This window comes from Chrysemys picta, chromosome 3 (assembly GCF_011386835.1).
Source record: "Chrysemys picta bellii isolate R12L10 chromosome 3, ASM1138683v2, whole genome shotgun sequence".
In the NCBI taxonomy this organism is placed as follows: Eukaryota; Metazoa; Chordata; order Testudines; family Emydidae; genus Chrysemys; species Chrysemys picta.
In genome coordinates, this window is record NC_088793.1 from 13,861,177 (window position 1) to 13,932,788 (window position 71,612).

At 49.4% G+C, this 71,612-nt stretch overlaps 4 long non-coding RNA genes across 4 annotated transcripts in view; 3 read left to right on the forward strand and 1 right to left on the reverse strand.

Annotated features, from left to right (window-relative positions):
* The first annotated feature begins 12,865 nt into the window (after positions 1-12,865).
* LOC135982013 (uncharacterized) lies at positions 12,866-13,617 on the forward strand. The gene is made up of 3 exons (XR_010599212.1): positions 12,866-12,896; positions 12,994-13,051; positions 13,512-13,617. It is a non-coding gene; the product is annotated as an uncharacterized LOC135982013 (long non-coding RNA).
* Positions 13,618-17,788: 4,171 nt separating this feature from the next.
* LOC135982157 (uncharacterized) lies at positions 17,789-26,207 on the reverse strand. Its single transcript, XR_010599347.1, has 2 exons — positions 24,122-26,207; positions 17,789-19,260 (listed from the first exon to the last, which is right to left on the reverse strand). It is a non-coding gene; the product is annotated as an uncharacterized LOC135982157 (long non-coding RNA).
* A 13,588-nt stretch (positions 26,208-39,795) lies between these two features.
* On the forward strand, positions 39,796-40,887 carry LOC135982014 (uncharacterized). Its single transcript, XR_010599213.1, has 4 exons — positions 39,796-39,923; positions 40,021-40,078; positions 40,538-40,642; positions 40,761-40,887. It is a non-coding gene; the product is annotated as an uncharacterized LOC135982014 (long non-coding RNA).
* A 30,200-nt stretch (positions 40,888-71,087) lies between these two features.
* Positions 71,088-71,612, forward strand: part of LOC135982015 (uncharacterized) — an 833-nt gene continuing 308 nt past the window's right edge. Inside the window, exons 1-2 of the long non-coding RNA XR_010599214.1 lie at positions 71,088-71,199; positions 71,297-71,354. This is a non-coding gene — a long non-coding RNA (uncharacterized LOC135982015). The remainder of the gene's footprint in view (positions 71,200-71,296; positions 71,355-71,612) is intronic.

The following is a 71,612-nucleotide window of genomic DNA, read 5'->3' on the forward strand; positions in this document are numbered from 1 at the left end:
AAATTTGGAAATAATAAATCCATCTGGCCAGCAAACAAGCTACGAGAAGACTCAGATTATGGCCCTCCAGAAGAGGGAGGTGAAAAAACAAGTCAAGCCTGAAAATAAAGGGGACAGGTTAACCCTAATGGGTGTGGGTGGGGGGGAGGTGTACAAAGCCAAAATCTAAAGCTGTCTCTCAGCTATCACCTGAAAATAAACATAAAGCTTGGTACAGCAAAAAAACTATTGCAAACCTGGTCTGTTGTACAAGAGGGGAAACTGAGGCACGCCACCTCATAAATTTCATAAATGACCAGTGAGTGGGGTAATTCACTAGCCTGACTATAAAACAAAATAAGAACAGCCAAAAGGTAATTCTTCTGTTTTTCCTGCAATTAGCAAGGAAATTTGTAAAAGAAATTGGTATTATTATTAAGCAATAATCTGTCCCCACCAAAGGGGGTAAACATGGTTTCTTTTGTTTTTCAGACACTCTACAAGCATGCTGGCGCCAGCGAAAGAATAACCCAGAATACTATGAATCTATGTTTTGCGTTGTTTGTCTGTGGTGTGTGTCTTGTTGCTAGCATGACGTGGGTGGGGGATGGCTTCAAAAGGCTGACACGGGTGGAAAATGTGTACGAAAATGCAAAATGCTCAACGGGGAGGCCAGCACCTGTGTAACAGCTACCATGGTACCTGAAAATAGAACGGCAACTAAAATGATGCTCGCTAAAAGTTTACCCCAATAAACATCAAATTGTTTGCGCCTTTGAACTTCGGGTATTGTTGCTCTGTTCATGCGAGAAGAACCAGGAAAGTAAAAGGGTAAAAACATAAGCCCCCTAACACTGGGGAGGGGCTGTAGGGAGCTGAGGATCTTGCTCACCTCTGATGCCTGCAGTCCCTTTGTGATGTCAGGACCCGCCTGGTCCTGGCCCTTTATGATGCGTCACTGGAACAAACAGCCTCTCGAGAGAGATCCAGTGGCAGCACCAGCAGGGAGCCCAGTGTCCAGACCGTCCTCCCCAGCACGAGGATGGGGATCACGCAGAGCTGGTTCCGTGCCTGCTGGGACAGCCCCTGGGTGCTGTACACCTGCGTCCTTCTGGTCCTGGTCATCTGGATGGCCATGGCGACCCAGCACAGTTTCTCCAGGAGAAGCAGGATGGTAGGAGGACACCCCCCCAACCCCCCTGCAGCCATCCTACACTCTCAGCAGAGCTTGCCTGGACACAGCCCCATGGAAGGAAGGGAGGGAGGGTGGCCAGAGGCCCCCTGTTCTGACCAGGCCCCATTGGGCTGGCAGGACACATCCACAGAGAGAGACAGGGCCACAGACCGAGCTCGTGGCTCCATTCATTGCTTGTTCCTTACTGCCCCGACCACCCCAGCTAGTGATGATAGAACATTTGCTGCTACCTAATATAAGAAATACCTGTGGCATTTTGTCCCTGCTGGGATCACTCCATATACGGTGATCCAGTAAGAAGAGGCTCTGTTCTTGAATCCTCCAGTTTTCATGAACACTTTAAATTCAGCAAAATCACAAAGAACAAAATGTCTGAAAAGAGCATGCAAATACAGACTTGTTTTGCTCAGATTAAAATGCAGAGCAGCCTCTAATTGGCATTTACAGGTATATTACAAGTTAAAATATTTATTATAAGATCAAATGAATAATTCATTACCTCCAAGCAACAAGTAGGATAGAAAAACCAGGAGTACTTGTGGCACCTTAGAGACTAACAAATTTATTTGAGCATAAGCTTTCGTGGGCTACAGCCCACTTCTTCGGATGCATAGAATGGAACATAATATTGAGGAGATATATATACACATACAGAGACAGGTGGGAGTTGTCTTACCAACTCTGAGAGGCCAATTAAGTAAGAGAAAAAACTGGGCTATCTTGATTATCACTTCAAAAGTCCCAGTACAGACCACTGGGGGACACCACTATTTACCTCTCTCCATTCTGAGAAATGGATTATTTATTCCTACCCTTTTAACCAGTTACTGATCCATGAGAGGACCCTCCCTCTTATCCCAGGACAGCTTACTTTGCTTAAGAGCCTTTGGGGAGGGACCTTATCAAAGGCTTTCTGAAAATCCCAGTATGTCAGTGCACTGCAAGGCCTTCAGTGGCTTTTAAACTTTCCCAATGGGACATCGGAGACATGGTCCAGTTAACTTGTGTTCAGGCCTAACAAGAACCTGCTGTGAGAAACTCGTTTTAACAATGATGCCCCTGGGCCAGCACAGGTCACAGGTCAAAATGTGTCACTTCAACAACTATGGCATTGGGAGAGCCAAAATAACCACCACACACCACAGGAATGTACTGACTCTGACCCCTTACTTCAAATGCACTGTGACCTAGTGGATAGAGCACTAGCCGGAACTCAGGAGACTTAAGTGCTAGTCCTGTCTCTGCTACTGTCTTGCTGGCTGACCTTGGGTAAGTCACTGTTCTTCTCTGTGCCTCAGTTTCCCATCTCTAAAAGGGGGCTAATGCTACAGACCTCCTTTGTAAAGTGCTTTGAGATCCACTGACTGAAAGTGTTAGATAAGAGGTAGGACTTTTTATTATCTCATGATATAGGGTGGTTTTCTTAAAGCTCCCACTGCTGGAGTCAAGTGATTTATCTGAGAATCTCGGCTTTTTATTTGATTTGATTTCATTTCATTTTATTTGTTAGCACATTTTAAGCCCTCATGGTTGCAAAGAGAAGCTGGAAAATGTAAATTGAGTGCACCCTAGCGGCTCAGACACCAGAAGGCAAATGAAGAGTTCCCCAGATGAATTTTTTAAAAGATATCGTTATTTTGAAGTCAATCTCATGATTTTGGTGGGGCCCAGCTCATGGTTTTGGAATGCTTGGGCAGGCGATACCATGAAAGTTTTTCTGCACTTGTAACGCTAGATTATCACTTCAGGCTGGGAGATTTTGCTTCACCAGTAGGGGAAAAATGTCCCTTGCTTAGGGGCTTGAGAGTCATAAAGCTTTGAAAAGACCCAGGGTTTTCCTGGGAAATCTGATGCCCTCTCTCCTGCCTAGTTCTGAGCTCAGCAGCTCAGCCCCCTTGGGCTGTTGCCACATCCTATCTCCTGATGTAAGCACAGCATTGACAGCTCACAGGCTAGCGGGAGATTGCAGGAGGGTAGCCCCATTCTGACCTAGAGACGACATCAGCGCCTGCCAGATGCCAGAGCAGCAACCTGCCGTCAGGTGTAGCCTGGACGTAAATATGAAATTGCTGCTGATAAAAATGTGCTGATGACACAAAGTTTGGCAGAATGGGAAATAACGATGAGGACAGGGCAGTCATACAGAGAGTTCTGGAGAGTTTGTTCGGCAAATGGGGCCCATTCAAACAAAATGTGATTTCATACAGCCCAACACAGAGTTCTACATCTAGGAACAAGGAGGGCATATTCAGCTTTGGACTAAATGATCTTTAGTTTTGTATCATCTGCAAATCTGGCCACTTCACTGTTTCCCACCTTTTCTAGATCATTTATGAATATGTTGAACAACTCTGGTCCCAGTACAGATCCTTGGGGGATGTTGCTATTTATCTCTCTTCCAAAAACTCACCATTTATTCCTACCTTTTGTTTCCCATCTTTAAAACCAGTTACTGGTCCATGAGAAGACCTTCCCTCTTATCCCCTGGCAACTTACTTTGCTTAAGAACTTTTGTGGAGGGATCTTCTTAAAGGCTTTCTGAAAGTTCAGGTACACGATATCCACTGGATCGCCCTTGTCCACATGCTTCTTCACCGCTGTGACATTACTCCCTATATTCTTCATAGAAATATTGTTCTATGAATATGGCATAACTAAGGTATGTTTTATGCAAGATGGGTCATGTGAGATATCATTGGAAAGGTTCTGATTTACTGAATGTGATTATCCTATTTGTATGGATGTATCATTTCTGTATCTGAAGTTAGGAATACGGGCTCTGTATCAATTACAAAAGTGCTTGCACCAGGGGAATGCCCACCAAACAGTAGGCAATCAGCCTGGATGGGCCATTAGGACTTTGAAGATACTAAACTTCCTCCTTCCTGAGAAGTTTCCTGGGATGCTGCTTTGACACTGCAGGGTCATGTGATCATGTCACCTGGTACTGGACATCATTTTGGATTGGTGGTATTTTTCTACTAGGAGGGAGTTGGGGGTGGGGGTCAAACTGGGAGACAAAGGATTCCTGTCATATCCAAATCCTATTGAAGGCTTGGAAGTGAGTTAATCTAGGTTCTTCTCCACCACCTCCCTGCCCAAAAAGGAAGACTGCTGAAAACACCGGGAGAAACAAAGGAGCTAAACTAAGGGGGAGGAGGGCGGGGGCTGAGCCCCGGGGGGAAAGATCTAGCCTGTGAAAGGAATATCTGGATATTTAAGCTGCAATCAGTGCAGTTTACCTTCAAGAAACTTTGCAACCTGCACAAAACAACATTTAGGGTGAGAATGTGCTACTATTAACCAAGTATCAGAAGAAGTGAGGTTCTTACCCACGAAAGCTTATGCTCCCAATACTTCTGTTAGTCTTAAAGGTGCCACAGGACCCTCTGTTGCTTTCTACTATTAACCAGTTAATTTAGCGTATTAAGCTTAGGTTGCGTGTTTTGTTTGATTTGCTCAGTAATCTGCTTTGATCTGTTTGCTATCCCTTATAATCTCTTGACATTTACCTTTTGTAGTTAATAAACTTGATTTTGGTTTATTCTAAAAACCAGTTTGTGCAATTCATAACTGGCGGGGGAGAGCTATGCATATCTTCCTCCACATTGAGGGAGGTAGAGAATGTCATGAGCTTACGTTGTATAGGGGTATTGGGGCTGACAGGTGTGGTGGCAGAGTGGGATCTACAAGGCACCATATCCCTATGACTGCTGCTGGGCTGGGCAGAGAACCAGACCCAGCAACAGCACTTCTATTCCTTTGTCAAATGGCATCTCGGCAGCCTCAGGGGGGGCTGCATCAATGTTCACATTGGACTCACTGACCCCATCAGTACCCAGGCTGGGCTGGGGAAGCTAATGATCCAACCAACAGACCAAATTCATTGATGAATCCTGGTCATGTGCCACTTGGGGCACGTTGTGCAGACGCTAAGAAGCAGCAGCAGCAGCCTCAAATGTTAGATAGCGGCTTTCTCCAGCCTCCGGGTCAGATGCCACCCCTACCTGCAGGACTAGCCTAGTGCTGGCCACCAGAACCAGCACCACTCACCCAAATGGGCCTGAGGATGATCCTAAGGTCGCCATCAAGAGCCCATCAGTGCTCAGCAGCTCCCAGGCCAGTGGGCTGAACTCATGCCAAACTGGGGTTTTTTGGGGTATAAAACAGCTGCCGTTTAAGGATGATATAGGGGTTCTATCCGCACTTCTTTGGGAGGATTTGAATAACGCATTCATGGCTTCACCCTCAGGAGTAGCATGGCCATCCCAAATGCATGCAGATAAAACCCCTCTCTCATGCATTCCCTAAATATGTATATATAGGAAATACTGCTGTCCAGATGTCGGATTTCTCCCCCAAGCTCTGAATTCGGTGCATGGTATATGTGGTTAGTTGCATACCCTGCAGTCCTTAAACCTGCAGAGTTTTAGAAGCTCTCTCCTGCAATGCTTCTAAACTCTGCAGGCTCCTGGTACCAGAAATCCCTGTTTCTCCAACCCCTGGATTATCCCAGTGACCCCTGTTATGGGTTGTGCTGTGTGTCCTATATTGGCTGCATCATAGGAAAGCACAATGCCTATCCATGATGCCTCCTAGTGCAATACTCTCCCACAAGGAAAAACTGCCCCCTGGCCCCACATGGCAATCACCTCTGCCTCATTGTTATCCCCGTTTTATTGGAGTTCTCTAACCCTGCTGCTTTCTCTGTGTGTGGCAGGCTTCTCCGAGGAAGACGAGGCACAGGGATGAAAGGAAGAAACCGAAAGGTAAGCAGTCCCTGACCCCACAGCTGCGGTGGCAGACTCGGGCCCCACGCAAAGCAGAGAAATAGGGTCTATTCCCCCTCCTGCCTCCCCTCTTCCTGTGAAGGCACAGTCATGCCCACAGTCGTGCAGAGGCACTGGCTGGGGCTCCGTTCACAGGCTGCCCCTGAAATCTGGGGCTCTGGGGCGCTAGGAAGCAGAGGGTGCCCAAGCAGCTCAATGTGTCCTTTATGTCTCACTTCTGGCAGGTTTTGGACGCTGTGAGGATGAGTTGGAGGAGGCTTGTGCATCCCTAGAGGCATGGTAAGCAATGCCCCCCTCCATAAATCTGAAGTGGGTCAGTCCCCTCCTCTCGTGTCATGCAGCTCAGCCCCCCCCCCCCGCCCCCCAGGGGCAGAAGCCCTAGTAATCCCTCCCCTGCCCCGACCTATAGACCAGGCAAGCAACTATTCTCCTTAGAATCATGCAATTCATTCCCACCCAGCAGAAGTTGCCATCTCTAATCCACCCCCATGCATCATACAATGGGTCATTCCCTCCTTGAGCATCATGCGGCTCATTTAACCTGGGAGGGGGGTGGTAGATTGTGTCGACTGGACTGGACCATCCTCCCCTCCCAAGAGGGCGAGAAAATGTTTGAGGGGAGCAGCCCCGTACACACCAGGGAGGTGAGGTGGAGCGTTCAGGAGGAAGGCTGGCTTTTCTGGTACAGTGAGTAGGATCCGGCAGCACCTGTGTAATGGTCCCACCCCCACCTCCAGTCCCCCAGCATGGGTTCCCAGCGGGATTTGAACCCTGGACCTTCAGCTCTGCAGCATAAAGCACCCCTTAGAGCCTGCACTCAGCTACCTGCTCTCGCTGTTCCACAGCCTCGGCAAGCTCCTGGAGCAGCTCCCCTTGGCTCCCACCCTCAGGATCGCTGAGAGGAGGCTAGAGTACGTGGCCAGACACCTGGATGAAGTTCTGATACCGTAAGGCAACTGCACGGGGGGCACCAGACTGGGGGCTGGGTGGGAGGGGATAGTGCATGGAGAGAGGAGGGAGCAGGGAAAACCAGACATTCCAGGATCCTAAAATAACAGGGGAAAAGTCACTTAGGCTACGTCTACACTACGGGGCGGGGATCGATTTCAGATACGCAAATTCAGCTACGGGACTAGCGTAGCTGAATTCGACGTATCTGATCCGACTTACCCCGTTGTGATGACAGCGGCAAATCGACCGCCGCAGCTCCCCCATTGACAGCGCTTACTCCTACCTGGGCTGGTGGAGTACGTGCGTCGATTCGGGGATCGATGATCGCGTCTCATCGATCCCCGAGAGATCGATTTCTACCCGCCGATCCGGGCGGGTAGTGAAGACAAGCCTAAAAGGCTTTAGCTTCCAAGGTGAGATACCAGTGACAGTGAGGTGAGGGATTATCAGAAATTAAATGCAGAGACCACAAGCTGGGTTGTGAGTAGGATCAAATCCTTCTGTCCGGCAATATCTCCCAGCAGGCGACTGTCTAGAACCTGCCCCTGCTCCCTGCTGTGTTTGAAAGAAACAGCAATCAGATGACCCCCTGGGACGGGGTGTCCACCCCACACAGGACTGGAAGGGGCTAAGGTGGCCAGGCAGACCCATTAACTCCACAGGGTGCCCCTGGAGGAAGAGCCAGGGAGCAGGGAATTGATGGCAAGCAGGCTCAGCTGGGCAGGAATCGGCGGGGCCCCTAAAGCCAGGAAGCTGGCAACAGACAGGGGCTGCTGCTGGGAAAGGGCAGCCCCTCCCTGGGCAGAGGGGGACGTGTTTGGAGCTGGTGCACCCAGAGTAAGGAGGGGAACCAGGAGTGGCAGGAAGCAGTCCAGGAAAGTAGCAGGGAAGGCTGGGAGAGGAAAGCCCAGAACTGCTGGTTGAGGGTCCCTAGCCTGGAATCTGCTGTAAAGTTCTTTTTTGACCCCTGTTTATGGTCTTGGCCTTTACAACATGCTCTGGCAAGGGTTACACACACATGCTAACATCTTCCTCACCCAAACCAATTTTTGTTAGCTAATCTTTCTATTAAAATAGCACTAGGACCCCAATCATGCTCAAGGCCCCATTGTGCTAGGTGCTGCACATGTGCGTGTGACGAAGGGGTTATCGTTATAGATCAAATGAGTGCCAGCTCCCCCTCTCAGTCCTTCGTTAGCCAGTTGACTTCCTTGTGTCAGAGTGTGGTGTGCCATGCATGCCTAGGCACTGCCCCATTGCAGTACAGTTGGAAGGCTGTGTCCAAGCCCCGCCTTTGCTCAGCAGGGCCATGTCCCATCTGTCCCTGTCTGCTCTCTCCCACAGGCCAAGTGTGATGACATCTGCGGCCAGCCAGTTCTCCTCTATGGAATCCATCCCCTCTTCCTCTATGGAATCCATCCCCTCTTCCCTCTGGAGTCACAGCTCCTTTTCCCTGGGAGAAGCCTCCGTGACTCGGTCAGAGCCCCTCTGCCGCACAAGGGAGATCGTGCCTGTCGCGGGCTGGGAAGGATCCACTCATCCCATCCAAGCCCAGCCTCTCCCCAGGCCTCCTGCCCACAGCAGACAAGACCGGCGAGAGCAGATCACCCCTCAGAAATCCCACATGGGTCTTCTGCCTCCAGCTCCACAAACAAAACCTCTGAGATCCGACACCAGCCCTCAGCGTGCCCAGGAGATCCAGGAATCATGTGGTTCCTGCCCCTTGGGATCCCTGCCTCAAAAGGCCCAGAGGATCATGGCAACCCCTGATGCCATCCTGGCCAGGCTTGTGCCCACGGCAGTGGTCAAGCTGCAGGATCACTTGGCTCAGAAATGCTCGGAGATCCAAATGAAGGCGTTTCCTAAGATGGTGAGAGAGTCTCACAGAAATGCTCCCCTCGTGAGAGAGACTGCCCTGCCTGGGCCACTCTGCCCCCCCAGGAAGCCAGGCAAGCCCAGGACAGCGGCATTCCCAACGATGGGACAACAGCCTGCCCACCCCATCCAACACCACATAAGGCGTGAGCATCTCATCATGCAGCGGGGGCTGCTCACCCTGGACCCAGAGCCCCCGGCAAAGGTGCCTCACGCCGTCCCAGCCAGGGGAGCTGGGGTGGAGTTCAGTGAGATGGAGACTGATTTCCTGCTCGATGAGGTCAGGGAGAACTTGGAATGGCACACGCAGCGGAAGAAGCTGCAGCAGGAGTGGGGTTTGCCGGATGCCCTGTGGAAATCCCGGCGGGCTTTCCTACCCCCGGTTCCCAAGCTGTCTTCCCTGAAGGCAAAGCCCGAGGTTGAGGTGGTTCCCATCCTTGGTGAGCCGCTCTTCCTTGGGAGGGACGTTAAAAAGCAGCTGGAGTTCCACATTACAAAGATGCAAGTGCAGCAAAGATGGGAACTGCCCATGAGGATCCAGGATTCCCTGAGGAGGTTCATGTCTCCTTCCCCAGCGAGGAGAGGCCAGCTCTCTCACCCTACGTGCGGGGGCCTCGTGACTCCGTACCGGTCACCGTTTCAGCTGCATTCCAAGAAGGCTCGGTCTATTCAGTTGCCTCTAAGGGCCCCCAGTCAGAGGTGGCTGGAGGATGTACATGCCCTACCCACCGACAGAAGGCAGCAAATGGCCAGGTCTTACTCCTGGAACCATCCTGGGGCAGCAGCATCGAAAGGGCAAGAAACCCCAGACCAACTATCTGCTGAGCTGCATGGTCTTCGAGACATCACGGCTCCACACGGGTTCGATGGAACTGTGAATTCAAAGCTCTCCAGGGACCAGCCACCAATCAGAGTTTGCAAGAAGTGCGATAAGGTTCGACGGAAGAGACCAGCTGGCTCTGCAGGTGCTAACTTGCCCAGAATTCCACAGCAATGGACTCCAAGAGACTCCTCAGCATCATCCAACCTCAACAAGATGCCAGTGGCGTGGCTCCTTCCAGCAGACGGGAGCAAGACGCAGGATGGAATGGGGAAAATGGCTCCCACCAAGCAACCAAAGATGGTGTCCATTGCTACGAGTACAACAGGGCTTTCGCAAGCTGGGGAGAAAGCTACTGGGAGTCCTGACAGTTCTCCTCCAAAGCCAGCAAAGGCCTCCAGAGCTAGGACACCATCCCCTTCAAGGAGCAAAGATCCAGTTCTCAAACGGATCTTAATGTGTCTCAAGAAAACCTTCTCCAAGCTAAAAAACAAAGTGAAGTCCCAAATGTCAAAGGACTCTCGTTCAAGAAGACCTGATAGTAAATTCACAAAGCCACCCTTTTGGAAGGCAAGGGCCTCCAAGGGTGTCTTGTAGTCATATAAAGCCCTACCGTCAACCCTGCCCCTTGACCCCTTAAGTCCCACCCATGGGGGTATTACTTCCGGGGTCAAGGCGGACACATGACCGGAAGCAAAGTGTGTCATGTGACCCCCTATAAAAACTCCTCCCACTTCCCTCTACCAATCAGGATGGGTTTTGCCCGCATAGGCCTGACCCGAGAGGAGATTTGACCAATATGGGGGAGTTCAAGGGTGGGGTGACCCATCCGGAAAGGGTTCATGTGACCCCTCTAAGAAATCCTCCCACCGCCTTCTACCAATCACGATGGGTTTCGGTTGCATAGGACCACCGCAAGAGCAGATTTGACCAATCGGGGATGTTCCAGGATGGGGTGACCCGTCCGGAAGTGGATAATGTGACCTCTCTAAGAACTCCTCCCACCGCCCTCTACCAATCGTGATGGGTTTCGGTCATATAGGACTGCCCTGAGAGCAGATTTGACCAATCGGGGGAGTTCTAGGGTGGGGGGAACCATCCGGAAAGAGTTCATGTGACCCCTGTAAGAACTCCTCCCACCGCCTTCTACCAATCACGATGGGTTTCGGTCGCATAGGACCGCCCCGAGAGCAGATTTGACCAATTGGGGATGTTCCAGGGCGGAGTGACCCGTCCGGAAGTGGATAATGTGACCTCTCTAAGAACTCCTCCCACCGCCCTCTACCAATCGTGATGGGTTTTGGTCATATAGGACTGCCCTGAGAGCAGATTTGACCAATTGGGGGTGTTCTAGGGCGGGGTGACCTATCCGGAAAGGGTTCATGTGACCCCTCTAAGAACACCTCCCACCGCCTTCTACCAATCACGATGGGTTTCGGTTACATAGGACCACCCCTAGAGCAGATTTGACCAATCGGGGATGTTCCAGGATGGGGTGACCCGTCCGGAAGTGGATAATGTGACCTCTCTAAGAACTCCTCCCACCACCCTCTACCAATCGTGATGGGTTTCTGTCATATAGGACTGCCCCGAGAGCAGATTTGACCAATCGGGGGTGTTCTAGGGCGGGATGACCCATCCGGAAAGGGTTCATGTGACCCCTCTAAGAACTCCTCCTACCGCCTTCTACCAATCACGATGGGTTTCAGTCGCATAGGACCGCCCCGAGAGCAGATTTGACCAATCGGGGATGTTCCAGGGCAGGGTGACCCGTTCGGAAGTGGATAATGTGACCTCTCTAAGAACTCCTCACACCGCCCTCTACCAATCGTGATGGGTTTCGGTCATATAGGACTGCCCCGAAAGCAGATTTGACCAATCGGGGGTGTTCTAGGGCGGGGTGACCCGCCCAGAAGAGGGTCATGTGACCCCTCTAAAAACTCCTCCCAGCACCCTCTGCCAATCAGAGTGCAGCACCATCACCCCATAAGTCCCAGTGCCGGGGCAGAAGAGGCCATCTTTTACCAGGAACGCGTGCTTTAGAAATCGTGGAAACATGGACTCCTTCACCACTCCCGTGAGAACTTCGGACTTTGTTTTAGCCCCGAGGGCCTTTGACCATCGCGGAGAAAGCGCTACATCAGCTACAGTTGCGAGGAGGAGGAGGAGGGAGCGACCGAGGGGAGCCCTTTGGCCCAGCCATTGATGGATACACCAGAACCCGAAACCCAATTGCTTGTGAGACACCCCGATGAGCGTGGTGGCCTCTTGTCGTCCACCCCCATTGAGGAGGAAGGCGAACACAGCTCAGGGGAGTCACCAGAGGACAAGGTGAATGGAAAAGACGTCGCTCAGGTAAATGAATTATTAAGAAGTGATGGTTGATGATGGGGTATAATGGGGTTAGGAACTGGGGAGTGGGGGGTTTGTGTAAATTTAAAAACAAGTAGTGGGAATTTACACTGTTTCTTTTCTGAAAATCTCTCGACAGCTCGACGATGGCTTTCTAGAGGAGCAGGAGGCCCTGGACAGCGTTGCATGAAGCAGCGAAGATGAACTGGGCCCACCTTGGTTTTGCTCAACGCCGATACAAATTGTTGAAGAGGACTCCGAGGATGATGGCTATGAGGAGTTTAGGAGGAGGCTTGGCATGGAACTAACTGAGCCAGTGCCACGCTGTGAACGTAAAAAAAGTCCTGCGGACTATTGTACGCGTTGCTGTTTATGCTGTCCTTAATCACTGCCTTAGGGAAAAGCTTTTTGAAGATTGTGACGACTGTGTCATAGATGCGCCAGCCCAACGGCACCATGACTGTGTGACTTGGACTTCAGTGGATATAAACTGCAAGCTCTGGGGCCTGTGTGCTGAGCTGTGTTTGGAAATCCTATTAAACACTGTAATTGCCATAGGTTATGCTATGCAATGTCTGTGCCTAACCCAAGAACATTTAGCGCCAGGGGGGACCTTGATAAAAAACAAGCCCCCAAGACATTCATTGAGATCTGCAAAGGGCCCCCACTTGGAATGGGCACTGTAAGAGGCCCTACAGAAAAATATATTTGAAGTGAAAGGAAAAAAAGAAAAGAAAAGAAAAGCAGCCCAGTTGTGCAGACAACTTATTCCCCCAGCCCAGACCACAAAAGGGAATGCTAGGGAGGGGTGAGCCCATCAACCTGCTGACTATTTTGAAACAAAGAGTTAGGATGGTACAAAAACCTCAGGGAGCTTGGAGCCTGTCTCTTCCAACAGAAACACTCTTGAATTGCTGCTGGACTGCAAGAGGAGGTATGCGCCCTGTTTTGAACTCTGAAAATAGATATTCTATAATGCCATTCTTTGGCCATGCTGTCTTAGTAAATAATGGTGCCTGGCTTTATTGCAGTGTGATCTGTTTAGCATGGAACCAGGAACTTTAAGCTGCATTTCACCACCAGGCCAAGGTAAAAACCATTTTAACTATAGATGTGCTTAATACTCTTAAATTAAAAAAAAAAAAAACCTTCAGGTATTACACTGGTTGTATAGGGATTTGGGGGTAATCCTAACTTAACATGTTTGCTTGTTCTTTAACCTGAAGGCCCAAACACACATGGCAGGGGTGGGGGCGAGGTGGTGGTGGACAGAACAACCATGTTTATTGAAAAGTATTTTCAATGGATTTTAAAAGCAGTTTGGTTTTTATTTTGCAAAATGAGATGTCTTTTAAAAAATGTTTGTGGGTTTGTTTTTTAAAGCGGTAGAAATAAACTCAAAACCTGTGTTTGTTGTGCAGCATGAAATGGATGATTTTGTTTTAAAGCTGTGACTTTTCAAATAGAAAAACACCCTAACGAATATTTTATTTTTTTAAATTTACAAGACAGTTTCATGTGTTTTATTATAATGTTGTTTGCTTCACAGTACGGTCAAAACATGAGAGGGTAAACAAGCTCAAAAGAAAAAGGAAAGAGACAGCTGAAAAGGAAAATTCACCAGCATCAATGACTGATGGATGGATGAAGCCCAGTAAATATATTTTGCTTATTTGTTTCATGAGGTTTTGTATTTTAAATAAATCCATAGGTGTGGGTGAGAAAGATGGTAAAGTTCAGTTTCGTAAAATGTCTTTTCTCCCCCCTCATAGGCACGGGCAGCTTTCCTGACAATGCTGTAGTCGAAGCTCCACCAGAACAGCCAAAGAACCAGGAATCTGCTTTCAGACCTTTAACAACGCTAACACAAAACAACACAAGCAGGAGCGCCGCCAGTTTTTCTGCCGCCCTAGGGGGCGGAAGGTCCCGCCCCGAAATGCCGCCCCTCCACAGAGGCGGCGGAAGGTCCTGCCGCTGAAATACCGCCGCAGTCGCCGCCCCCTAAATTGGAGCGCCCTAGGCGACCACCTAGGTCGCCTAATGGGTTGCGCTGGCCCTGAGCACGAGAGTGCAGATGAAGCATCAGGGCAGCCCAAACCTCATATACGTCAAACCCAAGGACAAAACAAAAGATTCCGGTAAAGACCAACCACACAAACACAAAGGCCTCTAGAAAGACATTGTCGAGCTGTTGAGAGATTTTCAGAAAAGAAAGTAAGCACCCCACTGCTTGTTTTTAGATTTACACAACCCACTGGTTCCTAACCCCATTACACCCCATCATCAACTGTCACTTCTTAATCATTCATTTACCTGAGCGATGTCTTTTCCATTCACCTTGTCCTCCGGTGACTCCCCCGAGCTGTGTTCGCCTTCCTCCTCCATGGGGGTGGACGACAAGAGGCCACCACGCTCATCGGGGTGTCTCACAAGCAGTTGGGTTTCGGGTTCCGGCGTATCCATCAACGGCTGGGCCAAAGGGCTCCCCTCGGTCGCTCCCTCCTCCTCCTCAGAACTGTCACTGATGTAGCGCTTTCTCCACGGATGGTCAAAGGCCATCAGGGCTAAAACAAAGTCCGAAGTTCTCACGGGGGTGGTGAAGGACTCCATGTTTCCACGATTTCTAAAGCACGCGTTCCTGGGAAAAGATGGCCTCTTCTGCCCCGGCGCTGGGACTTATGGGGTGATGGTGCTGCACTCTGATTGGCAGAGGGCACTGGGAGGACTTTTTAAAGGGGTCACACGACCCTCTTCTGGGCTGGTCACCCCGCCCTGGAACACCCCCGATTGGTGAAATCTGCTCTCGGGGCGGTCCTATGCGACCGAAACCCATCACGATTGGTAGAGGGCGGTGGGAAGAGTGCTTAGAGAGGTCACATTATCCACTTCCGGGTTGGTCACCCCGCCCCGGGACACCCCCGATTGGTCAAATCTGCTCTCGGGGCAGTCTTGTGTGGCTGACAGCCCTCCTGATTGGTATAGGGAAGTGGGAGGAGTTCTTAGAGGGGTCAAATGACACACTTTGCTTCCGATCATGTGTCCGCCTTGAACCCAGAAGTAATACTACTTCCGTTTTCCATACTATCGAATCCCACCCTGCCAGCATGCCCACTAACAGAAGGAGCCCACCATCTCCCTAGCATCCAGCGGGCACCATCAACACAGCTCTGTGTCAAGGCATCAGCCATCCTCCGTGGCCTGCCACACCCCTGCTAGTCCAGTCCAAACAATGCACCTGGAGGGTGATGGGCTTGAACACACAACTCTCAGTCCTGACGTGCAACTGCCCTCTGCTCTGCCCCTCTCCGCTGAGCTCTGCTGCTGCATCCCGCTCTGCTCGGCTCTGCAGCACCCTTGGCGACTCTAGACCTGCGCAGGGGACAGATCATCTTGCCGAACTGCCTGGTATTTTTTATGATGAGAACGAACCTCAGGACTGTTGCCTTCAAACCCAAGTCACACATACGCCTGATCAGGCTATAATCAATCCAGTCTCAGTTCCACCCGCGTCATTCGCCTTTCTCTCTTGAGTGGAAGAGTTTCTTCCAGTAATTGAAGATTTGTGGTCCATGGATTAACTATGGAGTTAAATTAACTGCAGATAATTTAAATCACCCACTTACATTTTCTGGTCCTCTGAATATCCCAACAGAAACCCGGAGCCGATAGGAATGGCTTTTGCTACATTTCATCCCAGGGTTTATCAGTTTTATTGGTTTTAGACTCTTTGGCATTTTCCTGCCATTAATCAAGTTCCTCTCAAACCCACTGCTCTGCAGATCCATTCATAATGCTCCATGGATGGATACACAGGCGGCATCACACTCGTTAGCCATCCACTTACCTGTGGCAGTTGGAAATGGGGCCCATGACCCTGAGCTCCAGATATGCAGCCCTTGAGGAGGGAAAGGAGCAGCTCCTCTGCTATTCAGAGGAAAACAATAGAATCTAATAGATACTTAATCTGGTCTGATGTGCTTTGTTCAACAGAGGACAGCAGTGCATGTCCATACACAGTCCCCTGGAGATGTAGGGCTGGGGATCATTGCTTGACATGGCTGACTATGAATGGATTGCAATTAGGACTGGGTGGATTATGGTCTTGTTACCAGATGTGCCCATTACTTTGGGGTATGCTCATTTATTCGGGTTACTCTTCTGGGGAAGGGGATTCTGTAATTCTATTAGTGTACTGTTTGTGTCATTTGTGTTTTTATATGAAGCTCTACTTCTCCCTTCTGCAAGTCCCCTCCCAATGGAGCTATCCTGCAGGACCTAGGTTCCCCAGGGCTGGGTTTCTCCAGCCTCAGAACCAGATGAACACACCCACACCCCACATACATTAACAAAGCAAGTCTGAGCGGACCGGGTCAATCAGCACTGTCAAGCTGACCCCTTATATGTCTCTGGGTTGGATGAAGCAGCACTTTCAAGCTGTCCCCCCTTATATTCCCCTGGGCTCCATGGACTGGGTCAAGCAGCACTTTCGAGCTGTTACCCTTATGTGTCCCAGATTCAGCACGTCCCTATCCCCAATCTCACAACACAATTGCACTGGCAGTAACCTACTTGATGAGCAATCCGCACAGTATTTTGGGCGTTGCAGGGTGTGACGGGTTGGATCGCAGAAACCCCCTTGGGAGCTGCCACCTAATATACCAAGACTACCCCTGCTCCTGTTTTCCCTGCTAGCTCAGGACTCCAGCACCCTGAGCCAGGGTGAGCTGAGCCGGACACTCCCGTCTGCTCCAACACAGACCCAGGGTCTGAATCACTTGTCCCAGAGCTGCAAGTTTACCCGAAAACAGCTCACAGAAGTGTGCTTGTCTTTAGCACTCAGATGCCCAACTCCCAATGGGGTCTAAACCCAGATAAATCCGTTTTACCCTGCATAAGGCTTATGCAGGGCAAACTCATAAATTGTTCCCCCTCTATAACAGTGATAGAGAGATATGCACAGTTGTTTGCTCCCCCAGGTATTAATACATACTCTGAGTAAATTACTAAATAAAAAGTGATTTTATTAAATACAGAAAATAGGATTTAAGTGGTTCCAAGTAGTAACAGACAGAACAAAGTAAGTCACCAAGCAAAATAAAATAAAATGTGCAAATCAATGTCTAATCAAACTGAAGACAGATAATCTCACCCTCAGAGATGCTTCAGTAAGCTTTTTCTCAGACTGGACTTCTTCCAGGCCTGGGCAGAATTCTTTCTCTTGGTACAGCTCTTGTTGCAGCTCAGGTGATAGCTAGGGGATTCTTCATGATGGCTCCTCTCCCCTCTGTTCTCTTCCACCCCTTTATAAATCTTTTGCATAAGGCGGGAACCCTTTGTCCCTCTGGGTTTCCAGCCCCGCTCACTGGAAAAGCATCAGGTTAAAGATGGATTCCAGTTCAGGTGACATGATCACATGTCACTGCAAGACTTCATTGCCCACTTGCCAGCACACACATATACAGGAAGACTAACAGGTAAACACAGCCATCTGCAGACAATGGTCCTTGTTAATGGGAGTCGTCAAGATTCCAAACCATCATTAATGGCCCACACTTTACATAATTACAATAGGCCCTCAGAGTTATGTTTTATATTTCTAGTTTTAGATACAAGAGCGGTACATTTCTACAAATAGGATGATCACACTATTCACTTATTATCATGTTTTTATAAAACCATATAGACTGCACAACGTCACACAGGGATCTTTAGCTTAGGTAAAAGAAGCATTGCTGTAGAGTGAATGGGGGAAGCTAAAAACACAAAAGAGTAAAGTTCAGCAAGAGAGAGGGAAGCAACTGTCAACGTTAGACTCAGGACTCATAGTTTGTCAGACCACTCTGTTTTATTAGCACAGCGCTCTGCTAATACATTCAGATAATGTGAGCCTCCATGCAAGATTCAAACAGTCTTATTTATACAGATAAAAGGGTGCAAACTAAACAAAGGGACAGAGAGAGCAAAATTGTAAAATATGCATGGAGCACAATCTGCATAACCTGCTTCCTTGTTAACTCTTATCGATCTAAGACTAATGCTTCACCAATTGCCCTTAAGTGGCAAGTTAAGCAGTTAATGTCTGCTTTCCTGCCCCCCTGGCTTGCAGCATTTCTCATTTCTACTTAAAGGTACATACAGCATTCTTTAATTCATTCTATTTCTTTAATATAATTCATTTCACTTCAGAATGCTCCAGAATCATTCGGCAGTATCCCACAATGCCTGTTCTAGACACTCTGGTCATCAGTTCAAACTCTACTGCCCTGGCCTCAGATAACCAACCATGTGACTGACCCTTTACATTCCCCGGGAATTTTAAAAATCCCCTTCCTGTTTGCTCAGCCCGGCGTGGCGTGGAGTGCTATCAGCGAATCTTTCCAGGTGACCAGGCCTCCACGCACCAAGCGAGCCCCAGCATGGAGCAATGGCGAGTTGCTGGACCTCATCAGTGTTTGGGGGGGAGGAAGCTGTCCAGTCCCAGCTGCGCTCCAGCCGTAGGAATTACGATACCTTCGGGAAGGTATCAACGGCCATGATGGAAAGGGACCATGACCGGGACGCCCTGCAGTGCAGGATTAAAGTGAAGGAGCTGCGGAGTGCCTACCGCAAAGCCCGCGACGCAAACGGCCGCTCGGGTCCTCCCCCCGCGACCTGCCGATTCTACAAAGAGCTGGATGCGACACTTGGGGTTAACCCCACCTCCACTCTGAGCACCACCATGGACACTTCAGAGCCGGTGTGGGGGGGGGGGAGGAAGAGGAGGAGGAAGAGGAAAACGGGAGTGATGGTGGTGGGCCGGATGGAGACACCCCGGAATCTCTGGAGCCATGCAGCCAGGAGCTCTTCTCGAGCCAGGAGGAAGGTAGCCAGTCGCAGCAGCCGGTACTTGGTGGAGGACAAACAGAAGAGCAGGTTCCCGGTAAGCGTTTTTTTTTTTCCGGGAAGGAATTTTTTCGGTGCGGGCTCTTTGGGAGAGGAGGGTTAGGCATGCATGCCTAGATGCGGAATAGTGCATTGATGTGGTTTATCACATCACGGTAATCAGCCTCGGTAATCTCCTCGAATGTCTCATCCAGAACGTGTGCAATGCGCTTGCGCAGGTTTATCGGGAGAGCCACCGTGTTCCTTGTCCCAGCCAGGATAACGTGTCCACGCCACTGTGCTGCGAGGGGCGGGGGAACCATTGCTGCACACAGGCAAGCTGCATATGGGCCAGGGCGGAAGCCACATTGCAGTAGAAGACCCTCCCTTGCTTCCCAGGTCACCCTCAGCAGCGAGATATCGTCCAGGACGAACTCCTGTGGAAAATGTTGGGACAGTGTTCAGTGTAGGTGTCCCCTGAACCTGTTGGCTCTCCCCAAGGCACAGAAACCCAGAGGACAGAGGACAGAATTTGGTAGGGCCTTGCACATGGCAGACCAGCATTGCGCTCTATGTTCCAGAGGAGGTCTCACCACTGCTCACCACCAAGGGCTGTGAGAGCCGTGAATGTCACACCAACCGTGGGCCCCACTCGCTGTGTTCTGTTACCTGTGGGGATCTTTAATGCCATGCTGAGGAACTCCTGCCAGGCACACAGCATTTGGGCCCACCCGTGCAGAGATCACAGAGCGCGGCGTTTCCAGCCAACGGTGGGAATGTCCGGAGTGCCGGGCTCTGACTCCCTCTTACGGCCGATGGAACCAGAGCAGGGAAGTCAGTTCCCTGCACTGCTCTGGATGCCATCAACTACAACAGGATGGGGCAGAAGGGCCAGATCCTGGGGCTTTGGGCTAAAGCTGCCCTAAGGACGGATCAGTCCCTGAACACGCGTGTCTGCAGCTGCTGTACAGACAACACAGCGGCTCCTACAGCCAGTGCAGTGAGCGTGGACAAGGCATCCCTCTACCACAGCTTCCCCTGGCTACCTAGCTCCATTGGGGGGCTTTTGGCAACAGGGACAGATTAGATCAGCTCCTCTGTCGAGTGCTGGGATCCAGCCCAATGAAGAGTGGCCCCAGGACCGGGCAGGTACGAGGACGGCTTAACGCCACCTTTGCCCACACGCTCCTCCATGTGACAAGCGCTCGTCCCTGCGGCCAAGGACCTGCCTCAAAGGAGCTGCAACTCGGGTGCTGACTGACAGTCAGATCTGCGATCATGTTTTAAAGCGACGGACAGGAGATACGGAGGAGCATTCCTCAGAGAACGTGGAGCAGGGGAAGAAACTCTGCATTTTCACACTCCTGGGTCACAGCATATCTGGCGCGTGGCAGCAGGAGAGCAAATCACCGCCCTGTTTCATTAAGGTTTTATCACGAGGCACAACCATTAGGTAGGCATGGCTAGGAGCTGCTCCGTCCCACGCGGCTCAAGGAGAGCACAGACACCAAACCCACTTGAAGGACCATTGCTCCTTCTCAACCCAAGTCCCGGCCTAGCACTCAATGATGATGACTCTGGCCATCGTGTAAAGGAGGTTGGGGGGGGGGGTCCTTATACACGCCCACTCTGCACACCCACGTGAAGCTCAGAGACTCTCTAGTGCCTTAAACGACAGCCTAGGCCAACTCACTCAGAGAGGGCGAACGGCCCAGTATACGTCGACAGGTAATTAGACACAGTAGCGATGCTTCCGCTAGGGATCTGCGATGGGGTCAGAGCCCGGGGAATAAAGAGCTAGACGGGAGAGGGAAGACGGAATGTACTGCTGCATCCCACAGGTGAGTCTGCCCTTAAGTTACACAATAACCAATACATGTCCAGAAAGCTACCGGGATCCACCCGCGGGAGCAAAGAAGCTGGAACTAGGACAAGGGTTTTCCGGTGGAGACAGAGGGGTGTGAACTGCTGGGGCAGTAAATGCGTACGACTGAGCGATTTTTCTCCTGGGCCTAAAAAGCATTATCCTACATTGCACCAAAGTGCCACAGAAGCCCTTACGAACAGAATGGAACACCTGCTTCAGATCTCAGATCCCTCCTCGGAATTCCCAAATCCCCCATAGCATGGGTGCTGCTCCAATGGTAGTACACAGTCCAACCACAAGACTCTGAGTTTAGCCCATTACAATGCATTTAACTTGAATATTTCACATACACTGAGGGGCAGGAGTTCCCCTTGTACGGCATGTCAGGGATCCTCGGGGAAACCTGCAGTGTGCTACGCCTGCTTTGGCTGCTGGACTAAAAACAGCAAAAACCCAAGAGATTAATGGAGCTACCACCCCTCCATTCAACCCCACCTCCACATACCGCCTCCACTCACCAAGAGACTCCATTCATCTGCTGCTATCACCCCTCCAATCAGCCCCACCTCCACATACCGCCTCCACTCACCAAGAGACTCCATTCATCTGCTGCTACCACCCCTCCAATCAGCCCCACCTCCACATACCGCCTCCACTCACCAAGAGACTCCATTCATCTGCTGCTATCACCCCTCCAATCAGCCCCACCTCCACATACCGCCTCCACTCACCAAGAGACTCCATACATCTGCTGCTACCACCCCTCCAATCAGCCCCACCTCCACATACCGCCTCCACTCACCAAGAGACTCCATTCATCTGCTGCTACCACCCCTCCATTCAACCCTACCTCCACATACCGCCTCCACTCACCAAGAGACTCCATTCATCTGCTGCTATCACACCTCCATTCAACCCCACCTCCACATACCGCCTCCACTCACCAAGAGACTCCATTCATCTGCTGCTATCACCCCTCCAATCAGCCCCACCTCCACATACCGCCTCCACTCACCAAGAGACTCCATTCATCTGCTGCTACCACCCCTCCATTCAACCCCACCTCCATATACCGCCTCGTTCTCCCATTCACCACTCCATAACTTGTACCTGTAACAGCCTTCCCACTGGGAGCATCAAAAGCATCAGCATCTGCTCCTGGCTGGCTCCTTTGGGTTGCAAAGCAGCCGTCTAGCAGAGAAGAATGTAAAGGATCCTAGAGTTAAACAATCAGCCAATTACCTCCAACTGATGGATCCTGTCTAGGGCCCGTGAGTAGGTCACAGCCAGGCAAATCCAGATTGCTGTTGATGTCCAATGCAAACGGCAGTACCGGGATTGCAGCCCTAGCAAAGGATTCTTGGTAGGGATATGGGTGGGGTTGGGCTTTGGTTTTCCTACTTTAATTATTCTGATTCCTTTGATTGCTCCTAGAGAGGCCCCTAGAAGAGACCAGCCTCAGTCACACACACATTGGGGAGCTCAGCACAGCTCAGCGCTTTTAACTCGCAATCGCTGTGCAAGTCCCCACGCGAGCTACCATGGGATCCTACTGATTAACAAACCGGAAGAGTGTAATGAGACCACAAAGTACAGCTGGGAGCCTGCTAACAGGCTTTGTCATTTCCCTGTTTTTTCACCTGTAGTAATGACACACAGTAGCTCTGGGAAACCCTCATGCTTCAGGGCATAAGCCACCCTCTCACTCATGTCAGGAAGAAACTTTCCCCACGGACAGGGTATCCCACACAGTCACTTAATGAGACAGTTCCTACTCTAAAAGCTTACCATCTAAATAGACAAGATAGACAAATGCTAAGAGGAGAACACGGAGGCACAAAGGCACGGCAGCATTGCTCACACGCTTGCTTTGTCCAACCCTGCCTGTGGTCAACTGATTGTTCCTTCCTAAATGGAGTACTTTGCATTTGTCCTTATTGAATTTCGTCCCATTTACTTCAGACCATTTCTCCAGTTTGTCCAGATCATTTTGAATTTTAATCCTGTCCTCCAAAACACTTGCAACCCCTCCCAGTTGGTCTCTTCTGGCCTTGGAATCTATGTCTCTGTGACTCTATTCCAGGATAACTCAGACAAGCCAAAGAGAAATTAAGCCTCCCCCATGTCATGTACACTAGACAATCTGCAACTGAAGGCTGAATCATTCAGCCTGTCAATGGGATACCGGCTGCCCTGGCGTGGCTCCTTTTCAGGACTCGTCCTCCGCTGAGAAACCAGGCGTCAGAAAGAGTGCAGGCCATCAGGGCAACCCACCGGGGAAAGAGACAATCCAGGGGGAGCGAGGGAAGGGGCAGACACTAGTCAGATGGAAACAATACTGAACTGTGGGGGAAGGAGGCGAGGGTGCAAGACTGGCTTACGCTCTGAGGGAACTGAAACAACTTGGGAGAAGAATAGCAACAAAGGCCTTGATTCTGATCTCCTGACGTCAGCATAAGAGAGGAATAACGCCGCTGGAGTCACTGCAGCTGTATTGGTGGAAGTTCAGAGGCAGGCCACGACTGAGCCTGGCCCTTGCTTTTGACCCCTGTGGGGTCACGTCTTTTATCGTAGAATCATAGCAACATAGGGTTGGAAGGGACCTGAGAAGTCATCAAGTCCAGCCCCCTGCGTTGTGGCAGGGCCAGGTAACCCTAGACCAGCCCTGACAGGTGTTTGTCCAGCTGTTCTGAAAAACCTCCAATGACGAGGATGCCACAACCTTTCGTGGAAGCCAGTTCCAGAGCTTCACTCCCCTTGGAGTTAGAACACTTTCCCGAATATCTAACCTACATCTCCTTTGCCACAGGTTAAGCCCATGACTTCTTGTCCTACCGCCAATGGACATGGAGAACAATTGATCGCTCTCTTCTTTATAGCAGCCAGTCACGTATTTGAAGGCTGTTATCCATTCCCCCCACCCCCCCAGTCGTCTTTTCTTAGAAATAAACATGTCCCTTTTTTTAACCTTTCCTCATAGGTCAGGTTTTCAAAAGCTTTGATCAGTTTTTGTTGCTCTCCTCTGGACTCTCTCCAAATTGTCCACATCCAGGAGCAGCGCCAGGGTTTTTGGCGCTCTAGGCGGGGGTCCTTCCACGCTCCCGGTCGTCGTCGGCAATTCTGCGGCGGGGGGGTCCTTCCGCACTCCCGGTCTTCAGGGCACTTCGGCGGCGGGTCCCGGAGCGAGTGAAGGACCCGCTGCAGAATTGCCGCCGAAGACCCGGAGCGCGGAAGGACCCCCCCACCGACGAATTGCCACCGAGGGCAGCAAAATGCCGCCCCCCCCCAAATCCTGGTGCCCTAGGCGACCGCCTAAGTTGCCTAAATGGAAGCGCCGGCCCTGTCCACATCTTTCATAATGTGTGGCACCTGGAACTGGACACAGTACTTCAGATGAGGCCCACCAGTGCCGAGTAGAACAGGACAATTACCTCACATATGACACTCTTGAGACACTTCCCTGATGCTGGAATATTTGCAGGTCTCCCAAGGCCAAATGCCCCTCGTGTAGTGACATCTTGGAGCGTGTGGTGTCTTTGGTATTAATAGGAGCTCCGTAATCCCTGATGTTAGCTCAGTTTGCAAAATGCAACAGAAACCTGCACAGAAGAGCAAACAGCAGCATTGCAAAGCTCAGCTGTGTATCACGGGAGCTTGTTTCTGCTCTCACACACACAATATCAATCAGGAATTACTCCGTGGAGTTCTACGGAGTACGCTGGGTCAGCACGACGCTCTAAGCATCCAGCTAAGAAGGGGAGGAAAGTCATATATGATAATGTTCATATGCATCATAGACGCATCTCTCCTAGGCAGGTATCACAGAATGTGGCTCAGATGGAAAAGATCATCCAAATCAGACACTCACTGTAGCTCTAGGGCCTGCTTAATCCTTTTGGGCTCATCCTCTAGGATGCTGGCGGCAGGAGACTGGTTCGCAGTGCGTGACAGCGTTACAGATGCATGGCTCCCCTCCCGAAGCAGACAATTAGCCTGACAATGCTGCACACTACACAGGCTACACCTCCCACGAGAAGGCTGTAGCGCCCCAGGAACACACCACAGGAAATGAGCCATGAAATGTGATGTTCAAGTTATTGTTTTAACCTAGAAAAAATCTTGAGTCAGGTCCCCCAGAAATCGAGAGATTGGTTCCAAAACCATGATTAAAATAATAATAATAATAATAATAATAATAATAATACATTTTGGTTCTGTTTATTCACCTTCTGGGTTTTCAGGCTTTAGGATGCACTTGGGTCACATTTTTTATTTTCTGAACAACCATGAATGCCAGAAACTTACTTCTTGTTGTCATGGAAGCGGAGAGCCTCATCTAATCACGTGCCTCCAGCAGTTGAGGCTTTGCATCAAATGTAGCGACTCTCCTGATAAAATGCAGGCTTGAGTAATGCTGTGTGAATGTGTACAGTCAATGGAGGTATCCTTAGTCATACTGAGCAGAGAATTGCTTCATCAGATTTTCTTCTGAACATTCTCCTCTCCTTGTCTCTGAATGGAACAGTGCCAGGGTGGAAGATGGTGACCATTATGGGTCAGACCAAAGGTCCATCTAGCCCAGTATCATGTCTTCTGATAGTGGCCAGTGGATGTTGACAGACAGACACCCGGTCTGGGGACCCATCCCATCTAGAGCCTCACAGCACCTGCCTGATTCACTGTGGTGTTACTCCAATTTCATGCCATTCTCCAAGGGGTTATGCTGGTGAACGCCATTCCAGAAGGATGTCAAGTATCAGGGGGTAGCCGTGTTAGTCTGTATCTACAAAAACAACAAGGAGTCTGGTGGCACCTTAAAGACTAACAGATTTATTTGGGCATAAGCTTTTGTGGGTAAAAACCTCATTTCTTCAGATGCATAGAGTGAAAGTTACAGATGCAGGCATTATATGCTGACACATGGAGAGCAGGGAGTTACTTCGCAAGTGGAGAACCAGTGTTGACAGGTCCAATTCAATCAGGTGGATGTAGTCCACTCCCAATAATAGATGAGGAGGTGTCAATTCCAGGAGAGAACCTGTAAACCACATCCCAACTGTTCCAACCCGGGGAGTCTACTCTTGGTTCAGCGCTAACTATATCCTTTTCTTCTTTTCCTTCTCCTTTCTCTCAGTTTACTTAATTTGCTGCTGGTAGCCTGTACTTTAAACTGACCTGACAAGCTTCATTGGTTTCTTTTCACCTCTTCCCCCTCCTCTCCCCCGGCCTGTCCACACTTTTGTTTTTCTGAAGTTTTAGTGGAGGGGACTTTGGATACTCATGTGAAATGTTTTTGGTGGTTTGTTTTGTTTGGGACAAAGTACGACGGAGGTCTGCTGTAGTCCACTGGAATTTTTGGAGGAACAGATCCATGGGCAACCATGGAGACAAATGTTTTACTGCCCTTTGAACAGTCTCAGGGTAAAGACAGCACAGGTTAAGGCGGCTGTGTGGCAATAATTGTACTTGGTGGCTGAGTTGTTAAAAACAAAGTGCACTACCTTAAAAAACTAAATGTAGGAGTAAGTGATTTAAAAAAGTAAGTACAAAGTTACAAATACCTTTTGCACAAATTAATAATACAGGGTTTGGAGGAAAGTAAACATTTGGGAATTGTGAAAATGGTACAGGTAACAGTTGTGGTGTTACAAGAAGCAAGTTTTTGGTTTAATAATAAAACCCAGTTCTATAAATGTAACTGTATGTGCAACTCTGCAATCACATTGGATGGAAGCTTGGTAATTCAATTATACCGGGGGTCAGGAAGAGTGGCTACTACCACCATGATGCTTCTGTCCCCAGAAGCCATTACAGCTATTCTGAGAAAAAATGGGCCCTTTTCCCACAAAAATGGTCTACAGGGGACTGCTGCAGGCAGCAGGCGGAGAAATAATCTAATCAAATTATTTAACTATTGGGTAATGTGATCAAAATCACTAAAGGAATGACAGGGGTTTCTATTGGAACTTAACTTGACTGCCCCTGGCTGTCTCTGGTTGTACAAGATGGGAGTGTAATCGGGGTACAGTTGTGTAAAAAAAAAAAAAAAGTAATCACAGTGCAAAAAATGTTAGGCAAAAATAGTTTTGTGCATGCATAGGAAAAGGAAAAGGGGAGCAATGATGGGAACACTGAGCCTTGGGGGGGCTCTGGGGGATTGGACTGTCGCTTTGGTGGGGGTGCATGAAAACTCTGTGGGCACGGGAAGGCAGTTACACCTTGTGTAAAATTAATATGGCTAATATAATGTTATGGAAATTAAACTATTTCCCAGGATATGTGCAGTGTATATTAAAAAAGGGGTAAAAGAAATGCAAACAAAACATGGTACTTAATTAAAATCCTATTAGGGCTCCAAAAGAAGCCACAATAAATTGTGCTTTCTTTTTCAAATCTCTGTGTGTTTTAAAGCAGGAGATGAAAGTGAAAAGTAATGAGAACTCTGGTGGAAGTGAAATGTGTCCCTTTTAAGACAGTCTCTGAGCTGCTGATCGCTTTGGATCCAGAGGCAAGCCAAGAAAGCCTCTGTGTAAATGCAAATTACCTAACTGATGGGGGAAGAAGACAACTACCCATAAGTAGCAGCACAAAAAAATTGGAAATAATAAATCCATCTGGCCAGCAAACAAGCTACTAGAAGACTCAGATTATGGCCCTCCAGAAGAGGGAGGTGAAAAAACAAGTCAAGCCTGAAAATAAGGGGGATAGGTTAACCCTAATGGGTGTGGGTGGGGGGGAGGTGTACAAAGCCAAAATCTAAAGCTGTCTCTCAGCTATCACCTGAAAATAAACATAAAGCTTGGTACAGCAAAAAAACTATTGCAAACCTGGTCTGTTGTACAAGAGGGGAAACTGAGGCACGCCACCTCATAAATTTCATAAATGACCAGTGAATGGGGTAATTCACTAGCCTGACTATAAAACAAAATAAGAACAGCCTAAAGGTAATTCTTCTGTTTTTCCTGCAATTAGCAAGGACATTTGTAAAAGAAATTGGTATTATTATTAAGCAATAATCTGTCCCCACCAAAGGGGGTAAAAATGGTTTCTTTTGTTTTTCAGACACTCTACAAGCATGCTGGGCGCCAGCGAAAGAATAACCCAGAATACTATGAATCTATGTTTTGCGTTGTTTGTCTGTGGTGTGTGTCTTGTTGCTAGCATGACGTGGGTGGGGGATGGCTTCAAAAGGCTGACAGGGGTGGAAAATGTGTACGAAAACGCAAAATGCTCAACGAGGAGGCCAGCACCTGTGTAACAGCTACCATGGTACCTGAAAATAGAACGGCAACTAAAATGATGCTTGCTAAAAGTTTACCCCAATAAACATCAAATTGTTTGCGCCTTTGAACTTCGGGTATTGTTGCTCTGTTCATGCGAGAAGAACCAGGAAAGTAAAAGGGTAAAAACATAAGCCCCCTAACACTGGGGAGGGGCTGTAGGGAGCTGAGGATCTTGCTCACATCTGATGCGTGCAGTCCCTTTGTGATGTCAGGACCCGCCTGGTCCTGGCCCTTTATGATGCGTCACTGGAACAAACAGCCTCTCGAGAGAGATCCAGTGGCAGCACCAGCAGGGAGCCCAGTGTCCAGACCGTCCTCCCCAGCACGAGGATGGGAATCACGCAGAGCTGGTTCCGTGCCTGCTGGGACAGCCCCTGGGTGTTGTACACCTGCGTCCTTCTGGTCCTGGTCATCTGGATGGCCATGGCGACCCAGCACAGTTTCTCCAGGAGAAGCAGGATGGTAGGAGGACACCCCCCCCACCCCGAAACCCTCTGCAGCCATCCTACACTCTCAGCAGAGCTTGCCTGGACACAGCCCCATGGAAGGAAGGGAGGGAGGGTGGCCAGAGGCCCCCTGTTCTGACCAGGCCCCATTGGGCTGGCAGGACACATCCACAGAGAGAGACAGGGCCACAGACCGAGCTCGTGGCTCCATCCATTGGTTGTTCCTTACTGTCCCGACCACCCCAGCTAGTGATGATAGAACATTTGATGCTACCTAATATAAGACACACCTGTGGCATTTTGTCCCTGCTGGGATCACTCCATATACGGTGATCCAGTAAGAAGAGGCTCTGTTCTTGAATCCTCCAATTTTCATGGACACTTTAAATTCAGCAAAATCACAAAGAACAAAATGTCTGAAAAGAGCATGCAAATACAGACTTGTTTTGCTCCGATTAAAATGCAGAGCAGCCTCTAATTGGCATTTACAGGTATATTACAAGTTAAAATATTTATTATAAATTCAAATGAATAATTCATTACCTCCAAGCAACAAGTAGGATAGAAAAACCAGGAATACTTGTGGCACCTTAGAGACTAACAAATTTATTTGAGCATAAGCTTTCGTGGGCTACAGCCCACTTCTTCGGATGCATAGAATGGAACATAATATTGAGGAGATATATATACACATACAGAGACAGGTGGGAGTTGTCTTACCAACTCTGAGAGACCAATTAAGTAAGAGAAAAATCTGGGCTATCTTGATTATCACTTCAAAAGTCCCAGTACAGACCACTGGGGGAAACCACTATTTACCTCTCTCCATTCTGAGAAACGGATTATTTATTCCTACCCTTTTAACCAGTTACTGATCCATGAGAGGACCCTCCCTCTTATCCCATGACAGCTTACTTTGCTTAAGAGCCTTTGGGGAGGGACCTTGTCAAAGGCTTTCTGAAAATCCCAGTATGTCAGTGCACTGCAAGGCCTTCAGTGGCTTTTAAACTTTCCCAATGGGACATCGGAGACATGGTCCAGTTAACTTGTGTTCAGGGCTAACAAGAACCTGCTGTGAGAAACTCGTTTTAACAATGATGCCCCTGTGCCAGCACAGGTCACAGGTCAAAATGTGTCACTTCAACAACTATGGCATTGGGAGAGCCAAAATAACCACCACACACCACAGGAATGTACTGACTATGACCCTTTACTTCAAATGCACTATGGCCTAGTGGATAGAGCACTAGCCGGAACTCAGGAGACTTAAGTGCTAGTCCTGTCTCTGCTACTGTCTTGCTGGGTGACCTTGGGTAAGTCACTGTTCTTCTCTGTGCCTCAGTTTCCCATCTCTAAAAGGGGGCTAATGCTACAGACCTCCTTTGTAAAGTACTTTGAGATTCACTGACTGAAAGCGTTAGATAAGAGGTAAGGCTTTTTATTATCTTATGATATAGGGTGGTTTTCTTAAAGCTCCCACTGCTGGAGTCAAGTGATTTATCTGAGAATCTCGGCTTTTGATTTGATTTGATTTCATTTCATTTTATTTGTTAGCACATTTTAAGCCCTCATGGTTGCAAAGAGAAGCTGGAAAATGTAAATTGAGTGCACCCTAGCGGCTCAGACACCAGAAGGCAAATGAAGAGTTCCCCAGATGAATTTTTTTTAAGATGTCGTTATTTTGAAGTCAATCTCATGATTTTGGTGGGGCCAAGCTCATGCTTTTGGAATGCTCAGGCAGGCGATACCATGAAAGTTTTTCTGCACTTGTAACACTAGATTATCACTTCAGGCTGGGAGATTCTGCTTCACAAGTAGGGAAAAAACATCTCTTGCTTAGGGGCTTGAGAGTCATAAAGCTTTGAAAAGACCCAGGGTTTTCCTGGGAAATCTGATGCCCTCTCTCCTGCCTAGTTCTGAGCTCAGCAGCTCAGCCCCCTGTTGCCACATCCTATCTCCTGATGTAAGCACAGCATTGACAGCTCACAGGCTAGCGGGAGATTGCAGGAGGGCAGCCCCATTCTGACCTAGAGACGACATCAGTGCTTGCCAGATGCCAGACCAGTAACCTGCCCTCAGGTGAAGCCTGGACGTAAATATAAAATTGCTGCTGATAAAAATGTGCTGATGACACAAAGATTGGCAGAATGGGAAAGAACGATGAGGACAGGGCAGTCATACAGAGAGTTCTGGAGAGTTTGTTTGGCAAATGGGGCCCATTCAAACAAAATGTGATTTCATACAGCCCAACACAGAGTTCTACATCTAGGAACAAGGAGGGCATATTCAGCTTTGGACTGAATGATCTTTAGTTTTGTATCATCTGCAAATCTGGCCACTTCACTGTTTCCCCCCCTTTCCTAGATCATTTATGAATATGTTGAACAACTCTGGTCCCAGTACAGATCCTTGGGGGATGTTGCTATTTATCTCTCTTCCAAAAACTCACCATTTATTCCTACCTTTTGTTTCCCATCTTTAAAACCAGTTACTGGTCCATGAGAAGACCTTCCCTCTTATCCCCTGACAACTTACTTTGCTTAAGAACTTTTGTGGAGGGATCTTCTTAAAGGCTTTCTGAAAGTTCAGGTACACGATATCCACTGGATCGCCCTTGTCCACATGCTTCTTCACCGCTGTGACATTACGCCCTATATTCTTCATAGAAATATTGTTCTATGAATATGGCATAACTAAGGTATGTTTTATGCAAGATGGGTCATGTGAGATATCATTGGAAAGGTTCTGATTTACTGAATGTGATTATCCTATTTGTATGGATGTATCATTTCTGTATCTGAAGTTAGGAATACGGGCTCTGTATCAATTACAAAAGTGCTTGCACCAGGGGAATGCCCACCAAACAGTAGGCAATTAGCCTGGATGGGCCACTGGGACGTTGAAGATACTAAACTTCCTCCTTCCTGAGAAGTTTCCTGGGATGCTGCTTTGACACTGCAGGGTCATGTGATCATGTCACCTGGTACTGGACATCATTTTGGACTGGTGGTATTTTTCCACTAGAAGGGAGTTGGGGGTGGGGGTCAAACTGGGAGACAAAGGATTCCTGTCATATCCAAATCCTATTGAAGGCTTGGAAGTGAGTTAATCTAGGTTCTTCTCCACCACCTCACTGCCCAAAAAGGAAGACTGCTGAAAACACCGGGAGAAACAAAGGAACTAAACTGAGGGGGAGGAGGGCGGGGGCTGAGCCCAGGGGGGAAAGATCTAGCCTGTGAAAGGAATACCTGGATATTTAAGCTGCAATCAGTGCAGTTTACCTTCAAGAAACTTTGCAACCTGCACAAAACAACATTTAGGGTGACAATGTGCTACTATTAACCAAGTATCAGAAGAAGTGAGGTTCTTACCCACGAAAGCTTATGCTCCCAATACTTCTGTTAGTCTTAAAGGTGCCACAGGACCCTCTGTTGCTTTCTACTATTAACCAGTTAATTTAGCGTATTAAGCTTAGGTTGCGTGTTTTGTTTGATTTGCTCAGTAATCTGCTTTGATCTGTTTGCTATCCCTTATAATCTCTTGACATTTACCTTTTGTAGTTAATAAACTTGATTTTGGTTTATTCTAAAAACCAGTTTGTGCAATTCATAACTGGCGGGGGGGAGCTATGCATATCTTCTTCCACATTGAGGGAGGGAGAGAATGTCATGAGCTTACGTTGTATAGGGGTATTGGGGCTGGCAGGTGTGGTGGCAGAGTGGGATCTACAAGGCACCATATCCCTATGACTGCTGCTGGGCTGGGCAGAGAACCAGACCCAGCAACAGCACTTCTATTCCTTTGTCAAATGGCATCTCGGCAGCCTCGGGGGGGGCTGCATCAATGTTCACAATGGACTCCCTGACCCCATCAGTACCCAGGCTGGGCTGGGGAAGCTAATGATCCAACCAACAGACCAAATTCATTGATGAATCCTGGTCATTTGCCACTTGGGGCACGTTGTGCAGACGCTAAGAAGCAGCAGGAGCAGCCTCAAATGTTAGATAGCGGCTTTCTCCAGCCTCCGGGTCAGATGCCACCCCTACCTGCAGGACTAGCCTAGTGCTGGCCACCAGAACCAGCACCACTCACCCAAATGGGCCTGAGGATGATCCTAAGGTCGCCATCAAGAGCCCATCAGTGCTCAGCAGCTCCCAGGCCAGTAGGCTGAACTCATGCCAAACTGGGTTTTTTTGGGGTATAAAACAGCTGCCGTTTAAGGATGATATAGGGGTTCTATCCGCACTTCTTTGGGAGGATTTGCATAATGCATTCATGGCTTCACCACTCAGGAGTGGCATGGCCATCCCAAATGCATGCAGATAAAACCCCTCTCTCATGCATTCCCTAAATATGTATATATAGGAAACACTGCTATCCAGATGTCGGATTTCTCCCCCAAGCTCTGAATTCGGTGCATGGTATATGTGGTTAGTTGCATACCCTGCAGTCCTTAAACCTGCAGAGTTTTAGAAGCTCTCTCCTGCAATGCTTCTAAACTCTGCAGGCTCCTGGTACCAGAAATCCCTGTTCCTCCAACCCCTGAATTATCCCAGTGACCCCTGTTATGGGTTGTGCTGTGTGTCCTATATTGGCTGCATCATAGGAAAGCACAATGCCTATCCATGATGCCTCCTAGTGCAATACTCTCCCACAAGGAAAAACTGCCCCCTGGCCCCACATGGCAATCACCTCTGCCTCATTGTTATCCCCGTTTTATTGGAGTTCTCTAACCCTGCTGCTTTCTCTGTGTGTGGCAGGCTTCTCCGAGGAAGACGAGGCACAGGGATGAAAGGAAGAAACCGAAAGGTAAGCAGTCCCTGACCCCACAGCTGCAGTGGCAGACTCGGGCCCCACGCAAAGCAGAGAAATAGGGTCTATTCCCCCTCCTGCCTCCCCTCTTCCTGTGAAGGCACAGTCATGCCCACAGTCGTGCAGAGGCACTGGCTGGGGCTCCGTTCACAGGCTGCCCCTGAAATCTGGGGCTCTGGGGCGCTAGGAAGCAGAGGGTGCCCAAGCAGCTCAACGTCTCCTTTATGTCTCACTTCTGGCAGGTTTTGGACGCTGTGAGGACGAGTCGGAGGAGGCTTGTGCATCCCTAGAGGCATGGTAAGCAATGCCCCCCTCCATAAAACTGCAGTGGGTCAGTCCCCTCCTCTCGTGTCATGCAGCTCAACCCCCGCGGCCCCCAGGGGCAGTAGCCCTAGTAATCCCTCCCCTGCCCCGACCTATAGACCAGACAAGCAACTATTCTCCTTAGAATCATGCAATTCATTCCCACCCAGCAGAAGTTGCCATCTCTAATCCACCCCCATGCATCATACAATGGGTCATTCCCTCCTTTAGCATCATGCGGCTCATTTAGCCTGGGAGTGGGGCGGTAGATTGTGTCGACTGGACTGGACCATCCTCCCCTCCCAAGAGTGCGAGAAAATGTTTGATGGGAGCAGCCCCGTGCACATCAGGGATGTGAGGTGGAGAGTTCAGGAGGAAGGCTGGCTTTTCTGGTACAGTGAGTAGGATCCGGCAGCACCTGTGTAATGGTCCCACCCCCACCTCTAGTCCCCCAGCATGGGTTCCCAGCGGGATTTGAACCCTGGACCTTCAGCTCTGCAGCATAAAGCACCCCTTAGAGCCTGCACTCAGCTACCTGCTCTCGCTGTTCCACAGCCTCGACAAGCTCCTGGAGCAGCTCCCCTTGGCTCCCACCCTCAGGATCGCTGAGAGGAGGCTAGAGTACGTGGCCAGACACCTGGATGAAGTTCTGATACCGTAAGGCAACTACACGGGGGGCACCAGACTGGGGGCTGGGTGGGAGGGGATAGTGCATGGAGAGAGGAGGGAGCAGGGAAAACCAGACACTCCAGGATCCTAAAATAACAGGGGAAAAGTCACTTAGGCTACGTCTACACTACGGGGCGGGGATCGATTTCAGATACGCAAATTAAGCTACGGGACTAGCATAGCTGAATTCGACGTATCTGATCCGACTTACCCCGTTGTGATGACAGCGGCAAATCGACCGCCGCAGCTCCCCCGTTGACAGCGCTTACTCCTACCTGGGCTGGTGGAGAACGTGCGTCGATTCGGGGATCGATTATCGCGTCCCGACGAGACGCGATAAATCGATCCCCGAGAGATCGATTTCTACCCGCCGATCCGGGCGGGTAGTGAAGACAAGCCTAAAAGGCTTTAGCTTCCAAGGTGAGATACCAGTGACAGTGAGGTGAGGGATTATCAGAAATTAAATGCAGAGACCACAAGCTGGGTTGTGAGTAGGATCAAATCCTTCTGTCCGGCAATATCTCCCAGCAGGCGACTGTCTAGAACCTGCCCCTGTTCCCTGCTGTGTTTGAAAGAAACAGCAATCAGATGACACCCTGGGATGGGGTGTCCACCCCACACAGGACTGGAAGGGGCTAAGGTGGCCAGGCAGACCCATTAACTCCACAGGGTGCCCCTGGAGGAAGAGCCAGGGAACAGGGAATTGATGGCAAGCAGGCTCAGCTGGGCAGGAATAGGCGGGGCCCCTAAAGCCAGGAAGCTGGCAACAGACAGGGGCTGCTGCTGGGAAAGGGCAGCCCCTCCCTGGGCAGAGGGGGACGTGTTTGGAGCTGGTGCACCCAGAGTAAGGAGGGGAACCAGGAGTGGCAGGAAGCAGTCCAGGAAAGTAGCAGGGAAGGATGGGAGAGGAAAGGCCAGAACTGCTGCGTTGAGGGTCCCTAGCCTGGAATCTGCTGTAAAGTTATTTTTTGACCCCTGTTTATGGTCTTGGCCTTCACAACATGCTCTGGCAAGGGTTATACACACATGCTCACATCTTCCTCACCCAAACCAATTTTTGTTAGCTAATCTTTCTATTAAAATAGCACTAGGACCCCAATCATGCTCAAGGCCCCATTGTGCTAGGTGCTGCAGATGTGCGTGTGACGAAGGGATTATCGTTATAGATCAAATGAGTGCCAGCTCCCCCTCTCAGTCCTTCGTCAGCCAGTTGATTTCCTTGTGTCAGAGTGTGGTGTGCCATGCATGCCTAGGCACTGCCCCATTGCAGTACAGTTGGAAGGCTGTGCCCAAGCCCCGCCTTTGCTCAGCAGGGCAATGTCCCATCTGTCCCTGTCTGCTCTCTCCCACAGGCCAAGTGTGATGACATCTGCGGCCAGCCAGTTCTCCTCTATGGAATCCATCCCCTCTTCCTCTATGGAATCCATCCCCTCTTCCCTCTGGAGTCACAGCTCCTTTTCCCTGGGAGAAGCCTCCGTGACTCGGTCAGAGCCCCTCTGCCGCACAAGGGAGATCGTGCCTGTCGCGGACTGGGAAGGATCCACTCATCCCATCCAAGCCCAGCCTCTCCCCAGGCCTCCTGCCCACAGCAGACAAGACCGGCGAGAGCAGATCACCCCCCAGAAATCCCACATGGGTCTTCTGCCTCCAGCTCCACAAACAAAACCTCTGAGATCCGACACCAGCCCTCAGCGTGCCCAGGAGATCCAGGAACCATGTGGTTCCTGCCCCTTGGGATCCCTGCCTCAAAAGGCCCAGAGGATCATGGCAACCCCTGATGCCATCCTGGCCAGGCTTGTGCCCACGGCAGTGGTCAAGCTGCAGGATCACTTGGCTCAGAAATGCTCGGAGATCCAAATGAAGGCGTTTCCTAAGATGGTGAGAGAGTCTCACAGAAATGCTCCCCTCGTGAGAGAGACTGCCCTGCCTGGGCCACTCTGCCCCCCGAGGGAGCCAGGCAAGCCCAGGACAGCGGCATTCCCAACGATGGGACAACAGCCTGCCCACCCCATCCAACACCACATAAGGCGTGAGCATCTCATCATGCAGCGGGGGCTGCTCACCCTGGACCCAGAGCCCCCGGCAAAGGTGCCTCACGCCATCCCAGCCAGGGGAGCTGGGGTGGAGTTCAGTGAGATGGAGACCGATTTCCTGCTCGATGAGGTCAGGGAGAACTTGGAATGGCACACGCAGCGGAAGAAGCTGCAGCAGGAGTGGGGTTTGCCGGATGCCCTGTGGAAATCCCGGCGGGCTTTCCTACCCCCGGTTCCCAAGCTGTCTTCCCTGAAGGCAAAGCCCGAGGTTGAGGTGGTTCCCATCCTTGGGGAGCCACTCTTCCTTGGGAGGGACATTAAAAAGCAGCTGGAGTTCCACATTAGAAAGATGCAAGTGCAGCAAAGATCGGAACTGCCCATGAGGATCCAGGATTCCCTGAGGAGGTTCATGTCTCCTTCCCCAGAGGAGAGAGGCCAGCTCTCTCACCCTACGTGCGGGGGCCTCGTGACTCCGTACCGGTCACCGTTTCAGCTGCATTCCAAGAAGGCTCGGTCTATTCAGTTGCCTCTAAGGGCCCCCAGTCAGAGGTGGCTGGAGGATGTACATGCCCTACCCACCGACAGAAGGCAGCAAATGGCCAGGTCTTACTCCTGGAACCATCCTGGGGCAGCAGTATCGAAAGGGCAAGAAACCCCAGACCAACTATCTGCTGAGCTGCATGGTCTTCGAGACATCACGGCTCCACACGGGTTCGATGGAACTGTGAATTCAAAGCTCTCCAGGGACCAGCCACCAATCAGAGTTTGCAAGAAGTGCGATAAGGTTCGACGGAAGAGACCAGCTGGCTCTGCAGGTGCTAACTTGCCCAGAATTCCACAGCAATGGACTCCAAGAGACTCCTCAGCATCATCCAACCTCAACAAGATGCCAGTGGCGTGGCTCCTTCCAGCAGACGGGAGCAAGACGCAGGATGGAATGGGGAAAATGGCTCCCATCAAGCAACCAAAGATGGTGTCCATTGCTACGAGTACAACAGGGCTTTCGCAAGCTGGGGAGAAAGCAACTGGGAGTCCTGACAGTTCTCCTCCAAAGCCAGCAAAGGCCTCCAGAGCTAGGACACCATCCCCTTCAAGGAGCAAAGATCCAGTTCTCAAACGGATCTTAATGTGTCTCAAGAAAACCTTCTCCAAGCTAAAAAACAAAGCGAAGTCCCAAATGTCCAAGGACTCTCGTTCAAGAAGACCTGATACTAAATTTACAAAGCCACCCTTTTGGAAGGCAAGGGCCTCCAAGGGTGTCTTGTAGTCATATAAAGCCCTACCGTCAACCCTGTCCCTTGACCCCTTAAGACCCAGCCATGGGGGTATTACTTCCGGGGTCAAGGCGGACACATGACCGGAAGCAAAGTGTGTCATGTGACCCCCTATAAAAACTCCTCCCACTTCCCTCTACCAATCAGGATGGGTTTTGCCCGCATAGGCCTGACCCGAGAGAAGATTTGACCAATATGGGGGAGTTCAAGGGTGGGGTGACCCATCCGGAAAGGGTTCATGTGACCCCTCTAAGAACTCCTCCCACCGCCTTCTACCAATCACGGTGGGTTTCGGTCGCATAGGACCGCCCCGAGAGCAGATTTGACCAATTGGGGATGATCCAGGGCAGGGTGACCCGTTCGGAAGTGGATAATGTGACCTCTCTAAGAACTCCTCCGACCGCCCTCTACCAATCGTGATGGGTTTTGGTCATATAGGACTGCCCTGAGAGCAGATGTGACCAATCGGGGGTGTTCTAGGGCGGGGTGACCCACCCGGAAAGGGTTCATGTGACACCTCTAAGAACACCTCCCACCGCCTTCTACCAATCAACATGGGTTTCGGTTGCATAGGACCACCCCAAGAGCAGATTTGACCAATCGGGGATGTTCCAGGATGGGGTGACCCGTCCGGAAGTGGATAATGTGACCTCTCTAAGAACTCCTCCCACCGCCCTCTACCAATCGTGATGGGTTTTGGTCATATAGGACTGCCCCAAGAGCAGATTTGACCAATCGGGGGTGTTCTAGGGCGGGATGACCCATCCGGAAAGGGTTCATGTGACCCCTCTAAGAACTCCTCCTACCGCCTTCTACCAATCACGATGGGTTTCAGTCGCATAGGACCGCCCCGAGAGCAGATTTGACCAATCGGGGATGTTCCAGGGCAGGGTGACCCGTTCGGAAGTGGATAATGTGACCTCTCTAAGAACTCCTCCCACCGCCCTCTACCAATCGTGATGGGTTTCGGTCATATAGGACTGCCCCGAAAGCAGATTTGACCAATCGGGGCTGTTCTAGGGCGGGGTGACCCGCCCAGAAGAGGGTCATGTGACCCCTCTAAAAACTCCTCCCAGCACCCTCTGCCAATCAGAGTGCAGCACCATCACCCCATAAGTCCCAGTGCCGGGGCAGAAGAGGCCATCTTTTCCCAGGAACGCGTGCTTTAGAAATCGTGGAAACATGGACTCCTTCACCACCCCCGTGAGAACTTCGGACTTTGTTTTAGCCCCGAGGGCCTTTGACCATCCGCGGAGAAAGCGCTACATCAGCGACAGTTGCGAGGAGGAGGAGGAGGGAGCGACCGAGGGGAGCCCTTTGGCCCAGCCATTGATGGATACACCAGAACCCGAAACCCAATTGCTTGTGAGACACCCCGATGAGCGTGGTGGCCTCTTGTCGTCCACCCCCATTGAGGAGGATGGCGAACACAGCTCAGGGGAGTCACCGGAGGACAAGGTGAATGGAAAAGACGTCGCTCAGGTAAATGAATTATTAAGAAGTGACGCTTGATGATGTGGTGTAATGGGGTTAGGAACTGGGGAGTGGGGGGTTTGTGTAAATTTAAAAACAAGTAGTGGGAATTTACACTGTTTCTTTTCTGAAAATCTCTCGACAGCTCGACGATGGCTTTCTAGAGGAGCAGGAGGCCCTGGACAGCGTTGCATCAAGCAGCGAAGATGAACTGGGCCCACCTTGGTTTTGCTCAACGCCGATACAAATTGTTGAAGAGGACTCCGAGGATGACGGCTATGAGGAGTTTAGGAGGCGGCTTGGCATGGAACTAACTGAGCCAGTGCCACGCTGTGAACGTAAAAAAAGTCCTGCGGACTATTGTACGCGTTGCTGTTTATGCTGTCCTTAATCACTGCCTTAGGGAAAAGCTTTTTGAAGATTGTGACGACTGTGTCATAGATGCGCCAGCCCAACGGCACCATGACTGTGTGACTTGGACTTCAGTGGATATAAACTGCAAGCTCTGGGGCCTGTGTGCTGAGCTGTGTTTGGAAATCCTATTAAACACTGTAATTGCCATAGGTTTTGCTATGCAATGTCTGTGCCTAACCCAAGAACATTTAGCGCCAGGGGGGACCTTGATAAAAAACAAGCCCCAAGACATTCATTGAGATCTGCAAAGGGCCCCCACTTGGAATGGGCACTGTAAGAGGCCCTACAGAAAAATATATTTGAAGTGAAAGGAAAAAAAAAAAAAGAAAAGAAAAGCAGCCCAGTTGTGCAGACAACTTATTCCCCCAGCCCAGACCACAAAAGGGAATGCTAGGGAGGGGTCAGCCCATCAACCTGCTGACTATTTTGAAACAAAGAGTTAGGATGGTACAAAAACCTCAGGGAGCTTGGAGCCTGTCTCTTCCAACAGAAACGCTCTTGAATTGCTGCTGGACTGCAAGAGGAGGTATGCGCCCTGTTTTGAACTCTGAAAATAGATATTCTATAATGCCATTCTTTGGCCATGCTGTCTTAGTAAATAATGGTGCCTGGCTTTATTGCAGTGTGATCTGTTTAGCATGGAACCAGGAACTTTAAGCTGCATTTCACCACCAGGCCAAGGTAAAAACCATTTTAACTATAGATGTGCTTAATACTCTTAAATTAAAAAAAAAAAAACCTTCAGGTATTACACTGGTTGTATAGGGATTTGGGGGTAATCCTAACTTAACATGTTTGCTTGTTCTTTAACCTGAAGGCCCAAACACACATGGCAGGGGTGGGGGCGAGGTGGTGGTGGACAGAACAACCATGTTTATTGAAAAGTATTTTCAATGGATTTTAAAAGCAGTTTGGTTTTTATTTTGCAAAATGAGATGTCTTTTTAAAAATGTTTGTGGGCTTGTTTTTTAAAGCGGTAGAAATAAACTCAAAACCTGTGTTTGTTGTGCAGCCTGAAATGGATTATTTTGTTTTAAAGCTGTGACTTTTCAAATAGAAAAACACCCTAACAAATATTTTATTTTTTTAAGTTTACAAGACAGTTTCATGTGTTTTATTATAATGTTGTTTGCTTCACAGTACGGTCAAAACATGAGAGGGTAAACAAGCTCAAAAGAAAAAGGAAAGAGACAGCTGAAAAGGAAAATTCACCAGCATCAATGACTGATGGATGGATGAAGCCCAGTAAATATATTTTGCTTATTTGTTTCATGAGGTTTTGTATTTTAAATAATTCCATAGGTGTGGGTGAGAAAGATGGTAAAGTTCAGTTTCGTAAAATGTCTTTTCTCCCCCCTCATAGGCACGGGCAGCTTTCCTGACAATGCTGTAGTCGAAGCTACAGGGACACCTCCACCAGAACCGCCAAAGAACCAGGAATCTGCTTTGAGACCTTTAACAACGCTAACACAAAACAACACAAGCAGGAGTGCCGCCAGTTTTTCTGCCACCCTAGGGGGCGGAAGGTCCCGCCCCGAAATGCCGCCCCTCCACAGAGGCGGCGGAAGGTCCCGCTGCTGAAATACCGCCGCAGTCACCGCCCCCTAAATTGTAGCGCCCTAGGCAACCTAGGTCGCCTAATGGGTTGCGCTGGCCCTGAGCACGAGAGTGCAGATGAAGCATCAGGGCAGCCCAAACCTTATATACGTCAAACCCAAAGACAAAACAAAAGATTCTGGTAAAAACCAACCACGCAAACACAACGCCAGTTCCTCAGCGGCCACTACCACACCAAGCCCTGAGAAAACTGAGCAAAAACGCTCACATTCACAAACCCAGAGCACGCGCTCTAGGGGTTGTGAACGTGAGCAAAAATACACACATTCACAAACCTAGAGCACGCGCTCTAGGGGTTGTGAATAAAAAAACAAGGACTGACAGACCATTCTCCCAACACCATAAGCTCATCACAGCTCCCCCATATTCTAGTATTTGGGAAAAGTATGATGCTTCATTCAGAAAACTGATGAAGATTTGGGGGAAATATGATGCTTTTTTCATAATACTGGTGGCTGCTATATCCTCAGGGGTCTAAAAGAAAGGAGAGCTGGAAACCACGTCAAAAATGCAAAAGCTCTGGCAGGTGACTTTTTGAAAAATACTTCCATTTTTCCAAAAGGTGGCTCTGAGCAGGCGTGACTAGCCGTGGAAAGGGGCCTGGGTAAAAAGGGCACCCTCAAGGGTACACATCAGCTACGGTGTAAACAAAAGGGGGGACAGCTCTTGGTGGACAAAGAAATGGCGGCCAAAAAGTTCTAGGCCAGGGTCTCAGTAAAATTTTTTAAAAAGGCTAAAGAGGTAATGAGGAAAAAAGCAAAAAGAGATGCCCCCTACTGGAGGCTCTCAAACTGGCTTGTCTGAAAATGGGGAGGTGGAACCCGACTCACGCAGAGTCTGGTTTAGAAAATTCCCCAGAGGGCTCTCTAGAAGGTCCCCGTCTCCTCCTGATGACCCTCACGGAGGCCCCTCGGAGTCTGACTCTCAAATAGCATCTGATGTAGAAGATGCCGCTGACGGTCCCGTAGAGGAACCCCCAAGTAACCCTGAAAATGCAGAGGTGTATATGGAGAGAGTGAGACGTTGGCAACGTGAATTACCTAGATTTGGGGGGTCGGTGTATTGTGAGGAATTTCGTTTTGTCAATCCTGAGGGAATAAATTCAGCTCAGCAGGTTGTTGAAGCTATACACAGGGGAATACAGTTAGTTCTGGATGACGTTAATGGTGATTATGATGATTATGTTCAGTTATGTTTAGAGAGCCGAAATTTAACTAACCGTTTGTTTTCAGTCAGAAGAACTAGGGAAGAGCTGTCTGCTGAGGATTTCTTAACTCAGGCCTCAAAGCTGCTACAGAGCAATAGAGAGTTGTATCTCGAATGGATGTTGCGCCTCGTTGTGACAGTTGTAAAAAACGGGTGGGGGCGCTCGTAGAGTTTTAAATTCTATCCGCGGTAGCCAAATCCTCCATAAAAGGAGACAATGCTTAGTAGACCTGACTTACACCGGTACCAATCTGTGTTTTGTGGGTGGGCTCTTGGCCGTTATGTCCGACCGTAAACCTACGGACGCGGAATTGTTAGCGGGGGCGAGAAAGTTGCAGGAGAAACTGGGGTGGTCAAAAAAAGGTTCTGCTCAGTGACGTAGCAACGTTTGAACAGCATTTAGGAGTCAATATACAGGTGGTGCTGTATACGGCGAAAGGCGGTTGGGGCTTTTTTAAAACGGAGGTCCCAGTGTACCCCAAGACTTTTTTCATCCCGTTGCACGATGAGCATTACTATGGGGTTCTGGATGTGAAAAAGTTCTTCGGTGTGAAAAATTATTGTGAGTTTTGCCACATGGCGTACAGTCACGACCACTCTTGCAGGTATCATTGCCGCCTCTGTTTGAGCGTAACGTGCTTGGACAGCATGGGTGTGCAGCTGAGGTGTCCTAGCTGTAGACTGTATTGTCGATCCAAAGAGTGTTTAGACGGACACGTCAACTGTGCATCGAAAAAACAAGTCGAATGCCTGTCTAAAACTTTGTGTGATAAGTGTCAGTCTTATGTGGACAAGCGGCACAGGTGTTAAGGGAGGCGGTGTAAGCTTGTGAAATCGAGAAAGCTTTTACCAAGTATCAGAGTAACAGCCGTGTTATTCTGTATCCGCAAAAAGAAGAACAGGAGTACATGCATCCGAAGAAGAGGGCTGTAGTCCACGAAAGCTTATGCTCTAATAAATTTGTTAGTCTCTAAGGTGCCACAAGTACTCCTGTTCTTCTTTTTACCAAGTATGTGCATCACAGAAACCTGAGCATTATGTTTATAGTTCAAAACATATTTTGTCAGGGGGGAAAAGAGTCACACGATTAACCTAAACGCAAAAACCCCAGGGATAAATTACAAATCGCTATGCTCGGTCGGCAAATGTACCCCTGCAAAGCTGAATTCTTTCTAGAAGCTTTTGAGGATGCTACCAAAAGACCTTATGGCTACCTGGTGGTGGATTTAAATGCTTCCACACCAGAAGCTTATAGAGTAAGAACTGGTGTTTTCCCTCCAGACTGGCTGGTGGTTTATACTTTGAAAAGAACAACAGCCGGGTATAAAAAGAGATGAACTATTGGCAGGCCCCTTTGTAACAGCTGGGGTTGCTGACCGAAAACATGTCTAGCTGTGTAAAGAGAAACCTGGTCCTTTTAAAATTACTTAGCAAATCGTCCCCGCAGCAAAGGAGGCCTATACTATGTTCGGCCTCTGACGATTTAGTAGCGGCCATCTCAGAAATAGCGCTCAAGCTCCCAACTTCCCTGGGGGGGTAATATATTTTCTTTAACAGAGCCGCCTAGACATGACTTTTACTGGTACCGTCTTTTACTAACACAAATATGAAAGGGGACACATTCAGATTGACATATTTAAATAAATACGTTTTATTAATCGCCTAGTTTAACACGACCTTTTACAGCCGCCTGTAAAAATGGACTCCATAAGGAAGTCTGAGCTGGTTCATTCTTCCATTTTGTCCTTTTCCAGATTTTCGTCTTGATATCTGTGTCTCATATCATGTATCAGCTGTTTTTGCTTATGTCTATTTATTCCCAAGGGGCTACCGATGTGTAAGTTCTCAAAGGCCTCTAGAAAGACATTGTCAAGCTGTTGAGAGATTTTCAGAAAAGAAAGTAAGCAGCCCACTGCTTGATTTTAGAATTACACAACCCACTGGTTCCTAACCCCATTACACCCCATCATCAACTGTCACTTCTTAATCATTCATTTACCTGAGCGACGTCTTTTCCGTACACCTTGTCCTCCGGTGACTCCCCCAAGCCTTCCTCCTCAATGGGGGTGGACGACAAGAGGCCACCACGCTCATCGGGGTGTCTCACAAGCAGTTGGGTTTCGGGTTCCGGCGTATCCATCAACGGCTGGGCCAAAGGGCTCCCCTCGGTCGCTCCCTCCTCCTCCTCAGAACTGTCACTGATGTAGCGCTTTCTCCACGGATGGTCAAAGGCCCTCAGGGCTAAAACAAAGTCCGAAGTTCTCACGGGGGTGGTGAAGGACTCCATGTTTCCACGCTTTCTAAAGCACGCGTTCCTGGGAAAAGATGGCCTCTTCTGCCCCGGCGCTGGGACTTATGGGGTGATGGTGCTGCACTCTGATTGGCAGAGGGCACTGGGGGGACTTTTTAAAGGGGTCACACGACCCTCTTCTGGGCTGGTCACCCCACCCTGGAACACCCCCGATTGGTCAAATCTGCTCTCGGGGCGGTCCTATGCGACCGAAATCCATCACGATTGGCAGAGGGCGATGGGAGGAGTTCTTAGAAAGGTCACATTATCCACTTCCGGATTGGTCACCCCGCCCCAGGACACCCCCGATTGGTCAAATCTGCTCTCGGGGAAGTCTTATGTGGCTGACACCCCTCCTGATTGGTAGAGGGAAGTGGGAGGAGTTCTTAGAGGGGTCAAATGACACACTTTGCTTCCGGTCATGTGTCCGCCTTGAACCCAGAAGTAATACCCCCCATGGGTGGGACTTTAGGTGACAGGTGGTCGGGGCTTAAGGGGTCAAGAGGTGGGGCTTAAGGGGCCAAGGGGAGGTGTTACGGTTTGATTGACGGTAGGGTCCTTATACTACTTCCGTTTTCCATACTATCGAATCCCACCCTGCCAGCATGCCCACTAACAGAAGGAGCCCACCATCTCCCTAGCATCCAGCGGGCACCATCAACACAGCTCTGTGTCAAGGCATCAGCCATCCTCCGTGGCCTGCCACGCCCCTGCTAGTCCAGTCCAAACAATGCACCTGGAGGGTGATGGGCTTGAACACACAACTCTCAGTCCTGACGTGCAACTGCCCTCTGCTCTGCCCCTCTCTGCTGAGCTCTGCTGCTGCATCCCGCTCTGCTCGGCTCTGCAGCACCCTTGGGGACTCTAGACCTGCGCAGGGGATAGATCATCTTGCCGAACTGCCTGGTATTTTTTATGATGAGAACGAACCTCAGGACTGTTGCCTTCAAACCCAAGTCACAAATACGCCTGCTCAGGCTATAATCAATCCAGTCTCAGTTCCACCCGCGTCATTCGCCTTTCTCTCTTGAGTGGAAGAGTTTCTTCCAGTAATTGAAGATTTGTGGTCCATGGATTAACTATGGAGTTAAATTAACTGCAGATAATTTAAATCACCCACTTACTTTTTCTGGTCCTCTGAATATCCCAACAGAAACCCGGAGACGATAGGAATGGCTTTTACTACATTTCATCCCAGGGTTTATCAGTTTTATTGGTTTTAGACTGTTTGGCATTTTCCTGCCATTAATCAAGTTCCTCTCAAACCCACTGCTCTGCAGATCCATTCATAATGCTCCATGGATGGATACACAGGCGGCATCACACTCGTTAGCCACCTACTTACCTGTGGCAGTTGGAAATGGGGCCCATGACCCTGAGCTCCAGATATGCAGCCCTTGAGGAGGGAAAGGAGCAGCTCCTCCGCTATTCAGAGGAAAACAATAGAATCTAATAGATACCTAATCTGGTCTGATGTGCTTTGTTCAACAGAGGACAGCAGTGCATGTCCATACACAGTCCCCTGGAGATGTAGGGCTGGGGATCATTGCTTGACATGGCTGACTATTAATGGATTGCAATTAGGACTGGGTGGATTATGGTCTTGTTACCAGATGTGCCCATTACTTTGGGGTATGCTCATTTATTTGGGTTACTCTTCTGGGGAAGGGGATTCTGTAATTCTATCAGTGTACTGTTTGTGTCATTTGTGTTTTTATATGGAGCTCTACTTCTCCCTTCTGCAAGTCCCCTCCCAATGGAGCTATCCTGCAGGACCTAGGTTCCCCAGGGCTGGGTTTCTCCAGCCTCAGAACCAGATGAACACACCCACACCCCACATACATTAACAAAGCAAGTCTGAGCGGACCGGGTCAATCAGCACTGTCAATCTGACCCCTTATATGTCTCTGGGTTGAATGAAGCAGCACTTTCAAGCTGTCCCCCCTTATATGCCCCTGGGCTCCATGGACTGGGTCAAGCAGCACTTTCGAGCTGTTACCCTTATGTGTCCCAGATTCAGCACGTCCCTATCCCCAATCTCACAACACAATTGCACTGGCAGTAACCTACTTGATGAGCAATCTGCACAGTATTTTGGGCGTTGCAGGGTGTGACGGGTTGGATCACAGAAACCCCCTTGGGAGCTGCCACCTAATATACCAAGACTACCCCTGCTCCTGTTTTCCCTGCTAGCTCAGGACTCCAGCACCCTGAGCCAGGGTGAGCTGAGCCGGACACTCCCGTCTGCTCCAACACAGACCCAGGGTCTGAATCACTTGTCCCAGAGCTGCAAGTTTACCCGAAAACAGCTCACAGAAGTGTGCTTGTCTTTAGCACTCAGATGCCCAACTCCCAATGGGGTCTAAACCCAGATAAATCTGTTTTACCCTGCATAAGGCTTATGCAGGGCAAACTCATAAATTGTTCCCCCTCTATAACACTGATAGAGAGATATGCACAGTTGTTTGCTCCCCCAGGTATTAATACATACTCTGAGTAAATTACTAAATAAAAAGTGATTTTATTAAATACAGAAAATAGGATTTAAGTGGTTCCAAGTAGTAACAGACAGAACAAAGTAAGTCACCAAGCAAAATAAAATAAAATGTGCAAATCAATGTCTAATCAAACTGAATACAGATAATCTCACCCTCAGAGATGCTTCAGTAAGCTTTTTCTCAGACTGGACTTCTTCCAGGCCTGGGCACAATTCTTTCTCCTGGTACAGCTCTTGTTGCAGCTCAGGTGATAGCTAGGGGATTCTTCATGATGGCTCCTCTCCCCTCTGTTCTCTTCCACCCCTTTATAAATCTTTTGCATAAGGCGGGAACCCTTTGTCCCTCTGGGTTTCCACCCCCGCTCACTGGAAAAGCATCAGGTTAAAGATGGATTCCAGTTCAGGTGACATGATCACATGTCACTGCAAGACTTCATTGCCCACTTGCCAGCACACACATATACAGGAAGACTAACAGGTAAACACAGCCATCTGCAGACAATGGTCCTTGTTAATGGGAGTCGTCAAGATTCCAAACCATCATTAATGGCCCACACTTTACATAATTACAATAGGCCCTCAGAGTTATGTTTTATATTTCTAGTTTTAGATACAAGAGTGGTACATTTCTACAAATAGGATGATCACACTCAGTAGATTATGAGCTTTGTAATGATACCTTACAAGAGACCTTTTGCACGAAGTATATCCCAGTTGCATTATATTCACTTATTATCAAATCATTATGAAACTATCCCAGTTACATTATATTCACTTATTATCATGTTTTTATAAAACCATATAGACTGCACAACGTCACTCAGGGATCTTTAGCTTAGGTAAAAGAAGCATTGCTGTAGAGTGAATGGGGGAAGCTAAAAACACAAAAGAGTAAAGTTCAGCAAGAGAGAGGGAAGCAACTGTCAAAGTTAGACTCAGGACTCATAGTTTGTCAGACCACTCTGTTTTATTAGCACAGCGCTCTGCTAATACATTCAGATAATGTGAGCCTCCATGCAAGATTCAAACAGTCTTATTTATACAGATAAAAGGGTGCAAACTAAACAAAGGGACAGAGAGAGCAACATTGTAAAATATGCATGGAGCACAATCTGCATAACCTGCTTCCTTGTTAACTCTTATCGATCTAAGACTAATGCTTCACCAATTGCCCTTAAGTGGCAGGTTAAGCAGTTAATGTCTGCTTTCCTGCCCCCCTGGCTTGCAGCATTTCTCATTTCTACTTAAAGGTACATACAGCATTCTTTAATTCATTCTATTTCTTTAATATAATTCATTTCACTTTCACACTGCCCAGTGCGCTGTGAATGGCCTCCAGAATCATTCGGCAGTATCCCACAATGCCTGTTCTAGCCACTCTGGTCATCAGTTCAAAGTCTACTGCCCTGGCCTCAGATAACCAACCATGTGACTGACCCTTTACATTCCCCGGGAATTTTAAAAATCCCCTTCCTGTTTGCTCAGCCCGGCATGGCGTGGAGTGCTATCAGCGAATCTTTCCAGGTGACCATGCCTCCACGCGCCAAGCGAGCCCCAGCATGGAGCAATGGCGAGTTGCTGGACCTCATCAGTGTTTGGCGGGGAGGAAGCTGTCCAGTCCCAGCTGCGCTCCAGCCGTAGGAATTACGATACCTTCGGGAAGGTATCAACGGACATGATGGAAAGGGGCCATGACCGGGACGCCCTGCAGTGCAGGATTAAAGTGAAGGAGCTGCGGAGTGCCTACCGCAAAGCCCGCGACGCAAACGGCCGCTCGGGTGCTCCCCCCGCGACCTGCCGATTCTACAAAGAGCTGGATGCGATACTTGGGGTTAACCCCACCTCCACTCCGAGCACCACCATGGACACTTCAAAGCCGGTGGGCCGGGGGGAGGAAGAGGAGGAGGAAGAGGAAAACGGGAGTGATGGTGGTGGGCCGGATGGAGACACCCCGGAATCCCTGGAGCCATGCAGCCAGGAGCTCTTCTCGAGCCAGGAGGAAGGTAGCCAGTCGCAGCAGCCGGTACTTGGTGGAGGACAAACAGAAGAGCAGGTTCCCGGTAAGCGTTTTTTTTTTTTCCGGGAAGGAATTTTTTCGGTGCGGGCTCTTTGGGAGAGGAGGGTTAGGCATGCATGCCTAGATGCGGAATAGTGCATTGATGTGGTTTATCACATCACGGTAATCAGCCTCGGTAATCTCCTCGAATGTCTCATCCAGAACGTGTGCAATGCGCTTGCGCAGGTTTATCGGGAGAGCCACCTTGTTCTTTGTCCCAGCCAGGATAACGTGTCCGCGCCACTGTGCTGCGAGGGGCGGGGGAACCATTGCTGCACACAGGCAAGCTGCATATGGGCCAGGGCGGAAGCCACATTGCAGTAGAAGACCCTCCCTTGCTTCCCAGGTCACCCTCAGCAGCGAGATATCGTCCAGGACGAACTCCTGTGGAAAATGTTGGGACAGTGTTCAGTGTAGGTGCCCCCTGAACCTGTTGGCTCTCCCCAAGGCACAGAAACCCAGAGGACAGAGGACAGAATTTGGTAGGGCCTTGCACATGGCAGACCAGCATTGCGCTCTATGTTCCAGAGGAGGTCTCACCACTGCTCACCACCAAGGGCTGTGAGAGCCGTGAATGTCACACCAACCGTGGGCCCCACTCGCTGTGTTCTGTTACCTGTGGGGATCTTTAATGCCACGCTGAGGAACTCCTGCCAGGCACACACCATTTGGGCCCACCCGTGCAGAGATCACAGAGCGCGGCGTTTCCAGCCAACGGTGGGAATGTCCGGAGTGCCGGGCTCTGACTCCCTCTTACGGCCGATGGAACCAGAGCAGGGAAGTCAGTTCCCTGCACTGCTCTGGATGCCGTCAACTACAACAGGATGGGGCAGAAGGGCCAGATCCTGGGGCTTTGGGCTAAAGCTGCCCTAAGGACGGATCAGTCCCTGAACACGCGTGTCTGCAGCTGCTGTACAGACACCACAGCGGCTCCTACAGCCAGTGCAGTGAGCGTGGACAAGGCATCCCTCTACCACAGCTTCCCCTGGCTACCTAGCTCCATTGGGGGGCTTTTGGCAACAGGGACAGATTAGATCAGATCCTCTGTCAAGCGCTAGGATCCAGCCCAATGAAGAGTGGCCCCAGGACCGGGCAGGTACGAGGACGGCTTAACGCCACCTTTGCCCACACGCTCCTCCATGTGACAAGCGCTCGTCCCTGCGGCCAAGGACCTGCCTCAAAGGAGCTGCAACTCGGGTGCTGACTGACAGTCAGATCTGCGATCATGTTTTAAAGCGACGGACAGGAGATACGGAGGAGCATTCCTCAGAGAACGTGGAGCAGGGGAAGAAACTCTGCGTTTTCAGACTCCTGGGTCACAGCATATCTGGCGCGTGGCAGCAGGAGAGCAAATCACCGCCCTGTTTCATTAAGGTTTTATCACGAGGCACAACCATTAGGTAGACATGGCTAGGAGCTGCTCCGTCCCACGCGGCTCAAGGAGAGCACAGACACCAAACCCACTTGAAGGACCATTGCTCCTTCTCAGCCCAAGTCCCGGCCTAGCACTCAATGATGATGACTCTGGCCATCGTGTAAAGGAGGTTGGGGGGGGACTCCTTATACACGCCCACTCTGCACACCCACGTGAAGCTCAGAGACTCTCTAGTGCCTTAAAAGACAGCCTAGGCCAACTCACTCAGAGAGGGCGAACGGCCCAGTATACGTCCACAGGTAATTAGACACAGTAGCGATGCTTCCGCTAGGGATCTGCGATGGGGTCAGAGCCCGGGGAATAAAGAGCTAGACGGGAGAGGGAAGACGGAATGTACTGCTGCATCCCACAGGTGAGTCTGCCCTTAAGTTACACAATAACCAATACATGTCCAGAAAGCTACCGGGATCCACCCGCGGGAGCAAAGAAGCTGGAACTAGGACAAGGGTTTTCCGGTGGAGACAGAGGGGTGGGAACTGCTGGGGCAGTAAATGCGTACGACTGAGCGATTTTTCTCCTGGGCCTAAAAAGCATTATCCTACATTGCACCAAAGTGCCACAGAAGCCCTTACGAACAGAATGGAACACCTGCTTCAGATCTCAGATCCCTCCTCGGAATTCCCAAATCCCCCATAGCATGGGTGCTGCTCCAATGGTAGTACACAGTCCAACCACAAGACTCTGAGTTTAGCCCATTACAATGCATTTAACTTGAATATTTCACATACACTGAGGGGCAGGAGTTCCCCTTGTACGGCATGTCAGGGATCCTCGGGGAAACCTGCAGTGTGCTACGCCTGCTTTGGCTGCTGGACTAAAAACAGCAAAAACCCAAGAGATTAATGGAGCTACCACCCCTCCATTCAACCCCACCTCCACATACCGCCTCCACTCACCAAGAGACTCCATTCATCTGCTGCTATCACCCCTCCAATCAGCCCCACCTCCACATACCGCCTCCACTCACCAAGAGACTCCATTCATCTGCTGCTACCACCCCTCCAATCAGCCCCACCTCCACATACCGCCTCCACTCACCAAGAGACTCCATTCATCTGCTGCTACCACCCCTCCATTCAACCCCACCTCCATATACCGCCTCGTTCTCCCATTCACCACTCCATAACTTGTACCTGTAACAGCCTTCCCACTGGGAGCATCAAAAGCATCAGCATCTGCTCCTGGCTGGCTCCTTTGGGTTGCAAAGCAGCCGTCTAGCAGAGAAGAATGTAAAGGATCCTAGAGTTAAACAATCAGCCAATTACCTCCAACTGATGAGGAGGCTGAAGCAAGGATCCTGTCTAGGGCCCGTGAGTAGGTCACAGCCAGGCAAATCCAGATTGCTGTTGATGTCCAATGCAAACGGCAGTACCGGGATTGCAGCCCTAGCAAAGGATTCTTGGTAGGGAGATGGGTGGGGTTGGGCTTTGGTTTTCCTACTTTAATTATTCTGATTCCTTTGATTGCTCCTAGAGAGGCCCCTAGAAGAGACCAGCCTCAGTCACACACACATTGGGGAGCTCAGCACAGCTCAGCGCTTTTAACTCGCAATCGCTGTGCAAGTCCCCACGCTAGCTACCATGGGATCCTACTGATTAACAAAGCGGAAGAGTGTAATGAGACCACAAAGTACAGCTGGGAGCCTGCTAACAGGCTTTGTCATTTCCCTGTTTTTTCACCTGTAGTAATGACACACAGTAGCTCTGGGAAACCCTCATGCTTCAGGGCATAAGCCACCCTCTCACTCAGGTCAGGAAGAAACTTTCCCCACGGGCAGGGTATCCCACACAGTCACTTAATGAGACAGTTCCTACTCCAAAAGATTACCATCTAAATAGACAAGATAGACAAATGATAAGAGGAGAACACGGAGGCACAAAGGCATGGCAGCATTGCTCACACGCTTGCTTTGTCCAACCCTGCCTGTGGTCAACTGATTGTTCCTTCCTAAATGGAGTACTTTGCATTTGTCCTTATTGAATTTCGTCCCATTTACTTCAGACCATTTCTCCAGTTTGTCCAGATCATTTTGAATTTTAATCCTGTCCTCCAAAACACTTGCAACCCCTCCCAGTTGGTCTCTTCTGGCCTTGGAATCTATGTCTCTGTGACTCTATTCCAGGATAACTCAGAGAAGCCAAAGAGAAATTAAGCCTCCCCCATGTCATGTACACTAGACAATCTGCAACTGAAGGATGAATCATTCAGCCTGTCAATGGGATACCGGCTGCCCTGTCGTGGCTCCTTTTCAGGACTCGTCCTCCGCTGAGAAACCAGGCGTCAGAAAGAGTGCAGGCCATCAGGGCAACCCACCGGGGAAAGAGACAATCCAGGGGGAGCGAGGGAAGGGGCAGACACTAGCCAGATGGAAACAATACTGAACTGTGGGGGAAGGAGGCGAGGGTGCAAGACTGGCTTACGCTCTGAGGGAACTGAAACAACTTGGGAGAAGAATAGCAACAATGGCCTTGATTCTGATCTCCTGACGTCAGCGTAAGAGAGGAATAACGCCGCTGGAGTCACTGCAGCTGTATTGGTGGAAGTTCAGAGGCAGGCCACGACTGAGTCTGGCCCTTGCTTTTGACCCCTGTGGGGTCACGTCTTTTATCGTAGAATCATAGCAACATAGGGTTGGAAGGGACCTGAGAAGTCATCAAGTCCAGCCCCCTGCGTTGTGGCAGGGCCAGGTAACCCTAGACCAGCCCTGACAGGTGTTTGTCCAGCTGTTCTGAAAAACCTCCAATGACGAGTGTGACGGGTTGGATCACAGAAACCCCCTTGGGAGCTGCCACCCGATGTGCAAAGACTACCCCTGCTTCTGTTTTCCCTGCCAGCTCAGGACTCCAGCACCCTGTCTTGCTGAGCCAGACACAGATCCAGGGTCTGAATCACTTGTCCCAAAGCTGCAAGTTACCTGTAAACAGCTCACAGTAGTGTGCTTGTCTTTAGCACTCAGATGCCCAACTCCCAATGAGGTCTAAACCCAGATAAATCCGTTTTACCCTGCATAAAGCTTATGCAGGGCAAACTCATAAATTGTTCGTCCTCTATAACACTGATAGAGAGATATGCACAGTTGTTTGCTCCCCCAGGTATTAATACATACTCTGAGTAAATTACTAAATAAAAAGTGATTTTATTAAATACAGACAGTAGGATTTAAGTGGTTCAAAGTAGTAACAGACAGAACAAAGTAAGTCACCAAGCAAAATAAAATAAAATGCGCAAATCTATGCCTAATCAAACTAAATACAGATAATCTCACCCTCAGAGATGTTTCAGTAAGTTTTTCTCAGACTGGACACCTTCCAGGCCTGGGCACAATTCTTTCCCCTGGTACAGCTCTTGTTGCAGCTCAGGTGGTAGCTAGGGGATTCTTCATGATGGCTTCTCTCTCTCTCTGTTCTCTTCCGCCCCTTTATATATCTTTTGCATAAGGCGGGAACCCTTTGTCCCTCTGGGTTTCCACCCCCCCTCACTGGAAAAGCACCAGGTTAAAGATGGATTCCAGTTCAGGTGACATGATCACATGTCACTGCAAGACTTCATTACTCACTTGCCAGCACACACATATACAGGAAGACTCACAGGTAAATACAGCCATCTGCAGACAATGGGAGTCATCAAGATTCCAAACCATCATTAATGGTCCACACTTTACACAATTACAATAGGTCCTCAGAGTTATATTTTATATTTCTAGTTTTAGATACAAGAGTGGTACATTTATACAAATCAGATGATCACACTCAGTAGATTATAAGCTTTGTAATGATACCTTACAAGAGACCTTTTGCATGAAGCATATCCCACTTACGTTACATTCACTTATTACCGTATTTTCTCTAAAACCATCTCAGTTACATTATATTGACTTATTATCAAGTTTTTATAAAACCATATAGACTGCACAACGTCACAACGAGGATGCCACAACCTTTCGTGGAAGCCAGTTCCAGAGCTTCACTCCCCTTGGAGTTAGAACACTTTCCCGAATATCTAACCTACATCTCCTTTGCCACAGGTTAAGCCCATGACTTCTTGTCCTACCGCCAATGGACATGGAGAACAATTGATCGCTCTCTTCTTTATAGCAGCCAGTCACGTATTTGAAGGCTGTTATCCATTCCCCCCCACGCCCCAGTCGTCTTTTCTTAGAAATAAACATGTCCCTTTTTTTAACCTTTCCTCATAGGTCCGGTTTTCAAAAGCTTTGATCAGTTTTTGTTGCTCTCCTCTGGACTCTCTCCAAATTGTCCACATCCAGGAGCAGCGCCAGGGTTTTTGGCGCCCTAGGCGGGGGTCCTTCCACGCTCCCGGTCGTCATCGGCAATTGTGCGGCGGGGGGGTTCTTCCGCACTCCCGGTCTTCGGGGCACTTCGGCGGCGGGTCCCGGAGCGAGTGAAGGACCCGCTGCAGAAATGCCGCCGAAGACCCAGAGCGCGGAAGGACCCCCCCACCGCCGAATTGCCACCGAGGGCGGAAAAAAGCTGCCCCCTCAAATCCTGGTGCCCTAGGCGACCGCCTAGGTTGCCTAAATGGAAGCGCCGGCCCTGTCCACATCTTTCATAGTGTGTGGCACCTGGAACTGGACACAGTACTTCAGATGAGGCCCACCCGTGCCGAGTAGAACAGGACAATTACCTCACATATGACACTCTTGAGACACTTCCCTGATGCTGGAATATTTGCAGGTCTCCCAAGGCCAAATGGCCCTCGTGTAGTGACATCTTGGAGCGTGTGGTGTCTTTGGTATTAATAGGAGCTCCGTAATCCCTGATGTTAGCTCAGTTTGCAAAATGCAACAGAAACCTGCACAGAAGAGCAAACAGCAGCATTGCAAAGCTCAGCTGTGTATCACGGGAGCTTGTTTCTGCTCCCACACACACAATATCAATCAGGAATTACTCCGTGGAGTTCTACGGAGTACGCTGGGTCAGCACGACGCTCTAAGCATCCAGCTAAGAAGGGGAGGAAAGTCATATACGATAATGTTCATATGCATCATAGACGCATCTCTCCTAGGCAGGTATCACAGAATGTGGCTCAGATGGAAAAGATCATCCAAATCAGACACTCACTGTAGCTCTAGGGCCTGCTTAATCCTTTTGGGCTCATCCTCTAGGATGCTGGCGGCAGGAGACTGGTTCGCAGTGCGTGACAGCGTTACAGATGCATGGCTCCCCTCCCGAAGCAGACAATTAGCCTGACAATGCTGCACACTACACAGGCTACACCTCCCGCGAGAAGGCTGTAGCGCCCCAGGAACACACCACAGGAAATGAGCCATGAAATGTGATGTTCAAGTTATTGTTTTAACCTAGAAAAAATCTTGAGTCAGGTCCCCCAGAAATCGAGAGATTGGTTCCAAAACCATGATTAAAATAATAATAATAATAATAATAATAATAATAATAATAATAATAATACATTTTGGTTCTGTTTATTCACCTTCTGGGTTTTCAGGCTTTAGGATGCACTTGGGTCACATTTTTTATTTTCTGAACAACCATGAATGCCAGAAACTTACTTCTTGTTGTCATGGAAGCGGAGAGCCTCATCTAATCACGTGCCTCCAGCAGTTGAGGCTTTGCATCAAATGTAGCGACTCTCCTGATAAAATGCAGGCTTGAGTAATGCTGTGTGAATGTGTACAGTCAATGGAGGTATCCTTAGTCATACTGAGCAGAGAATTACTTCATCAGATTTTCTTCTGAACATTCTCCTCTCCTTGTCTCTGAATGGAACAGTGCCAGGGTGGAAGATGGTGACCATTATGGGTCAGACCAAAGGTCCATCTAGCCCAGTATCATGTCTTCTGATAGTGGCCAGTGGATGTTGACAGACAGACACCCGGTCTGGGGACCCATCCCATCTAGAGCCTCACAGCACCTGCCTGATTCACTGTGGTGTTACTCCAATTTCATGCCATTCTCCAAGGGGTTATGCTGGTGAACGCCATTCCAGAAGGATGTCAAGTATCAGGGGGTAGCCGTGTTAGTCTGTATCTACAAAAACAACAAGGAGTCTGGTGGCACCTTAAAGACTAACAGATTTATTTGGGCATAAGCTTTTGTGGGTAAAAACCTCATTTCTTCAGATGCATAGAGTGAAAGTTACAGATGCAGGCATTATATGCTGACACATGGAGAGCAGGGAGTTACTTCGCAAGTGGAGAACCAGTGTTGACAGGTCCAATTCAATCAGGTGGATGTAGTCCACTCCCAATAATAGACGAGGAGGTGTCAATTCCAGGAGAGAACCTGTAAACCACATCCCAACTGTTCCAACCCAGGGAGTCTACTCTTGGTTCAGCGCTAACTATATCCTTTTCTTCTTTTCCTTCTCCTTTCTCTCAGTTTACTTAATTTGCTGCTGGTAGCCTGTACTTTAAACTGACCTGACAAGCTTCATTGGTTTCTTTTCACCTCTTCCCCCTCCTCTCCCCCGGCCTGTCCACACTTTTGTTTTTCTGAAGTTTTAGTGGAGGGGACTTTGGATACTCATGTGAAATGTTTTTGGTGGTTTGTTTTGTTTGGGACAAAGTACGACGGAGGTCTGCTGTAGTCCACTGGAATTTTTGGAGGAACAGATCCATGGGCAACCATGGAGACAAATGTTTTACTGCCCTTTGAACAGTCTCAGGGTAAAGACAGCACAGGTTAAGGCGGCTGTGTGGCAATAATTGTACTTGGTGGCTGAGTTGTTAAAAACAAAGTGCACTACCTTAAAAAACTAAATGTAGGAGTAAGTGATTTAAAAAAGTAAGTAAAAAGTTACAAATACCTTTTGCACAAATTAATAATACAGGGTTTGGAGGAAAGTAAACATTTGGGAATTGTGAAAATGGTACAGGTAACAGTTGTGGTGTTACAAGAAGCAAGTTTTTGGTTTAATAATAAAACCCAGTTCTATAAATGTAACTGTATCTGCAACTCTGCAATCACATTGGATGGAAGCTTGGTAATTCAATTATACCGGGGGTCAGGAAGAGTGGCTACTACCACCACGATGCTTCTGTCCCCAGAAGCCATTACAGCTATTCTGAGACAAAATGGGCCCTTTTCCCACAAAAATGGTCTACAGGGGACTGCTGCAGGCAGCAGGCGGAGAAATAATCTAATCAAATTATTTAACTATTGGGTAATGTGATCAAAATCACTAAAGGAATGACAGGGGTTTCTATTGGAACTTAACTTGACTGCCCCTGGCTGTCTCTGGTTGTACAAGATGGGAGTGTAATCGGGGTACAGTTGTGTAAAAAAAAAAAAAGTAATCACAGTGCAAAAAATGTTAGGCAAAAATAGTTTTGTGCATGCATAGGAAAAGGAAAAGGGGAGCAATGATGGGAACACTGAGACTTGGGGGGGCTCTGGGGGATTGGACTGTCGCTTTGGTGGGGGTGCATGAAAACTCTGTGGGCACGGGAAGGCAGTTACACCTTGTGTAAAATTAATATGGCTAATATAATGTTATGGAAATTAAACTATTTCCCAGGACATGTGCAGTGTATATTAAAAAAGGGGTAAAAGAAATGCAAACAAAACATGGTACTTAATTAAAATCCTATTAGGGCTCCAAAAGAAGCCACAATAAATTGTGCTTTCTTTTTCAAATCTCTGTGTGCTTTAAAGCAGGAAATAAAAGTGAAAAGTAATGAGAACTCTGGTGAAAGTGAAATGTGTCCCTTTTAAGAGCTGCTGATCGCTTTGGATCCAGAGGCAAGCCAAGAAAGCCTCTGTGTAAATGCAAATTACCTAACTGATGGGGGAAGAAGACAACTACCCATAAGTAGCAGCACAAAAAATTTGGAAATAATAAATCCATCTGGCCAGCAAACAAGCTACTAGAAGACTCAGATTATGGCCCTCCAGAAGAGGGAGGTGAAAAAACAAGTCAAGCCTGAAAATAAGGGGGACAGGTTAACCCTAATGGGTGTGGGTGGGGGGGAGGTGTACAAAGCCAAAATCTAAAGCTGTCTCTCAGCTATTACCTGAAAATAAACATAAAGCTTGGTACAGCAAAAAAACTATTGCAAACCTGGTCTGTTGTACAAGAGGGGAAACTGAGGCACGCCACCTCATAAATTTCATAAATGACCAGTGAGTGGGGTAATTCACTAGCCTGACTATAAAACAAAATAAGAACAGCCTAAAGGTAATTCTTCTGTTTTTCCTGCAATTAGCAAGGAAATTTGTAAAAGAAATTGGTATTATTATTAAGCAATAATCTGTCCCCACCAAAGGGGGTAAACATGGTTTCTTTTGTTTTTCAGACACTCTACAAGCATGCTGGCGCCAGCGAAAGAATAACCCAGAATACTATGAATCTATGTTTTGCGTTGTTTGTCTGTGGTGTGTGTCTTGTTGCTAGCATGACGTGGGTGGGGGATGGCTTCAAAAGGCTGACACGGGTGGAAAATGTGTACGAAAATGCAAAATGCTCAACGGGGAGGCCAGCACCTGTGTAACAGCTACCATGGTACCTGAAAATAGAACGGCAACTAAAATGATGCTCGCTAAAAGTTTACCCCAATAAACATCAAATTGTTTGCGCCTTTGAACTTCGGGTATTGTTGCTCTGTTCATGCGAGAAGAACCAGGAAAGTAAAAGGGTAAAAACATAAGCCCCCTAACACTGGGGAGGGGCTGTAGGGAGCTGAGGATCTTGCTCACCTCTGATGCCTGCAGTCCCTTTGTGATGTCAGGACCCGCCTGGTCCTGGCCCTTTATGATGCGTCACTGGAACAAACAGCCTCTCGAGAGAGATCCAGTGGCAGCACCAGCAGGGAGCCCAGTGTCCAGACCGTCCTCCCCAGCACGAGGATGGGGATCACGCAGAGCTGGTTCCGTGCCTGCTGGGACAGCCCCTGGGTGCTGTACACCTGCGTCCTTCTGGTCCTGGTCATCTGGATGGCCATGGCGACCCAGCACAGTTTCTCCAGGAGAAGCAGGATGGTAGGAGGACACCCCCCTAACCCCCCTGCAGCCATCCTACACTCTCAGCAGAGCTTGCCTGGACACAGCCCCATGGAAGGAAGGGAGGGAGGGTGGCCAGAGGCCCCCTGTTCTGACCAGGCCCCATTGGGCTGGCAGGACACATCCACAGAGAGAGACAGGGCCACAGACCGAGCTCGTGGCTCCATTCATTGCTTGTTCCTTACTGCCCCGACCACCCCAGCTAGTGATGATAGAACATTTGCTGCTACCTAATATAAGACATACCTGTGGCATTTTGTCCCTGCTGGGATCACTCCATATACGGTGATCCAGTAAGAAGAGGCTCTGTTCTTGAATCCTCCAGTTTTCATGAACACTTTAAATTCAGCAAAATCACAAAGAACAAAATGTCTGAAAAGAGCATGCAAATACAGACTTGTTTTGCTCAGATTAAAATGCAGAGCAGCCTCTAATTGGCATTTACAGGTATATTACAAGTTAAAATATTTATTATAAGATCAAATGAATAATTCATTACCTCCAAGCAACAAGTAGGATAGAAAAACCAGGAGTACTTGTGGCACCTTAGAGACTAACAAATTTATTTGAGCATAAGCTTTCGTGGGCTACAGCCCACTTCTTCGGATGCATAGAATGGAACATAATATTGAGGAGATATATATACACATACAGAGACAGGTGGGAGTTGTCTTACCAACTCTGAGAGGCCAATTAAGTAAGAGAAAAAACTGGGCTATCTTGATTATCACTTCAAAAGTCCCAGTACAGACCACTGGGGGACACCACTATTTACCTCTCTCCATTCTGAGAAATGGATTATTTATTCCTACCCTTTTAACCAGTTACTGATCCATGAGAGGACCCTCCCTCTTATCCCAGGACAGCTTACTTTGCTTAAGAGCCTTTGGGGAGGGACCTTATCAAAGGCTTTCTGAAAATCCCAGTATGTCAGTGCACTGCAAGGCCTTCAGTGGCTTTTAAACTTTCCCAATGGGACATCGGAGACATGGTCCAGTTAACTTGTGTTCAGGCCTAACAAGAACCTGCTGTGAGAAACTCGTTTTAACAATGATGCCCCTGGGCCAGCACAGGTCACAGGTCAAAATGTGTCACTTCAACAACTATGGCATTGGGAGAGCCAAAATAACCACCACACACCACAGGAATGTACTGACTCTGACCCCTTACTTCAAATGCACTGTGACCTAGTGGATAGAGCACTAGCCGGAACTCAGGAGACTTAAGTGCTAGTCCTGTCTCTGCTACTGTCTTGCTGGGTGACCTTGGGTAAGTCACTGTTCTTCTCTGTGCCTCAGTTTCCCATCTCTAAAAGGGGGCTAATGCTACAGACCTCCTTTGTAAAGTGCTTTGAGATCCACTGACTGAAAGTGTTAGATAAGAGGTAGGACTTTTTATTATCTCATGATATAGGGTGGTTTTCTTAAAGCTCCCACTGCTGGAGTCAAGTGATTTATCTGAGAATCTCGGCTTTTTATTTGATTTGATTTCATTTCATTTTATTTGTTAGCACATTTTAAGCCCTCATGGTTGCAAAGAGAAGCTGGAAAATGTAAATTGAGTGCACCCTAGCGGCTCAGACACCAGAAGGCAAATGAAGAGTTCCCCAGATGAATTTTTTTAAAGATATCGTTATTTTGAAGTCAATCTCAAGATTTTGGTGGGGCCCAGCTCATGGTTTTGGAATGCTTGGGCAGGCGATACCATGAAAGTTTTTCTGCACTTGTAACGCTAGATTATCACTTCAGGCTGGGAGATTTTGCTTCACCAGTAGGGGAAAAATGTCCCTTGCTTAGGGGCTTGAGAGTCATAAAGCTTTGAAAAGACCCAGGGTTTTCCTGGGAAATCTGATGCCCTCTCTCCTGCCTAGTTCTGAGCTCAGCAGCTCAGCCCCCTTGGGCTGTTGCCACATCCTATCTCCTGATGTAAGCACAGCATTGACAGCTCACAGGCTAGCGGGAGATTGCAGGAGGGTAGCCCCATTCTGACCTAGAGACGACATCAGCGCCTGCCAGATGCCAGAGCAGCAACCTGCCGTCAGGTGTAGCCTGGACGTAAATATGAAATTGCTGCTGATAAAAATGTGCTGATGACACAAAGTTTGGCAGAATGGGAAATAACGATGAGGACAGGGCAGTCATACAGAGAGTTCTGGAGAGTTTGTTCGGCAAATGGGGCCCATTCAAACAAAATGTGATTTCATACAGCCCAACACAGAGTTCTACATCTAGGAACAAGGAGGGCATATTCAGCTTTGGACTAAATGATCTTTAGTTTTGTATCATCTGCAAATCTGGCCACTTCACTGTTTCCCACCTTTTCTAGATCATTTATGAATATGTTGAACAACTCTGGTCCCAGTACAGATCCTTGGGGGATGTTGCTATTTATCTCTCTTCCAAAAACTCACCATTTATTCCTACCTTTTGTTTCCCATCTTTAAAACCAGTTACTGGTCCATGAGAAGACCTTCCCTCTTATCCCCTGGCAACTTACTTTGCTTAAGAACTTTTGTGGAGGGATCTTCTTAAAGGCTTTCTGAAAGTTCAGGTACACGATATCTACTGGATCGCCCTTGTCCACATGCTTCTTCACCGCTGTGACATTACGCCCTATATTCTTCATAGAAACATTGTTCTATGAATATGGCATAACTAAGGTATGTTTTATGCAAGATGGATCATGTGAGATATCATTGGAAAGGTTCTGATTTACTGAATGTGATTATCCTATTTGTATGGATGTATCATTTCTGTATCTGAAGTTAGGAATACGGGCTCTGTATCAATTACAAAAGTGCTTGCACCAGGGGAATGCCCACCAAACAGTAGGCAATCAGCTTGGATGGGCCATTAGGACTTTGAAGATACTAAACTTCCTCCTTCCTGAGAAGTTTCCTGGGATGCTGCTTTGACACTGCAGGGTCATGTGATCATGTCACCTGGTACTGGACATCATTTTGGACTGGTGGTATTTTTCTACTAGGAGGGAGTTGGGGGTGGGGGTCAAACTGGGAGACAAAGGATTCCTGTCATATCCAAATCCTATTGAAGGCTTGGAAGTGAGTTAATCTAGGTTCTTCTCCACCACCTCCCTGCCCAAAAAGGAAGACTGCTGAAAACACCGGGAGAAACAAAGGAACTAAACTAAGGGGGAGGAGGGCGGGGGCTGAGCCCCGGGGGGAAAGATCTAGCCTGTGAAAGGAATACCTGGATATTTAAGCTGCAATCAGTGCAGTTTACCTTCAAGAAACTTTGCAACCTGCACAAAACAACATTTAGGGTGACAATGTGCTACTATTAACCAAGTATCAGAAGAAGTGAGGTTCTTACCCACGAAAGCTTATGCTCCCAATACTTCTGTTAGTCTTAAAGGTGCCACAGGACCCTCTGTTGCTTTCTACTATTAACCAGTTAATTTAGCGTATTAAGCTTAGGTTGCGTGTTTTGTTTGATTTGCTCAGTAATCTGCTTTGATCTGTTTGCTATCCCTTATAATCTCTTGACATTTACCTTTTGTAGTTAATAAACTTGATTTTGGTTTATTCTAAAAACCAGTTTGTGCAATTCATAACTGGCGGGGGAGAGCTATGCATATCTTCCTCCACATTGAGGGAGGTAGAGAATGTCATGAGCTTACGTTGTATAGGGGTATTGGGGCTGACAGGTGTGGTGGCAGAGTGGGATCTACAAGGCACCATATCCCTATGACTGCTGCTGGGCTGGGCAGAGAACCAGACCCAGCAACAGCACTTCTATTCCTTTGTCAAATGGCATCTCGGCAGCCTCGGGGGGGGCTGCATCAATGTTCACATTGGACTCCCTGACCCCATCAGTACCCAGGCTGGGCTGGGGAAGCTAATGATCCAACCAACAGACCAAATTCATTGATGAATCCTGGTCATGTGCCACTTGGGGCACGTTGTGCAGACGCTAAGAAGCAGCAGCAGCAGCCTCAAATGTTAGATAGCGGCTTTCTCCAGCCTCCGGGTCAGATGCCACCCCTACCTGCAGGACTAGCCTAGTGCTGGCCACCAGAACCAGCACCACTCACCCAAATGGGCCTGAGGATGATCCTAAGGTCGCCATCAAGAGCCCATCAGTGCTCAGCAGCTCCCAGGCCAGTGGGCTGAACTCATGCCAAACTGGGGTTTTTTGGGGTATAAAACAGCTGCCGTTTAAGGATGATATAGGGGTTCTATCCGCACTTCTTTGGGAGGATTTGAATAACGCATTCATGGCTTCACCCTCAGGAGTAGCATGGCCATCCCAAATGCATGCAGATAAAACCCCTCTCTCATGCATTCCCTAAATATGTATATATAGGAAACACTGCTGTCCAGATGTCGGATTTCTCCCCCAAGCTCTGAATTCGGTGCATGGTATATGTGGTTAGTTGCATACCCTGCAGTCCTTAAACCTGCAGAGTTTTAGAAGCTCTCTCCTGCAATGCTTCTAAACTCTGCAGGCTCCTGGTACCAGAAATCCCTGTTTCTCCAACCCCTGGATTATCCCAGTGACCCCTGGTATGGGTTGTGCTGTGTGTCCTATATTGGCTGCATCATAGGAAAGCACAATGCCTATCCATGATGCCTCCTAGTGCAATACTCTCCCACAAGGAAAAACTGCCCCCTGGCCCCACATGGCAATCACCTCTGCCTCATTGTTATCCCCGTTTTATTGGAGTTCTCTAACCCTGCTGCTTTCTCTGTGTGTGGCAGGCTTCTCCGAGGAAGACGAGGCACAGGGATGAAAGGAAGAAACCGAAAGGTAAGCAGTCCTTGACCCCACAGCTGCGGTGGCAGACTCGGGCCCCACGCAAAGCAGAGAAATAGGGTCTATTCCCCCTCCTGCCTCCCCTCTTCCTGTGAAGGCACAGTCATGCCCACAGTCGTGCAGAGGCACTGGCTGGGGCTCCGTTCACAGGCTGCCCCTGAAATCTGGGGCTCTGGGGCGCTAGGAAGCAGAGGGTGCCCAAGCAGCTCAATGTCTCCTTTATGTCTCACTTCTGGCAGGTTTTGGACGCTGTGAGGACGAGTTGGAGGAGGCTTGTGCATCCCTAGAGGCATGGTAAGCAATGCCCCCCTCCATAAATCTGAAGTGGGTCAGTCCCCTCCTCTCGTGTCATGCAGCTCAGCCCCCCCCCCCCCGCCCCCCAGGGGCAGAAGCCCTAGTAATCCCTCCCCTGCCCCGACCTATAGACCAGGCAAGCAACTATTCTCCTTAGAATCATGCAATTCATTCCCACCCAGCAGAAGTTGCCATCTCTAATCCACCCCCATGCATCATACAATGGGTCATTCCCTCCTTGAGCATCATGCGGCTCATTTAACCTGGGAGGGGGGTGGTAGATTGTGTCGACTGGACTGGACCATCCTCCCCTCCCAAGAGGGCGAGAAAATGTTTGAGGGGAGCAGCCCCGTACACACCAGGGAGGTGAGGTGGAGCGTTCAGGAGGAAGGCTGGCTTTTCTGGTACAGTGAGTAGGATCCGGCAGCACCTGTGTAATGGTCCCACCCCCACCTCCAGTCCCCCAGCATGGGTTGCCAGCGGGATTTGAACCCTGGACCTTCAGCTCTGCAGCATAAAGCACCCCTTAGAGCCTGCACTCAGCTACCTGCTCTCGCTGTTCCACAGCCTCGGCAAGCTCCTGGAGCAGCTCCCCTTGGCTCCCACCCTCAGGATCGCTGAGAGGAGGCTAGAGTACGTGGCCAGACACCTGGATGAAGTTCTGATACCGTAAGGCAACTGCACGGGGGGCACCAGACTGGGGGCTGGGTGGGAGGGGATAGTGCATGGAGAGAGGAGGGAGCAGGGAAAACCAGACACTCCAGGATCCTAAAATAACAGGGGAAAAGTCACTTAGGCTACGTCTACACTACGGGGCGGGGATCGATTTCAGATACGCAAATTCAGCTACGGGACTAGCGTAGCTGAATTCGACGTATCTGATCCGACTTACCCCGTTGTGATGACAGCGGCAAATCGACCGCCGCAGCTCCCCCATTGACAGCGCTTACTCCTACCTGGGCTGGTGGAGTACGTGCGTCGATTCGGGGATCGATGATCGCGTCTCATCGATCCCCGAGAGATCGATTTCTACCCGCCGATCCGGGCGGGTAGTGAAGACAAGCCTAAAAGGCTTTAGCTTCCAAGGTGAGATACCAGTGACAGTGAGGTGAGGGATTATCAGAAATTAAATGCAGAGACCACAAGCTGGGTTGTGAGTAGGATCAAATCCTTCTGTCCGGCAATATCTCCCAGCAGGCGACTGTCTAGAACCTGCCCCTGCTCCCTGCTGTGTTTGAAAGAAACAGCAATCAGATGACCCCCTGGGACGGGGTGTCCACCCCACACAGGACTGGAAGGGGCTAAGGTGGCCAGGCAGACCCATTAACTCCACAGGGTGCCCCTGGAGGAAGAGCCAGGGAGCAGGGAATTGATGGCAAGCAGGCTCAGCTGAGCAGGAATCGGCGGGGCCCCTAAAGCCAGGAAGCTGGCAACAGACAGGGGCTGCTGCTGGGAAAGGGCAGCCCCTCCCTGGGCAGAGGGGGACGTGTTTGGAGCTGGTGCACCCAGAGTAAGGAGGGGAACCAGGAGTGGCAGGAAGCAGTCCAGGAAAGTAGCAGGGAAGGCTGGGAGAGGAAAGCCCAGAACTGCTGGTTGAGGGTCCCTAGCCTGGAATCTGCTGTAAAGTTCTTTTTTGACCCCTGTTTATGGTCTTGGCCTTTACAACATGCTCTGGCAAGGGTTACACACACATGCTAACATCTTCCTCACCCAAACCAATTTTTGTTAGCTAATCTTTCTATTAAAATAGCACTAGGACCCCAATCATGCTCAAGGCCCCATTGTGCTAGGTGCTGCACATGTGCGTGTGACGAAGGGGTTATCGTTATAGATCAAATGAGTGCCAGCTCCCCCTCTCAGTCCTTCGTTAGCCAGTTGACTTCCTTGTGTCAGAGTGTGGTGTGCCATGCATGCCTAGGCACTGCCCCATTGCAGTACAGTTGGAAGGCTGTGTCCAAGCCCCGCCTTTCCTCAGCAGGGCCATGTCCCATCTGTCCCTGTCTGCTCTCTCCCACAGGCCAAGTGTGATGACATCTGCGGCCAGCCAGTTCTCCTCTATGGAATCCATCCCCTCTTCCTCTATGGAATCCATCCCCTCTTCCCTCTGGAGTCACAGCTCCTTTTCCCTGGGAGAAGCCTCCGTGACTCGGTCAGAGCCCCTCTGCCGCACAAGGGAGATCGTGCCTGTCGCGGGCTGGGAAGGATCCACTCATCCCATCCAAGCCCAGCCTCTCCCCAGGCCTCCTGCCCACAGCAGACAAGACCGGCGAGAGCAGATCACCCCTCAGAAATCCCACATGGGTCTTCTGCCTCCAGCTCCACAAACAAAACCTCTGAGATCCGACACCAGCCCTCAGCGTGCCCAGGAGATCCAGGAATCATGTGGTTCCTGCCCCTTGGGATCCCTGCCTCAAAAGGCCCAGAGGATCATGGCAACCCCTGATGCCATCCTGGCCAGGCTTGTGCCCACGGCAGTGGTCAAGCTGCAGGATCACTTGGCTCAGAAATGCTCGGAGATCCAAATGAAGGCGTTTCCTAAGATGGTGAGAGAGTCTCACAGAAATGCTCCCCTCGTGAGAGAGACTGCCCTGCCTGGGCCACTCTGCCCCCCCAGGAAGCCAGGCAAGCCCAGGACAGCGGCATTCCCAACGATGGGACAACAGCCTGCCCACCCCATCCAACACCACATAAGGCGTGAGCATCTCATCATGCAGCGGGGGCTGCTCACCCTGGACCCAGAGCCCCCGGCAAAGGTGCCTCACGCCGTCCCAGCCAGGGGAGCTGGGGTGGAGTTCAGTGAGATGGAGACCGATTTCCTGCTCGATGAGGTCAGGGAGAACTTGGAATGGCACACGCAGCGGAAGAAGCTGCAGCAGGAGTGGGGTTTGCCGGATGCCCTGTGGAAATCCCGGCGGGCTTTCCTACCCCCGGTTCCCAAGCTGTCTTCCCTGAAGGCAAAGCCCGAGGTTGAGGTGGTTCCCATCCTTGGGGAGCCGCTCTTCCTTGGGAGGGACGTTAAAAAGCAGCTGGAGTTCCACATTAGAAAGATGCAAGTGCAGCAAAGATGGGAACTGCCCATGAGGATCCAGGATTCCCTGAGGAGGTTCATGTCTCCTTCCCCAGCGAGGAGAGGCCAGCTCTCTCACCCTACGTGCGGGGGCCTCGTGACTCCGTACCGGTCACCGTTTCAGCTGCATTCCAAGAAGGCTCGGTCTATTCAGTTGCCTCTAAGGGCCCCCAGTCAGAGGTGGCTGGAGGATGTACATGCCCTACCCACCGACAGAAGGCAGCAAATGGCCAGGTCTTACTCCTGGAACCATCCTGGGGCAGCAGCATCGAAAGGGCAAGAAACCCCAGACCAACTATCTGCTGAGCTGCATGGTCTTCGAGACATCACGGCTCCACACGGGTTCGATGGAACTGTGAATTCAAAGCTCTCCAGGGACCAGCCACCAATCAGAGTTTGCAAGAAGTGCGATAAGGTTCGACGGAAGAGACCAGCTGGCTCTGCAGGTGCTAACTTGCCCAGAATTCCACAGCAATGGACTCCAAGAGACTCCTCAGCATCATCCAACCTCAACAAGATGCCAGTGGCGTGGCTCCTTCCAGCAGACGGGAGCAAGACGCAGGATGGAATGGGGAAAATGGCTCCCACCAAGCAACCAAAGATGGTGTCCATTGCTACGAGTACAACAGGGCTTTCGCAAGCTGGGGAGAAAGCTACTGGGAGTCCTGACAGTTCTCCTCCAAAGCCAGCAAAGGCCTCCAGAGCTAGGACACCATCCCCTTCAAGGAGCAAAGATCCAGTTCTCAAACGGATCTTAATGTGTCTCAAGAAAACCTTCTCCAAGCTAAAAAACAAAGTGAAGTCCCAAATGTCAAAGGACTCTCGTTCAAGAAGACCTGATACTAAATTTACAAAGCCACCCTTTTGGAAGGCAAGGGCCTCCAAGGGTGTCTTGTAGTCATATAAAGCCCTACCGTCAACCCTGCCCCTTGACCCCTTAAGTCCCACCCATGGGGGTATTACTTCCGGGGTCAAGGCGGACACATGACCGGAAGCAAAGTGTGTCATGTGACCCCCTATAAAAACTCCTCCCACTTCCCTCTACCAATCAGGATGGGTTTTGCCCGCATAGGCCTGACCCGAGAGGAGATTTGACCAATATGGGGGAGTTCAAGGGTGGGGTGACCCATCCGGAAAGGGTTCATGTGACCCCTCTAAGAACACCTTCCACCGCCTTCTACCAATCACGATGGGTTTCGGTTGCATAGGACCACCGCAAGAGCAGATTTGACCAATCGGGGATGTTCCAGGATGGGGTGACCCGTCCGGAAGTGGATAATGTGACCTCTCTAAGAACTCCTCCCACCGCCCTCTACCAATCGTGATGGGTTTCGGTCATATAGGACTGCCCTGAGAGCAGATTTGACCAATCGGGGGAGTTCTAGGGTGGGGGGAACCATCCGGAAAGAGTTCATGTGACCCCTCTAAGAACTCCTCCCACCGCCTTCTACCAATCACGATGGGTTTCGGTCGCATAGGACCGCCCCGAGAGCAGATTTGACCAATTGGGGATGTTCCAGGGCGGAGTGACCCGTCCGGAAGTGGATAATGTGACCTCTCTAAGAACTCCTCCCACCGCCCTCTACCAATCGTGATGGGTTTTGGTCATATAGGACTGCCCTGAGAGCAGATTTGACCAATTGGGGGTGTTCTAGGGCGGGGTGACCTATCCGGAAAGGGTTCATGTGACCCCTCTAAGAACACCTCCCACCGCCTTCTACCAATCACGATGGGTTTCGGTTACATAGGACCACCCCTAGAGCAGATTTGACCAATCGGGGATGTTCCAGGATGGGGTGACCCGTCCGGAAGTGGATAATGTGACCTCTCTAAGAACTCCTCCCACCACCCTCTACCAATCGTGATGGGTTTCTGTCATATAGGACTGCCCCGAGAGCAGATTTGACCAATCGGGGGTGTTCTAGGGCGGGATGACCCATCCGGAAAGGGTTCATGTGACCCCTCTAAGAACTCCTCCTACCGCCTTCTACCAATCACGATGGGTTTCAGTCGCATAGGACCGCCCCGAGAGCAGATTTGACCAATCGGGGATGTTCCAGGGCAGGGTGACCCGTTCGGAAGTGGATAATGTGACCTCTCTAAGAAATCCTCCCACCGCCCTCTACCAATCGTGATGGGTTTCGGTCATATAGGACTGCCCCGAAAGCAGATTTGACCAATCGGGGGTGTTCTAGGGCGGGGTGACCCGCCCAGAAGAGGGTCATGTGACCCCTCTAAAAACTCCTCCCAGCACCCTCTGCCAATCAGAGTGCAGCACCATCACCCCATAAGTCCCAGTGCCGGGGCAGAAGAGGCCATCTTTTACCAGGAACGCGTGCTTTAGAAATCGTGGAAACATGGACTCCTTCACCACTCCCGTGAGAACTTCGGACTTTGTTTTAGCCCCGAGGGCCTTTGACCATCGCGGAGAAAGCGCTACATCAGCTACAGTTGCGAGGAGGAGGAGGAGGGAGCGACCGAGGGGAGCCCTTTGGCCCAGCCATTGATGGATACACCAGAACCCGAAACCCAATTGCTTGTGAGACACCCCGATGAGCGTGGTGGCCTCTTGTCGTCCACCCCCATTGAGGAGGAAGGCGAACACAGCTCAGGGGAGTCACCAGAGGACAAGGTGAATGGAAAAGACGTCGCTCAGGTAAATGAATTATTAAGAAGTGATGGTTGATGATGGGGTATAATGGGGTTAGGAACTGGGGAGTGGGGGGTTTGTGTAAATTTAAAAACAAGTAGTGGGAATTTACACTGTTTCTTTTCTGAAAATCTCTCGACAGCTCGACGATGGCTTTCTAGAGGAGCAGGAGGCCCTGGACAGCGTTGCATGAAGCAGCGAAGATGAACTGGGCCCACCTTGGTTTTGCTCAACGCCGATACAAATTGTTGAAGAGGACTCCGAGGATGATGGCTATGAGGAGTTTAGGAGGAGGCTTGGCATGGAACTAACTGAGCCAGTGCCACGCTGTGAACGTAAAAAAAGTCCTGCGGACTATTGTACGCGTTGCTGTTTATGCTGTCCTTAATCACTGCCTTAGGGAAAAGCTTTTTGAAGATTGTGACGACTGTGTCATAGATGCGCCAGCCCAACGGCACCATGACTGTGTGACTTGGACTTCAGTGGATATAAACTGCAAGCTCTGGGGCCTGTGTGCTGAGCTGTGTTTGGAAATCCTATTAAACACTGTAATAGCCATAGGTTATGCTATGCAATGTCTGTGCCTAACCCAAGAACATTTAGCGCCAGGGGGGACCTTGATAAAAAACAAGCCCCCAAGACATTCATTGAGATCTGCAAAGGGCCCCCACTTGGAATGGGCACTGTAAGAGGCCCTACAGAAAAATATATTTGAAGTGAAAGGAAAAAAAGAAAAGAAAAGAAAAGCAGCCCAGTTGTGCAGACAACTTATTCCCCCAGCCCAGACCACAAAAGGGAATGCTAGGGAGGGGTCAGCCCATCAACCTGCTGACTATTTTGAAACAAAGAGTTAGGATGGTACAAAAACCTCAGGGAGCTTGGAGCCTGTCTCTTCCAACAGAAACGCTCTTGAATTGCTGCTGGACTGCAAGAGGAGGTATGCGCCCTGTTTTGAACTCTGAAAATAGATATTCTATAATGCCATTCTTTGGCCATGCTGTCTTAGTAAATAATGGTGCCTGGCTTTATTGCAGTGTGATCTGTTTAGCATGGAACCAGGAACTTTAAGCTGCATTTCACCACCAGGCCAAGGTAAAAACCATTTTAACTATAGATGTGCTTAATACTCTTAAATTAAAAAAAAAAAAAACCTTCAGGTATTACACTGGTTGTATAGGGATTTGGGGGTAATCCTAACTTAACATGTTTGCTTGTTCTTTAACCTGAAGGCCCAAACACACATGGCAGGGGTGGGGGCGAGGTGGTGGTGGACAGAACAACCATGTTTATTGAAAAGTATTTTCAATGGATTTTAAAAGCAGTTTGGTTTTTATTTTGCAAAATGAGATG